This window comes from Ochotona curzoniae, unplaced genomic scaffold, assembly GCF_017591425.1.
Source record: "Ochotona curzoniae isolate NIBS_2020 unplaced genomic scaffold, NIBS_Ocur_1.0 contig_2210, whole genome shotgun sequence".
NCBI lineage: Eukaryota > Metazoa > Chordata > Mammalia > Lagomorpha > Ochotonidae > Ochotona > Ochotona curzoniae.
Genome location: NW_024465369.1, coordinates 28,914,729 through 28,986,817, shown reverse-complemented (window position 1 = coordinate 28,986,817; position 72,089 = coordinate 28,914,729).

The following is a 72,089-nucleotide window of genomic DNA, read 5'->3' as shown; positions in this document are numbered from 1 at the left end:
ATTTCATAGAAGCAGAGAATACAGCATTAATTATAAGAAGGTGGGAGAACAGATGGACTTGAGAGGTCAGTTGCTGAGAACAGTGTTACACCTGGGTAGTAGGACCAGCTTCCGTTGCTCTATCATATCATAGGGAGTCCATGGTTTAATATAATGCATTACAGATTTGAAAAGCTGGAGATGATTCTTCAGTGTTCTCAGTATAAAGAGTTTATAGTGGTTCAAGGTGACACAGTGCTATGTAGTATGCTTTGATCAAATATTGTGATGTTTCTAATTGTTTCTTATGCATGTAAATTTAAATGCCTCTTCTATTTGTGTTAATGCTATCCTCTTTGTAATGGGAACCATGTTTTATCTAAAGATAGCATTGTATAACACAGGAATTTTTAATGATACTAAGTGCTATAATATGCGAACAAAGAACATTTTTCCATTATTTGGCATTCTACGTAGTTTAATTGTTCATGTACTTGGATTCATTTATCCCTAAAAAGAGCAACTGCTTGTGTTTGTAGCATTTTCTTGGATTAATATTCCCAAATCACAGATGATGAACCTTCCCAGGATCAGATTACCTGGGTTAAAATCTTGAGCATGCCTCTTTATAACAATGTAAATTGTTTAACGAGATTTAAAAATCTGGATCATATTTGTCAAATTCGCAAATCTGTTGTCCTTCCTTCCTCCACCTAAATGATCCAATAATGCAATTTTCTATATCCATTCAGACTTTCGAATCTATGCACATCTTCATAATATGTGAGCATGTAAAAAATAACTTTATATAATTTTTGAAGACATATTTTTGTACTTGAAAGGCAGTGTTACAAAGAGAGAGGAAAGACAAATAGGGGTTTTCTATCTTGTGTCTCACTCTCAATGGCCCCAATGGCAAGAACTGAATTGATCCAAACCCAGGAGCCGGGAGCTTCCCCTTAGTATCCTATGTGAATGCCAGGGCCCAACACCTTCACCCTTCATCCACCACTTTCCCAGGTCACAGGTAGGACTTGAATCTGTGCATATGTGGGATGTTGGCACCACAGGTTGAAGATTAGCATTCTACTCCATGTGCCAGCCCCTATAGTTTTTCTCACTCATTCACTTTTTTTTTTAAAGATTTATTTTATTTTTTATTGGAAAGGCAGATATACAGAGAGGAGAGACAGAGAGGAAGATCTTCCATCCGATGATTCACTCCCCAAGTGAGCCCAACGGCCGATGCTATGCCGATCCAAAGCCAGGAGCCTCTTCCGGGTCTCCCAGGCGCGGGTGCAGGGTACCAAAGCTTTGGGCAGTCCTCGACTGCTTTCCCAGGCCACAGGCAGGGAGCTGGAAGGGAAGCGGGGCTGCTGGGATAGAACCGGCACCCATATGGGATCCTGGGCGTGCAAGGCGAGGACATTAACCACTGCGCCATCGCGCCGGGCCCACTCATTCACTTTTTAAAACTTATTTAGGATTCAGAGCATTAGAAAGTAAAAGAGAGAGAGAAACAAGTGTGAGAAAGGGAGTGATTGATTTTTCTGTCCCCTGGCTTTCTCCCCAAGTATCTGTAGCTCGTGGGACTGAACTAATCTGAAGCCAAGATCCCAGAGTTTGATCCTGTTCTCCCATGTGGTTTGCACATAGTCAGTGAATAGCACAAGAAATAAAAAAGAAAAAGGAGAATGAACACATACGTCTTAATCAATGCTAGGTCACAGAAAAAAATCAAGAGAAACGTTCAAATTTCCTATATGAATGAAAATAATAAGTCAAAATATAAGGGATACAACATAAGCAGTATTAAGAAGAAAGTTTAGTCAGTACCTAAATGAAGAAAATAGAAAAGGTATCAAATAAACAACCCAACAATGCATCTCAAGGACTGAGAAAAACATGAATAAACCAAATATAAATTAGTAGGAGAAAAAACCAAAAATTTAAGAAGAAATCAAGTTGAAATTTAAAAACATAAAACATCAGGGAAACGAAGAACTGGTTGCTTTAGCACAACTAGGAAAATTGACAAAATAATGGCATAACTAATCAAAAAACAGGAGTTAGAGGACAAAATGAAATCAACAATAAGAAAGGAGGTGTTATAAACTGATAGCACTAAAATAAAACTAACCACCATGTGTTATTCCAAAAAGCTATAAGATAGCAAATTGTGAGATGAAGAGAAATAGATTGCTTGACACATAAAATTTACCAAAGTGAGGCACAAAGACACTGAACATATGTGCAGAAGACATAGACATAGAAAAATCTGAGTAGATTGTTTAAAGATCATTCAAACAATAAAAATCCCAGGACTGGCTGGCTTCACTGCTGAAATATACCTAATTTTTAAAGAAGAACAGATCATGATTCCTAAACTGTTCATTACAGTTGAAAATGAGGGAATCTTCCCAAAATTTTACCATGAAGTCAACATTACCTTAATTAAATAACCTGAAAAAGATGGACAATAGCGAGCTATAGACCAACATCTCTAATGATGCAAAAATCCAGCAAGGGGTCAGCACTTTGGTGTAGTGGGTAAACTTTTGCCTGCAATGCCAACAACCAACTAATGTTTCCCAAATACGCTAAAGCTCTATCTTTGCAAAAAGAGAAGTGTCTTCAATAAACAGTATACGGAAAATTGGATCCCCTGATGCAGTGGGTATGAAACAAGATCCCCTACGTTACACTCTTTATAAAATCAAGTCTGAATAGACCAAGGATCCAAATCTAAGACCTAAAACCATCAAATTACTACAGAAAAACAGAGGAAGTACTATAAAATACTGGCATAGGAAAAGAAAAGGACAAGAGAGCCAAAATAGACTAATGGAATTATGTGAAGTGAAGAGGCTTCCTCCCAGAAAAAAAAAAAAAAAACAGAAAAAGAAAAAAACACTCAACAAAATGAAAGGCAACCTACAGAAAGGAAAAAATATTTGCAAGTCTTGCGTCTAATAAAATATTAATATCTGGATTGTACAAGGGATGTGAGAAACTCAGCCATGGCAAAACAAACAATTCAGATAAATGGGCAAGGATAAAATACAAATGATGTACAGACATATGAAAAAATGCTCAGTAAAATTAGTCTTCAGGGAAATGCAAATAAAAAACATAATGAAGTTTCACCTAACTCCATTGAGAATGATTATTATCCAAAAATAAAAAAAGTAACAAATGCCAGCCAGTATGTAGAGAATACACTGTTGGTATGAATGCAAACTAGGACAAATGTTCTGGAAGAGTTCAGGAATTCCTGAGAGGACTGGAAATAAATCTACCATATGGCTTAACCACATATCCCTGGTAATTTATCCAAAGGAAATGAAATGAGCATATGAAAGGGTTATTTGTATTCCTGTAACAGGACAGTTTACATCACCTAAGATATGGAATCGATCCTGATGCCCATCAACTGATGATTAGTAAAGAAAATGTGGTACATACAAAAAATGAAATCTTATCTTTTGCAAGAACAAAATGGATGCAATTGGATATTGTTATATTTGCAGAAACAATCTGTGTCCAAAAAAGCATAACTAACATGTCTTCTGTGATTTGTGGCAACTAATTTCAAGTATAACAAATAAACAAAAATTTAATAAATATGTTATATTGATATCTTGGTATTTGATTATTGTTTGTGGCCATTGTTTATGTGTACTTCCATGGATCAACATTTTATTTTTAATTTGTTGAACTGTTTATTTAGTGGAGCATTAATCTTGTAATTTCAAAGTAAATTGAAACTATATTATTGCAAAGTTAAAACAAAAATTGTAAAAAAGAAGAAAAGAGGGAAGGATGGTGGCAAGTTTTATTATATTCTTAGAATGTTACCTATAAAATAGATGAAGTCTGTTTTTATAGTAAAAGACAACTTTTAACAATAAGCCAAAATATAGGAATACAGTAAAAATGATTTCAAATCAGAGTGATGTTAATAAAACTTATTTTTGAAAATATGAATGTATCAATTAAAATTTAATTTGGCCTTTTTATTTTTTACTGAATTGCAAAAGGTATAATAAAGAATTCAATAAATACAGATTTGTCAATTTTTAATTTTTTCCATGTACACTTTACATGTAAATGTTACATATACAAGGCAAATTTTCTTAAAATAGCAATAGGTATATTAATATTACATTGGACTTAGAATAACATCATAACATGAAGGTAAATGGGTTTGTTATTATATTTGGGGTATAATTCTATAAAAACATTTGTAAATTTTTATTAATATTTTTTACTAGTATATGAAGCGAGCACAAAACCATTTGTAAATATTTATAAACCCAATATAGTATCCACACAGAAATATGTAGAAGCACTCATTCACTTGCAAATTTCCACATATCATAAGAAACTTGAGGTCTGTATTTTTGTGTATATATTTTCTATATTTTCTAATATTCACCTATTAGAATGATCTCTAATTCCATCTATTTTTGTAAATTTCAGGATTTCATTGTATTTTTGTGGCTGAGTAATATTCCATCATATACATATGCTACATTTTCTTGATTCATTTATCCATTGATAGATATGATTCCATACTTTTGCCACTAGATTTTGTTTATTTTTTTCTAGAATTATTTTGGATTCTAAATATCTTGCAAATTTTTTAAAAAAGCTAAAAAAGATAATAGACTGTTAGCATAGCAAAAATGTTACTGTGGTGTTTATGAAGTCAATGAGACCACAGCTGTTCGATCAATATAGACATGACCTCGACGGAGAACCAGACCTAACATCTGCACTCATTTAACCACATTTTATCTACTCACAGGAAGTTCAGAAATGTTAAACAAATTGCATATAGGCAGGATATTTATTTGCTGTGCTCCAAATTCTTCATACAAAATCACCATCTTTCTTGAAATACATTTTGGAAAATGTTGCTCTATTTACACCAATCATTAGTGAAATGCATTTGATTGTCTTCAGCATCTCAGGAGCACCTGGAAATAACTGCAGTTTCTAGTGGCAGCCCAGTCCCAAAACTCGATATGTGGTTAAACTTCAAAGAAGTATCAATTACAAATTGCATGGCAGCAGTAAGTTATTCACAGTAACAGCATTTTTGTGGAACTATTGACAGATTTCACACAAAGAAATCTTATCCCTGTCATGCCCAGGTTATATGCTTTATATTGTAGTTAATAAAAGGAAAAAAAAGAGAGACAAAATGCATTATGCAAAACACTGGTGTGTGACTCTGACTCATCCAGAGCTAATTAGGAAGTCATCCCTTTGTCTTCAAAGGAGCAGACTGTGGTTAATGGAAGGTATCTCCAGCATAAACACCAAGTTCTGAATGCCCTTTGACAGTGGCTTCATTTTAAATAAAACCAATCATAATCAGTTGTTCTTTGAATATCATGCATATTTAAATGTGATTAATATTGTACCTGCTTGGCATATTCAGTCACTGTGTATACAACTTTAAAGAAGAAAACATGAAAATGTTTTCTTGTCACATGCTACACACGTTTTATTCTCCACCATCCATTATTTTTGTTCAGGAGATTGTTGGCTACTGACTCACCACTTGCTTTATTAATACATAAAAAACAAGATTTTATAAAGAAGATTTATTTATTTTATTTGAAAGTAAAAATTACAGAGACAAAGGCGGCACAGATTGAGATTTTCCTTACACTAGTTTACTCCCTAGATGGCCAGAGCTGGTCTGGTCTGAAACGGGAGGCAGGAGGTTCTTTCAGATTTCCCACTTGGGCACAGGGACCCAAAGTCCACTGCTTTTCCAGGCCATTCAGTAGGGTGCAGACTCAGAAGTGGAGTGAACAAGATATGAACTGGTGTCAATATGGGATGCCAGCACTAATAGATTAGCCTACTATATGCTACCATGCTGGTCCTGAGTACAAGAGAATTTTAAATTACAGTTAAACTACAGTTAAAAGGACAGAAACATGAGTTGGTTTGTTAGAATCAAAATACTCAATAGTCTACACAAAGGAAAATTGAATTCCCTAATTGCATGAAGTTCCTTTAAAAAGTCACCTATTTTCTTGGAAAATCTATCCAAGGCAGTGTTTTTGAAGGTGAACTGGTTTTATAATGTGTTTCTAAGAGACAGTATGTAGGAGGCATATCAAATTATTTTAAAATATAAAAGGTGTCATTTAAATTCTGACATCAAGGACATTCTTAAACATTTATAAGAACATTATGTGTCATTAATTATTCAATGTATAAATGTGTGTCAAGTCTCTTTACTTTCAAGTGTAAAAATAAAACTACTTTATCAAGACAAAATCTCAGCTGAATAACAAAACACTGAGATGCTCAGATACCTCTTCCCCTTTGCCTTAAATGGTTTTCTGTTCATCATGGATAAGTACAGAATTGTGGCAGAATCCCTACAGCAGGCTTAAAGGAGGGTTGTAGCCTCTAAGAGATGTGTAAGCAACCATATGACACAACAGGAAGTTGTTCAGGATAAAGAAAAAATCCTAGTCCAGGTGGCTTGGGGAGGAAAAATTTAGTAGGTATTCAGGAAGCTGAGTGTTTATACTGAGGGCGCAGATGCACAGTAATGACGCCTTCTTATTTTGGCACGTATTTATTTGAAGGTCTCTGAGATCTTTCATCCACAATAACTGGGACTGAGCCAGGAACTGTCCCAACCAAAAACAGGAGCTTAGAATTCCATCTGGAACTCAAATCTGAGTGGTAGAGGCCCACGCATTTGGAGGAATCTTCAGATGATATCCCAGATGCATTAGCAGGGAGCTAGGTTGGAAGATGTATGATTCTTTCCTTCATTTCCTCATGTTTGCGTACAAGGAGCAGGGACAGTGATTTTAGGGGTGTGCAATGGCTACACTAGAATTCCTTACCCATAGTTTCTATTCTGGCATTGCCCTTGCAAAGTTTATTTGGGTTCTGATAATGAGCTCCACAATTATGACGGTGAGGTTTGGAGCACAACTTTTCATTTCCATACGACAAAGTCAGATCATCCTTTTATATGAAACAATGCGGAAGAGGTGCATATCTGGACCTTGGAATGAACTGGGGTGTGTTAGGACAATAGTACAGTACTATACTAGCTTCTCTCAGAAAAGCTTTCAAGAACAACAGCAAATAGCAGAGAAACAATGCAACAACTGAGAAATCACACTCTAATAATCTTATCTGATGCACTGACAGTCAATAGAATCCTTAGGGACATTCCTGTTAACAGATTAGGCAACACAAAGTTAGGAAATTGTAGTGTTTGAGCTTGCCTATAGTTTGAACATGAAGTACACTTCATACTAGTCAAACTTCCCCACCACATACTTTGTGATGATACTACACAATATGATGCAATGAAAAAAAGATGAAAAAATACCAGTGTGTTGCCAATGAAAGATAAGAATTATTCTTGAAACTTTTATATTAGTTTGTATTCAGATGATTTATGGTTTCAGTTACAAGTTTTTGGCTATAGGATTATACAAAAACAGTAGACATTCAGTATTTTAACTATATATAACATTTGGCTATTTTGAATTTTAACTTTTCTATTTTCCTGTCTGGTAATAAGCCAATGGATACTCTGTTACCTTGCCAGTGGCAGCAGCTACAGCTCCTAGTCAGTCACCCAATACTGAGGGTAAATGATCCTTGCTGTAGTGTAAAGTGTACTATGAAGTTAAGCTATGATATTGAGTTCAACTTGAACTTCAGTATTTTTAGCTTCAGATGGGCTGATCAGGGTATAACCCCACCATAACTCAAAGAGTATCTCAATATATCTGCAAAGATATAGCCAAAAACATAAAAAAATGCTGATCTTCTCTTTAAGAAATGGAATTGAGAACATTATTTTCAATGATTTAAAACAGTTGTTCTCAGCTCTTACAGACATTTGTATTGACCTTCACATCTGCACAACACAAGTGATTTGACTTTCTCACTTGTGCTGTGCAGATGTGAATTTCTTGTTTACATTTTTGCTCTCTTTACATTATTCATTTTCCTTAATGATATGCAGATGTATAGAGTGATATATTTTTGAAACAAGTCTGTCATTTTCACTAAAAGTAAGGAACAAAGTGAATATAATCAACTGTGGGTGAGGCAGAGGTTCTGATCATCAACAGTCGCATAGTAGCTAGGGAGGAAGAGATTTCAATAACGTATTAGAAAGTGATATGTTAGACAAGTGTCCCATCAATCTAATTCTTCTATTTGTTTATGAATTAATATGATAAAAAGTGAGAGAGAAATGGAGGGAAGGAGGGACAGCAAAGAGAAAAAGATAAAAGAAATAATGAAAAGAAAAGAAAAGAAAAGAAAGACTGCCTATCTGCTAATTGAAATGCTCACAAGGGCTAAAGCTGGGCTAGTGCTACATCTAGAGTCAAGAGAGCAGCCCAACTGCTTGGGTTGACATCTGCTGCCTACCACAGTCTAATTCAACATGAAACTGGATTCAGAAGCTGGAGCCGGGAATTAAGTTTAACTACTTCAGTGTGGGATGGGGGCATCTCCATCACCGGGTGAAATGCCCTTTTACATGAAGGATGTTCCAAGTGATAGGTTAACTTCTCAGCATCATTTACTCATTTCTAAAACATCAAATCTAGGGATAATGCATAAAAAGACACCTCTATTATATTCTTAAAATGTTTAATACTTAAATATCAAGCCAATAAAATATTCAAATAATTCTAATAAAATAACTGACCAATATTGTTTTTATAATATATAATGATAAATAATGAATTCAAGCATAAGGGCTCTTAAAAATGTAATAGAAAAATATATATTGTGAAAAAGACTACACAAGGTTTTCAAAATGTTTGCATCAAATACCTACCATTGAACTACATTTACCGTGAACTTCTTTCAAAGTACCCTTGTACATGGCATACACTTGGAAGTACTGCCATTTAAAGCACACACACACACACACACACACACGTAATTGTCTACTAAAAGTGGTCTTGTTAATATAAATATGAATAAGAAAGCCAAAGTTAAAGTAAAGTTATTTTAGATAATTTCCAAAAAGCTTCCAGGTTTATTGATCAACAAAAAAAGGACTGACAGTCTTGACTGTGTTACTTACATGAATCTGAGCCAGTATATATTATTCTTGTTGGTCCAAAAGAATGTTGAAACTCATGAAATGTATTAAATATAGGTTTTTTATTAACATAGGAAAATATAAAGATAAGATTCAAGTATGTTATAGACATAATCTTAATGAAAATGGAACATATGGTATCAAGAATTTTGAATAATTATTAGCATATTAATGGATGATAATCATTGTATTTGTTTATCACCTCTTTAAATACTTTTAGCAATTCAGTAGGATCAGCAACCAAATAATATTATAGCTTTAATAGCTCGATAAATTTAATTACATTTTAGCTGTGCTTAGTGCCTGGCAAAATTATTCTCAATGTTTTATTAAATGATAATTTTATCTCAATGCATGTAGATGAAATATTTGATAAAATGCAACATCCTATCATGATGGAAAATTTTAAAACAAACTTAGGATAGAGCAAACTTACCTTGAAACATTAAAGGCTATGTATGACACGCTCACAGCTAACCTTGTATATTCAAATGCTTGAAGCATTTTCTCTAGAATCTTGCACAAAATGAAGCTATCCACTTGTACCTTTTATTCCGTACAGTTTTTTTTTTTTCAATATGATCCCGGAAGTCTTAGCCAGAGAAAATTAGACAAGAAATCCCAGAAAAACTCCCATTCATTTATAAGCCATTTCCACAGTATTTTAAAAGCATTTCCTGATGTAAAACATTTCTTCAAATATTGGATGTCTGGTTCTGGTACAATGGCTCATTTGGCTAGTCCTCATCTCGCAAGTTCCAGGATTCCATTTGGGTGCTGGTTCATGTCCTAGCTGCAGTGGAGGATAACCCATGGCCTCACACCATGCTTCAATGTTAAAGACCTAGAACAAGCTCCTGCTCCTGGTTTTGGAGTGGCACAGCTCTGGCTATTGTGGCCATTTGGAAAGTGAACCAATGTATTGAAGATCTTTCTGTCTCTCCTCCTCTCCATAAATCTGCTCTTCCAATAAAAATAAATAAATCTTTTAATCAAATTTGATTTCCATGAAGTTCAGACAAAATCCCTAGTTTACAGCCTACTCAAAGTCAACTAAAATGGTTTAACAATCTAAATTTATTTGTTTTTTAAAGATTTATTTTTATTGCAAAGTCAGATATACAGAGAGGAGGAGAGACAGAGAGGAAGATCTTCTGTCCAATGATTCACTCCCTAAGTGAATGCAACAGCTGGAGCGGCACCAATCCAAAGCCAGGAGTCAGGAGCTTCTCCCATAAGGGTGCAAGGTCCCAAGGCTTTAGGCTGTCCTCAACTGCTCAACTGCTTTCCCAGGTCACAAGCAGGGAGCGGGATGGGAAGTGGTGCTACCAGAATTAGAACCAGTGCCCATATGGGATCCTAGCACATACAAGGCAAGGAGTTTAGCTGCTAGACTACTGCGCTGAGCCCAACAATCTACATTTAAATATAGAAATTATCAACTTACTTGAGCAAATTATGTATTACATCAAGTAACAAAAGTACAAAATGGAGTATAAAAATTATTGGCATATCCTGCCAACCACCAAATCTTAACTGATTTGTCTCTCTATGTACCTGGAAAAGCAGAAGAAGAAAAAGAGCAAGAGTTTCCTGTCTTTTTTGTATTTAAACTTATATTGGAAAAATAACATATTCCAATTATTTTTTTATATTTATGAATGTGTAAGAAAGAACACAAGAAGAATGAAAAATATAGTACCAACACAGAAAATTAATGTTGCAAAGCGTTTCAATGGTGATGATTACTGTAAGATGTTTTCAAATGATTATGTTGTTGTACAAGGGCACTTAAACATTACTTCAGAAAATATCCCTCTAATATGTCCCTAAAGACATGTAACACTACCTAAGAACTTGACATTTTAACTAAGAGTGCATTTTTAGGATTCAAAAGGAAATACAGAGTGTCATGGTCCATTTGAAGGAGACCAGCTGCCCACTTGTTGTTACAGACCCATAACAAAGAAGCAAGCAAAAATGTTTCTTAAGGACTGGGTTAGGGCTGCTCTGATATAAAAATAAATACACTCACACATAAGTAATTCTTGAAAGAAATGAGAAACATTTTTTTTTAATGCTAATATTACTTTAGTCCTATTGAAGCATCAAAGTGATAAAGAATGCTTGCTTTAAATTAAATACTTTGGGTCTTTCTTTTGATGAAGATAAACAGGTGAACAGTACATAGTTTGGTATTATTTTCTCATAATATTTACTGAAAGAAATAGACTAAAAGAAAGGAGGAATCCCTTAACCAGTGAGAGTAGGGAGAATAGGTCAGAGCTCACACTTCTCTGAGATATTCTAGCCACTTAGACTAGATTTTCATTACTTCTTTTATGTCCCCAGGCTGCTTGTTATTTTCCAGCCTTGACCTAACTGATCCTCTGCTCTGAAACAACCAAAATTCTTGATCAATCCAAAACAACATACACAGCAAATAAATGCTGTTTCCTTTTTAAGATCTCTGTAGCAAGAGCCACTTCTGCTCATGCTTTACCCCATTTCTTGAGGAAAGGAAATATATGATATAGTATGGGGTTCAGATTTAAGCCATGTTAGAATTTGCAAGTTAATGATGACAAGTGTTTTGAATTCTGAGTCTCCTTTTTTCTCTCTCTCAAACAAGAATAAGAATTGCCTCTGAAGTTGGCAGTACGGATTAAATAAAATTGCATATCGCTAGTATATGTTAGAATGTCTTATACTGAAATGAGAGTCATATCCTTACTTTAATTATACAAAGGGTAAAAATTTTATTACACATCATATATATAATTTTCATAGTGTAATGCTACTATCTTTAAAGATAGGAAATCTATAGGAAAAACTGTTTTGTATCTGGGTTAAGTTGCTTCCCAGATTCTGACCCAGTGTCTGTGGGTCTGGGCCAGGATAGACGCGTGTTTGATGTTCTGTTTCTGTCTCCTGAGCCTTTAACACAAATACAAAAACCAGTATACATGATTCCTGATTCCCACAGGCTGTGTTCTTAATTCTGTCCTCAGAGCTCTATAGAAAAATATTCAAGCTATGTCACTCAATTCTTTTTTTTTAAAAAGATTTATTTATTTTTATTACAAAGAGATATACAGAGAAGAGGAGAGACAGACAGGAAGATCTTCTGTCGGATGATTCACTCCCCAAGTGAGCGCAACGGCTGGTACTGTGCCAATCCGAAGCCGGGATCCAGGAACCTCTTCTGGGTCTTCCACGTGGGTGCAGGGTCCCAAAGCCTTGGACCATCCTCGACTGCTTTCCCAGGCCACAAGCAGGGAGCTGGTTGGGAAGTGGAGCTGCCGGAATTAGAACTGGTGCCCATATGGGATCCCAGGCGTTTAAGGTAAGGACTTTTAGCCGCTAGGCCACAAGCCGGGCCCTACCTCACTCAATTCTATAAGCAAAGATCATTCTTCACTTTGGAAGTTTAATTATTTCCTTGTAAACTTCTAAAATAGAAGATTAGGATATGGAAAATATATTTAATGAAATAAAAGTTGAAAATTTCCCTAATTTAGAGAAAGATAAGGTATCGAAACCTCATAGCACCCTAGACAGACATAATCAGAATAGATCCTTCACCAACCCAGTATAATCAAGTCCTCAAAAGCTCAATACAAAGAGAACATTCTGAAATCTGTAAAAGAGATTAAGGCACATTTAAGGGTTCAGTCATTGGGTAAATAATACATTCTCCAACACAATACCCAGGAGGGAATGGAGTAACGTACTGTAAATTTTGAAACAAAAACACTGCCAGAGAAGAATTTTATATCCAGTAAAGATAATTTTCATCATCATCAAAGGAAAAATACTGTTTTTTAAAAAACAAGATTTATATGTTAATTTGAAAGGCAGAGATAAAGTGATAAAGACAGAGACAGAGAGAGATCTTTCATCCTCTGGCTTAATCCCTAAGTGCCTGCAGTGGTCAGTCAGAGCTGTGCTAGTCTGAAGCCAGGAGCTTCTTCCAGGTCTCCTTTATGGTTACAGAGTTCCTAGTACCTAACCATCGTTTGCTGCTTTCCCAGAAACAGTAGCAGGCAGTTGGATCAGAAGTGGTTCAGTCAGGATTTGAACCAGTGCTCATATGGGATGCCAGTAATAGGCCTAGGTTTATGCACTACACAACATTGATACCAACAAACACCTTTTAAGGCATTAACATTAAGGAATGTATCTCTACCAAAATGGGCTTACAGAAGATGCTATAAACTATTCTGTATACAGAATCAAATAAAGAAAACTATGACTTAAAAATGCATAAAAATGAAAATCCCATTAGGAAAAGTATAAAGGATAGTAAAAAATTAATAGAATAAAGTTAAGTGAGAGGTGTGAGGGTGATCATTGTTTTACAGTGAATTATCTTTTTTCTGTTTTTGTATTTTTTATTGTTATTTTTCATGATAGAGTTTTGTAGGTATAGGGATTCCTCCATTCATCCCCCCCCCCCAATTTTCTCCCAAAATGTTACAATAATATAGTCCTTCAACAATAGTCACAATACATCCTTCTGATGTTTAAGTGTATTATAGCATTGTAAGTATTTGCAATGGTTGAAAATCCAGTACTTTATTGTCAGGGTATATTTAACAGATTCATTTGGTGTCCTCTTTTTATTTGGGAATAGAAATTCATACTGAAATGTACCTTACATTCTCTGTACTCTCGTTCCTATATTACAGTTCATCCATGAGAATATATGTATGTACAAGTTAACCTACATTATCTATTAATCTTGTACATGGCATGCTGGTTGCCTTATGTCAGAGAGATATTATGATATTTGCCCTTTCAGGATTGGTTTATTTTACTGAGCATAATGGTCTCTAGCTTGGACCATTTTATTACAAATGAGAGAATTTCATTCTTTTTAATGGACAGGTAGTATTCTGTGTAGTAGATATACCCCTGATCTTTTATCCATTCTTCTTTTGACAGACATCTGGGTTGCTTTTTGCTATTGTGAATTGTGCTGCTATAAAAATACAATTTCAAGTCATTTTCTCAAGTGTATCTTTTACTTTCTTTTGGATATATTCCAAGAAGTGGGATAGCTAGGTCATACAGCAGATCATTTTTAAATTGTCTTAGCACTCTCCATATCAACTGCCATAGTGCCTGCACAGGCATACACTCCCATCAAACATGGAGCAGGATACCATTTTCTCCACAGCCATGCCAGCAAGTGCTGTTAGAAAATTTCCAAATGCACGGGCCCGGCGCGGTGGCGCAAGTGGTTAAGGTCCTTGCCTTGCACGCCCGGGATCCCATATGGGCACCGGTTCTAATCCCGGCAGCCCCACTTCCCTTCTGGCTCCCTGCCTGTGGCCCGGGAAAGCAGCAGAGGACGGCCCAGGGCTTTGGGACCCTGCACCCGCGTGGGAGACCCGGAAGAGGCTCCTGGCTTCGGATCGGCATAGTTTCGGCCTGTTGCGCTCACTTGGGGAGTGAATCATCGGACGAAAGTCTCTCCTCTCCTGTATATCCGCCTTTCCAATAAAAATAAATCTTAAAAAAAAAAAAAAAAAAGAAAATTTCCAAATGCAGATCAATCTCACTGGAGTTAGGTGGAGTATCAATGTGGCTTTTATCTGTATTTACTAATAGCTAAGTGGCCTGGACACTTAATCATATGTCTATCAGCTACTTGAATTTGCTCTTTTAAAAAAATGCCTGCTCATTTTCTTCACCCATTTCTTCAAAGGTGTCATTTGTTTTTTTTGGTTATTGAGCTTCTGAAGCTCTTTGAAGATCCAGGATTGATCAACACAGTGAAGAAGCAATCAAAACAATGGGAGAAAATCTTTGCATACTACTTTCCCAGCATGAAGCTAGTTCAGACGTGGAGTAGATGGGTCTGTAACTGGAGCCCATATATATTGCTGCTGTCAGGCAGAGGGTTAGCACTCTATACTACTGCACTGTCCCTCCAAAAACATAATTCTAAAACTCATATGTAAACAGAAATGACCCTGAATAGCCAAGGTTGTATTTCAAAGCAAGCAAACAAACAGAAAGCAAACTGCAAAACTTCAGGCATCATGATATTAGATTTTATAACCTTAATCAGAGCAATTAGTAGCAAAATATCATGGTACTAGCAAAGAAGCATTCACATCAGCAATAAAATAGAACATCAAAATGAGAAATGAATTCATACATCTACAGCCAACTGAATTTTGACAAAGATGTCAAAACATATACTGCAGAATGAATAATCTCTTTAATAAATGGTGCTGGGAAGATTAGATATCCAGATGCAGGCAACTGAAATTTCTGCCTCTCATACTATACGATTACCAACTCAAAGCAGATTAAAAAAAATAATAATAACTGTAATACCTGAAAATGCCAAAGGAAAACATAAGGAGCCTCTTTAATACACTGACATAGTTAATGATTTTATTTATTTGTTTGTTTATTTATCTATTCATTTATTTTTAGGTACGATCCCAAAGGAACAGGTAACAAAAGCAAAAACAGACCGATAACAAACAATGAAGATTTTATGAGGGAAACATTTAACAAAGTGATGAGACAATTGACAGAATCAGGCAAAACTTGCATAATCTTATAAAGGGTTAATATCATGACTGAAAATAAACTCAAAAACTCAACAAAAGTAAATTCAGTTAAGAAAAGGCCAAAGCACATGAATGCACATTTTTCTTCCAAAGAAGAAACACAACAATGAAGAGATGCATGAGCAAAATGCTTAATATAACTAGCCACCAGGGAAATGTAAATCAGGCTCACAAGTCAGCATCATCTCACTTCAGACATAATGGCTGTTAAAAAAAAAAAAAAACTAGTCAAATAACAGTGCTGCCAAGGATTTGGAAAATGGGGGTACATAAACACTATTGGTAGAAGTGCAAATCTATGTATTTTTTATGAAGGATAGCCTGGAAATACTAAACAGTTTGGAAAAACCAAGATTACAATCTACTCTATCTGCCATATGACCTACCTATACCAGTTTTGGTTGCATACTTTAAAAGGCGAATTTTATGATACATAAATGATGTCACAATAAGTAATAAAATTATAGATTGACTGATAGATTCAGGAATTGTGTATAAAGATAGGTTTAATTCTAGGATAATCAGTTTGGCAAGTTTAGCACTTTGGTTTTAACAGTACTGTAATAGGAAAGGAGAGAATATGTAAAACCATTTGATAGAAGAAGAATCACTTTCCTAACAATTTATCAAAGAAAAAATAAACTTACACTGACACAAAAACTAGCTTGCAGAAATGTAGCAACTTTACCCATGACAAGCAGACAACTGAAATAGCTTCAAATGAAGTTAAATAATTTAAAATATTCAAACAGTACTATATTCACACAAGGCTAAACAAATAAATCAGTAGCACACACTTCAAAAATGGATTAATCTGAAACATACTGCAATAATAAAAGTAGATCTAGAGATCACACATTATATGGTTACACTTAGGTGGTGTTTTTGAAAAGGCAAAATTAAGAAGGAATATGTGTCAGTGATTGGGAGGTGAAGGTTTAGTGGAATAGCTAAAGATGAGGTTTTAGTTGAATAAAATAGAGCACAGGGGAATTCTGCAGTGATAGAATTGATGTGTTCTTGATTTTGGTGCTAATTGCACAACTGTACCTATTGGTCAAATATCAGGCAACTAAAGCAAAAGCAGACAAATGGAATGATATCAAACTAAGAACTTTATTTACAAAAAAGGAAATATTCAATAAAGTCATGGGACAGCTGACAGAGTGGAAAATATATTTGCAACTTCTCATCTGGCAAGGGATTAAAGCAAAAAATGAAAAAAATAGTTTTATATGTAAATTATGCCTTAATAAATCTAAAATAAATTAATGATAGATGGATAGATGTAGAGATAAAGGTTTTCTGTGTTTATTGTCTTTTCTCATGTCATTTAATCATAAATATGTGCAAATTTTCTAGCAAATGCAAATAATTATGCTCTTTTTAGTGAACAAAGTATTTTATTTTATTCTTTGTATTTATTTCCATTTTTGTTACTGATGTTTTAAATTTTAAGTTGTATGGTACAATTCCATAGAGTCTGGGATTTCCCTACCCTCCTTCTCAGATTTCCACTCATTAAGTGCATCAGTCTGTTAACTGTGTTCTGACATTGCTTAATCCATCTCTTGTCAAATGTAGACATCTAGAGACAAATGGCAATATGTCTGTTTCCTAAAAGCAGGTGTGATTTTTGGAGAATGGAAGATTTTAAATCTCTGGATATCTCAGGGTGTCCTGTGAGGAAGCTGGCAGCCAGAACACTGAAGACACTTGTGGCTACACTGTGATCCTCTCTGAAACTTCTGTATAATAATTAAGTGCCCATATGAGCCTGACCCCTAAACCTCAAGAAAGAAGCTGGGATATTACTATTTTTTTTATCTCCCCCACTCTGGCCTTCTTTTAGGGGATTTAATTTCTGCATCTTTTCATAAATATTTGTAGAATTTTCTAATTAATAAGTTATGCTCACAACCTGGAATGAGTATCACCTGCTTTTGTTATCTTCAGATATGGTCCAGTCTGAGAAGCTCATCTATCTTACTCTCCAGCTTTATGTATTGAAATAACCTCTATACCTAAAAGGTACAAAAAAGGAATCTGTAGGAATTAATAACTGATAAGCACAGCAATGTAATTTCCAGAACGTCCTGAAAGGCAATGGCGAGTAAAATAACATTAAAATAAAGATAACCCAAAAACAACAACATTCTTTTAAAGAGTGTGCTTGGAGGAGGTTGTGAGATGAAGGCTCATTCATCACCTCACTACTCATCAGCTTATGAAAAATTATGGTACTAAAAAGTCCCACTGCTTCTTGAAGATATAAAGGCATAAAATCAATTGTGAATCATGGGAGGTAATGGTAAGTACTAACAATGAGGTATTCCTTACAGCATGGAGAAAGTAGGAACTTCGGATCAAAATAACATGTTATTTATATTTTAAAGTGAGCCTTAGAATTTAGAAACTTTGGCAATTTTTCTTTCAGTCCTAATGTAGGGTAGTTTTTCTTTTTTTCTTTTTTAAGATTTATTTTTATTATTTTTTCATTGGAAAGGCGGATATACAGAGAGAGGAGAGACAGAGAGGAAGATCTTCCGTCCGATGATTCACTCCCCAAGTGAGCCCAACGGGCTGAAACTATGCCGATCCGAAGCCAGGAGCCTCTTCCGGGTCTCCCACGCAGGTGCAGGTTCCCAAAGCTTTGGGCTGTCCTCGACTGCTTTCCCAGGCCACAGGCAGGGAGCTGGAAGGGAAGCAGGGCTGCCGGGATTAGAATCAGCGGCCATATGGGATCCTGGGCATGCAAGGCGAGGACCTTTAACCACTTGCGCCACCGCGCCGGGCCCAGGGTAGTTTTTCTAACAGTGAGTGAGCTGTCTCAAGCAAAATTTGGAAACCAAAATCAGTCATTTTTACCTTACTTTAAAAGTAACCTTTTAGATTACTTCCTTTTTAATGGCTACAGCATGACATTTGTGGAAAATGAACTGATCAATTGTTTGCCAAAAATAAAGCATTTCTAGTCAACTGGTGACTAGAGGAGTAGGAAAACCCTGTATACATAAATATAATTAAACATGTGCATACAATGCTATGATGACATAATAAATTATTTCATTTAGATTTTTATTAAATGCTAATTCAGAAACTGACTTGATTTATTTTTATGAAATTAATGAAGAATTCTGGCTAATAAAAATACTGTTCTAAAAAAATATAATTTTTTAGAATGAGTTTCCTAAAGGGGTTCTGGTCTTCAGGGAATTGGCTCTCTGTTCTGATTAAAATTGCTAATGATTGCTTCAGCTCAGTACATATTAACAGTTTATAGAAACCTAAACTGTCTGCACTAAAAATTCATAATCAGCATTTGTAAGTAGTGAGGGACTGACAGGAGGAACTCAGTTTCTACAGTGATAGGATTCACACTCTTAACATCTTTTTAAGCATCTATATATTGTTGGTTCTGTTTTCTGCGAAACTCTGACTAATGTGGTATATTTAAAATTTCTAGAAGAAAGATTATAAAGTGAGAGTGTCTGGTGTTCTGGAAGTTAGTACAAATTTGATATTACAGCATTCATGTAGATCAAAAGAAAAGGGACATAAAAAGATGTGTGCTAAGGGAAATTTTATTCTCTGTTCCCTTTACTACAAGGTCTAGATCAGAGATATTCATTCTGCAGGCTTGGGTTTTTCAAAGAAGAATTTATAGTTTCCTCACATCTGGGAGATCAGTTCCCATTGTTTATTTTAGCAGGAAAATCCAATTCTTTACAAAAGTTGCTTTCAGCCTCTAAAACTGTTACATCACTTATTCCTCACACATAATCTTTATAAAATCTCTTCTTTGTCAAAGTGCAACCAGAAAAATATGTCACAGGAGACAAACTCTGTATTTACAGAGTCACCATCCAAGCAGGAGATGGATTCAACAGGTTTGGTCAAATTATCCTTCTTGACCTTCCTTGCTCCTGTTTCACTTATTTTGTCAGTGCAAATATATGAAATATCAATTTCGTCTATATCAACACTCCTGGACTTTAAACTTTCTGTGATTCATAGCCTTGGAGAACAAAATGCCATCCAAGGAACAGATTTTTAAGCTAAAAAGAAAACCATATCTCTACTCAGCATTTAACTTCTTTTTTTTTTTTATTAATTACATTGCATTATGTGACACAGTTTTATAGGCACTGGGAGTCCCCCCCACCTCTCTCCAAACCCTCCCCTCATGGTGGATTCCTTCACCTTGTTGCATTACCACAGTTTAAGTTCAGTTGAGATTCTTTCATTGCAAGCATATACCAGGCATAGAGTCCAGGATCTTATTGTCCAGATAAGTTCAATGGCTTCTTGTGGAGACCTTCTCTGGTCTGAAGATAGAGCTGGCAAAGTGTCATCCCGATCAATTAAAAGCCCCAACATAACATCAGCAATAGTTTATAATGTTATGGAATTCATTGACATAGTATTGAGTAACCAATATGTTAAAAAAAAATGCAAGTTCCCAGCCACATCCTGTGACTTCTTCATTGACATTTCAATTTTAGTTTATATATAACCGGGTTCTATACACCTTAAAATGGCTCTGGATTACTATTCTGCTATCTCGTGTCTATTTTCATTTTAGTATTTAGCATTTTATAGCGTTGAAGCATAATTTTGCTAAACCTGGCTGTTTTTCGGGCAGTCTAGACTGGCTTATAACTCTAACAAGACATATGTCAACAGTTTAGGTGTAGAACAGTTTTAGGAGGGGTGTGCAGAGAAATCTTCACTACCCTAGTGAGGAGTGTTTCACTTAGTGAGGTATAAGTGAATCCATGCTGACTGTTTCCTTGTTGTTCTCTATCTATTCTAGATTTTTTGTTTGTTTGTTCGTTTGTTTGTTTTGAGGGCTTTCCAGAGCGATCCTGATGGTCATTGCCAGAGAGGCTGGGGACCCAAAGTTGGAACCAAGCCAGGACCAGAGAGAGCTCCTCTCTATTCCTGAAGGATGTTTACTGTTCTTCTGTTTCTGCAGACTGCTCAGGGCTCTTGGCTGTTGTTCTGATGCTCTTGGATCCTGCGAGGAGGGATTTGGACTTCTATCCCATGTGGTAGATCCATGCAGGAGTGGATGACCTGGGAATTGGAGTGCCTGTGGAGGCCAGGAACTTAGCATTTAACTTCTAACACCAAAATGTGTGGGCTTTTCACTCCAAGCAATGCTCAAATTCTCTCCAAACATCAACTGAGTGATTTGGGGTTTAATTTCATTCTTCCTACTCAGCACAAACCCCACAGACATAGGGCCCGACCTGACAAGATTACAACCATTTTTTTTTTTTTTAACCACCACTTTCAAAACCAATTGCCAGTCCCAAATCATACTTTATAGTCAGGCTAGGTAGCTAAAAAGTAGGAGTTCCTGAAAGTCCTGTATCATGTTCAATAATTTGCTGCAACGATTCTCAAAATTCAGAAGTATTTAATTATTACAAATTCTTTTTTGATAATGTATGTTGTAAGCAACAGGAAGATGGGGTGAGGTTTGCATTACAAAGCCTGGACTTCTCTCCCTGCCTGGGTATACCACCTTCCCAGGATTTCCATGTTCTGGACAAATTCATAATCTTTAAAAAAGATTCCTTTTTTTTTTTTTGAAATAAATATTTACAGAGACAAGGAAAGACAGATCTTTCATCCACTGGTTCATTCCTCAAATGGTCACAAGGACTGGAGCTGAGCCAAAGGCGCTGAAGCCAGGAGCCAGGAACTTCCCTTCTGGTCTCCAATGAGGATACGGGGGTCCAAGAACTTGAGCCATCCATCTGTGTTTTTCCAGGTCATAAGAAACTGGATCAAAGGTGGAGCATCCGGGACATGAACCAGGCAGTATCTGTCTAGGATGCTGATATTCAGAGTCTGAGTGTGCTGTGTTACCACACTAGCCCCGTCATTTACATGTTTGTATGAGGGTTTCAACACATAAAAATAATCAATAATTCACTGCATCTACAACTCTTTCTCATCCCTAGAGGGCAGTGAGGAATGAAACTGAAATTTGCAAGTTTCTAATTGTGGCTTGGCCATTCTGGTGAGCATTTTTATCCTAAAATTGTCTGGGACCACAAAGATAATGCCCATAGCATGCAGTTACATTCTCATTGCTGTGAATATTCCAATAATCTTAGATCTTTGTATTGGTCACAAGGTGTATATAATATGACATATAATATATATGGTGACTAATATGATTTTTACTAATTTTTACTAGTTTTGCTAATATTTTTTAATATTCAATAAAGAAAATGTATTCAAAAGGCAAAAAGATGGGCAAACAGCTCCTGTTTGCTCACAATGATGTCAGGATTTAGGAGCCAGGTTTGCTACAAAGTTGTCTAAATGCATGAAAGTAAAACTATATGTTTGAGCTATCACCTGCTGTCTCCCAGGATGGCTAATGGATATCAAAAGCCAGAACCTGATCAAATTAATGCACTCTAGTATAGGATGTATAGGTCACAACCAGTATCTCAACTACAAGGCCAAACAAGTGCCAATGCCTGGAGCCTAGCCCACATACTCTGATTAGGAATATTCTGATTTTGATGCATTTTTGAAAGAAACAAGATTATTCTAATGTGGAATAATTATTGGGAACCACTATTTATAATATGGCTTCTAAAATGTTAATGTGCAAGAAACCCCGGCAAGAAACTTTTAAGATGAAGACTTTTTCAGTAGGTTTGAAACAGGGCCCACATTTCTGAAAATTTCTCAGCTCACGTTTGCTGCTGCTCTTTTGTGGACTACATTCTGAATTGCAATTCTGGAGGGTCTGTTTTCTGTGAAATGGATATGAACAGTATCCAGGAATATCATGTGAAGCCATGTAGAGTGAGGTCTTGTCTGTGTTTCATGCACACTGACAAGCAGCAGGCTATTGCTACAGTTAAGCATAGTGAAGGTATATAAAGGATGTAAGCCTACTCGATCCTCCATCAAGTCTGCTGTCCACTGTAACCACTACTGTACCTTCCCCACTAATACTCCTCCTTTGTGGAAAATGTACCCTCCTTGGGATTTATTCTGCAAAATGTCTGCCCAATAAATTAGTTAAAGTACGCTAATCTCCTTCAAGCCCCTGCTACATCAATGCAGATTTCTGCAGGTTTAGCTTCTTGATGCAGCTTAGCTATCACCAGTCTCATTATTCAGCTCTACTTTGCCCTTGTGTCATTCTCAACTGTTACATATTTTTAAAAGAAAATGTTAATATAAAAATGGGTATGAGATTGAGACAGGGAAATGGTGTGTAAATCAGAATCATAGACAGTGCAAAAATGTACATGAAGGATCACTCTGTCCTGGTCCTAAGGATCGTTTCAGGACTTATGGAGTGTGTATGAATGCACATTTGTGTGCGTGTGTGTTGTGCACACATACATACACTATTTCCACTGCAATAAAGGTTTGACCTTAAATTAATTTCTCAGTGTACATGTAAATTTAATAATCCAAATGGACACCAAATTCTATTGAATGAATTTTATGCCACAACTGTAGGAATGAAAGGGGAGGCAGGAACCCCTACTCCTACGTATCTGTTTCATGGAAGCAATAATAATAAAAATAAAAAATGGTCAGAATGTTAACACAACATTCTAGTTCATGCTTAGATAGTAATTATCCTTTCTATCCTTTTTGACAAATCTATAGGAGTTTTATTGTTTTCCAGCTTTATATTTAAAATTAAAATCTATACCTTTTGGGTAATTGAAATGCAGGCACTATGACTGTCCATTTGCTTTTCTAGTTTCTTTAATAATTAAAAATTGAATGAGATTTTAGAATAATAATGTTATTAGAGCTTACACAAAGGACCAATAGTCAAACTTTAAAGCCTTCAAAAACATTAAAGTAGATGTCTTAGGCCCTTTGGGCTGATAAAACAACATACCAGGCTGAGAAGCTTATAAATAACATCCATTTTACACAATTCTGCAAGTAGGGAAGTCCAAGATCAAGATGCCAGCGTATTGAGCATCTGCCAAGAGCTGTTTCCTCACAGACAACCTTCTCGCTAAAGAAGTGGCAAGAATCTCTCAGGAATCAACTAAGAGCGCCCCTAGTGGGACCTAAAAACCTCTTAGTGGTCTTTTCTTTAATTCCATCACCCCGGCAGGGGGGAGGTGTGGGTGGCCCAGGTTTCAACCTAGCAATTGTGGGTGTTCTCACAAATTTTCAGATTATAGAAATAGGCTGTGTCCAAATCAAATTGCTAATTAGACAGCTATTGCTTTCAAATTTCTACTTTAGATGTTCAAAGTCAGAGTCCATAACCCTATTTAAGCCAATAGAATAACTCAGCTATACAGTGTCTAGTAATTCTAAAGTCCTGAGGGCAATAATTACTTAAAACCATATTGTTTAACTTCATGTTGCTGTAAATTTTCTATTTTTCTTTTGGTTGCTGATTTTGTTTTATGGCTTTTCATTTAATGGGACATATATATAGTAACTGTGTGGTACAGACTGTCACATACAGATGTGAAGATACAATGCAGTGCGCATCTCTATTCCAAATCAAAGATGGATTCCCAAAGAAACTGCTGAATGTATCTACCCAAGAGAAGGCTGGACTCTGCCATTGTTCATGCCTACAATGTCAGGATAAACTTAAATAGCAGAATGATGGACTTATGACTATGAAGGACTGCATTATTGTGATGACATGGGGGAAATTGGTGTAGAGCAGGGATTGGGAGTGAGGAGGAGGAGGCAAATCCCAGACCTATGGAACTGTAACATGGAATAATAAAATAAATTAATGAAAAAATTTTCTGTAATTCCCTAGATTGTATAACTCTGAAATAACATTGATGCTCTGTGCTTGCTTTAGCAGCACATATACTAAAACATGCAAATGATAACATTAATGCTCTAAATATCATTGAAATTCTGTCTTAAATCCTTTTTTTCCCCAGAATAAGGTTTCTTGCACTTGTTCTAAGGACATATGAAAAGCTAATGTAAGAGCCAGATATCTACTTAACAGTGAAACAGAAAAAAAAAAAAGAACTGGAAAAAAATATCACAACATAGATGTTCAGAACCTACTATGTGCTTACTTCTCTGCCAGGTGGTAATTTGGTCCTGTGATTTTAGCAATGGGTTGTTCATTGATTTAGTCTTCTGTTGTTATTTTATTGGAATATTCTTCACATTAGCCTTTGGTTTGGGTGGATGCTATTCCGCTTCTCTCTAAAGAGAATATTTTAAAATATCCTCTGTAGGGCAAGTTTGGAAGAGAAATATTCTTTTAACATTTCTTTACTGTGTAAGAATTTTATTTCTTTTTCAAAGGCAAAGGAAATCTTTGCTGGTTGCATTATTCTGGTTTTAGAATCTGGAATCTGTCGCTCCATTCTCTTCTAGCCTATAGAGTTTCATATGAGAGGTCAACTATGAATTTAATTGTCTTTCCTTTATAGGTCAATTATTTTTGTCACTTCTTTTGCTCTTAGTCATTGTACTTCTAGTAAGCAGTTCCTTCTCCTTAGGGCAGGTTTCTAAGATGTGTCACCCACAGGTCTACAATTTGATTTTACTTATTGCAGTTGGTACACGGCTCTTTGTTTGCAGTTACTTGTGCTACTCGCTCCAGTGAGTCAGGTCTGGGCTCTTATGTTAGACTTCCACCTTGGGCTTCGTAGCCCCGATCCTAGCTCAGCATCCTACCTCCTGTGATACCACGCTGTGGCTGCACCATTGTATGTACAACCTTTCTACCACTTAGTGTTTGAGTAGATCCTAGGATTAGGCAGACACCAGGTGTCTTAAATACCTAGGTTGTTGGCAGTGCTGGTGTTGCCAGAACCTGCTGACCTTTAGGTCTGAGGGTCACAAGGACCTTTTTGAGTCGTAATATGCCAAAATCAGTATTGTTTTTGGTGTGGGGCCAGTGCAATGCACTGAGCTCAATGGGTTTGCTCCCAGCCCAGCATATGCGCAGCTCATTGTTGTTTTGGGTTGTTTCTAAGTCTTCACTATTGTGGATTGTGCTGTTATAACATAGGATTACAGATCACTTTCTCATATCTACATTTCATTTCCTTTGGATATATTCCCAGAATTGAAATAGCTGGGTCATACAGCAGATCAATATTCAGTTCTCTTATCACTCTCTGTGCTGACTTCAATAGTGGTTATACTAGCCTCCTTTCCCACCAACAGCAAGGGAGGTTATCTTTCGCCTTACATCCATGCCAGCAAGTGTTGTTATTAGCATTCTGAACAGCCACCAAAGCCAATGGAGTTAGGTGGAAACTCAATTTGGTTTTGTATTTGTATTTATGAATAGTTAGGTGGCCTGGGCACTTAGTCATATGTCTATCAGCCATTTGAATTTGTTCTTTTAAAAAATGCTTGCTTATTTTCTTCACCTGTTTCGTCACAAAGTTGTTTGTTTGCTGTCATTGAGTTTCTGAAGCTTTTATCAAGTCCTGAATATTAGTCTCTTATCACTTGTGTAATGTGTAAAGATTTTCTCCCCTTCTATTGATTGCTTCTTTGTTGATCACTTCCTTTGATGTTCAGAAGCTATTTAGTATAATGTAGTCCCATTTGTCTATTTTGGCTTTATCTGCCTATGCCTTTGGTGATTTTTAAATAAGACTTTCCCTATTCCTATATCTTCTTGTAATTCCTGTTTTTTTTCTTTAATACTTTGATGATTTCTGGGTGTAGATTTAGATCCTTGATCCACTTAGAGCTGATTTCTTACCTCTGCAAGCTGCTATGCAATTGTCCCAATGCCATTTGTTGAAGAGACCACACTTTCACCCAGGTTATGCTCAGTCCCTTGATATATTAGTTAGCTGTACATTGATCTTTTTTTCTGTACTAGTAACTGACTATTTCAATAGTCACTGCCTAAAGTATGTGTTTTGGTCTGGAATTCTGATTCCTCCAGTTTTATTTTTATTTTTTCAAGATCATTTTGGCTACTGTTGGTCTCTTGTGTTTCAAGATCATTTGTATCATCTTGTATCATCTTTTCTATTTCTGACAGGAATGTTGTTGGAATTATGATTGGGATTGTGTTGAATCTGTATATTACTTTTTGTAATTGATAATACTAATCCAGGAATATTTAAGTTTCTCCATATTTTAATGTCTTTTATTTCTTCTTTTTTTCCCCTTAACGTTTTCTAATTTTCATCATAGAGGTTTTCTGCATCTTTGCTTAGGTAATTCCAAATTATCTAAAGTACCTCTCTGATATTTTTAATTCTCCTTTATCACCACCTTTAACTCTAATCTGAGTCTTCTAAACTTCATGAACAATAACAGAGACTTTTTACTGGAGGCCTGAACTTTGAAGCAACCAATGAATCTGACAAACCAATCTGAGCAGTGAAGAAAACTCATGGACTGTGTGGTGATAAAAATTGCATTTTGATTGTAAGCTAAAGTCAAGGATTTTATACCACAATCAGGTCCCTATGCTTTCTAAAATTGTTTTCTCCCAGTGTGACTCTAAGATCAGCTAGGTGAGATAATTTAGCCAAAGTGATGTAAATAATGATCATGCAAGAAGAGGCTAGCTGTGTCTTTATTTCTAGGGGCAACTGGATTTATCTGCTCTTATACTTCTACATTTCCTGGAATATATACATAAAAGGACATATTCTCTATGTCTTGGCTATTAAATGCTTACTCTGAATATTTGGTTACCATTTAGAAAATGAAAGACTATCAGTGAGAATGTATTACAATATAAAATGAAGAGAGTGCAGACCTCATTTCTAGAATAATTTATACTAAAAAACAAATTATCAAATGATTGGTTTTCTACATCTAGTATAAAACTGTAACAAACCTGAAGTGTACTGAAGCTGTGTTTTCCTAAGAATGGGTGACCACGTGTCCTGAAAGGCAAAACCTTTTCAGTTATTCTATGCCTGGTTTTGTTTTGTTATTATTTAGCAACATTAATTGCTATTTAAAATTTATTGCTATGTCTTGAGTGTCAGAGAATCAGTCAACTTGAAGCAATTTGTCCAAATATTTGGGTTCTCCATGGGAAATACAGCTTTCCCTCACTTCAGAAATATAATTACATGTTGTCATACTGTAAGAGTACAGGAGTCAGCATTGTAGTGCAGCAAGTTAAGGTGCTATCACCCTGGCATCCCATATGGCACCACTTTGTGTCTCAGATGTTCTACTCCTCACCCAACTCCAAGTTAATGATCTTAGGAAAGCAGAAGATGGTCCAAGTATCTCAGCCCCGTCATTCATGAGGGAGACAAAGCATAAGCTCTTGGCTTCAGTTTGGTCCAACCTTAACCAGTGCAGTCCTTTGGGAAGAGAACCAGCAGATGGGAATTCTCTCTCACTTGGTCTCTCTCTCCCCTCTCTCTATAACTCTTTCTTTTAAAATAAAAAGAAAATCAATTTTAGAGATATTTATTTTTACTGGAAAGGCAAATTTAGAGAGACAAGGGGAGACAGAGAAAGATTTTGCATCCACTGGTTTACTCCCCAAATGACCACAATGGCAAGAGCTGAACTGAGCTAAATTCAGGAGCTTCTTACAGGTCTCCCATGTGGGTGTTGGGTTCCAAGGACTTGAACCTCCCTCCACTGTTTTCTTAGTCTGTAAACAGGGAATTGGATCAGAATTGGAGTGTCTGACATACGAGTAGGTACCCAACTGTGATGCTGGTTCTAGCAGTAAGAGGATTAGCATGTTGAGCCTCAGTACCAGCTCCTAAAATTAATTTTTTTTAAAAATTTACTTATTTATTATTATTATTTTTAAAGATTTTATTTTTATTGGAAAGGCAGATATACAGAGAGGAGAGACAGAGAGGAAAATCTTCCATCTGATGATTCACTCCCCAAGTGAGCTCAACGGCCGATACTATGCCAATCCGAAGCCAGGAGCCTCTTCTGGGTCTCCCACGCGGGTGCAGGGTCCCAAAGCTTTGGGCTGTCCTCGACTGCTTTCCCGGGCCACAGGCAGGGAGCTGGAAGGGAAGCGGGGCTGCCGGGATAGAACTGGCGCCCATATGGGATCCCGGGCGTGCAAGGCGAGGACCTTAACCACTTGCGCCACCGCGCCGGGCCCCTAAAATTTATTTTTAACAGCAACTTCTATGACATGCCTATTCTCAACCTAAGAAAATCATCATTTCTAGCTAATGAAATTATTGTAGAAATTTGTGAAGGGAAGGAGACAGAGAGAAAAATCTTGTATCTGCTGGTTAACTCCCCAAATGGTTGCAACAGTTGGAAATGAACTGTAGCCAGTAGCAGTTGGAAATGAACTACTGTAGCCAGTAGCCAGGAGCTTCTTCCAGGAGATTTTCCACACAGGATTTCCCAAATCATAAACAGGAAGCTGGATGGGGAGTGGAGCAGCCAGGCCAGGACATGAACTGGCACCCATATGGGATCGTGGTGCTTGCAAGGTCCAAGATTTAGCCATTGAGCCAATATGCTGAGCCCAATTTGATGAATTTTTAAAGCAGCACTAGCACAAGGATTAGAAGGGTAGATAGTCCAAGAGAGTTATATCTTTTTTTTTTTTTGTAAATTCTTCTTTCTGTACCACATTCTCCACATTGTTTTTACATCTTAAGGTAAAGTTCATACAACTAAGCTATTTTTAAAAAGTGAAATCCTGTCTTTTGTAATAAAATGGATGTAACTATAGACCACTGTTAGTAAAACAAGCCAAACTCAAAAGACAAATATTAGGCTATCTCTGATTTGTGGCAGATAATGTATAGACTATGTGGTTGTTTTATACTCAAAGCTGACTCAAGATAAAGCATAAAATATGACTTTTGGACAAACTTAAGCAAGGAGTGGTATTAAAATGCATTCTAGACCATAATGATAGAAGATGCTACCTTTGTTTATCTCTTAATTGTTTATCTGTTTCTTATTTGGTTTAATTGTACAGAGGAAGACACAGTGAGTTCCTCTGGGCTTAGAGCACAGTTCAGATATGTTCTGTGAGCAAATTGCACAGCCTTGAGTTGATGTTTCTATGAAGCTGTAATCTTTCAATATTATGCCACAAGTGTTTTGAAAACCAGTGAATATATTGAGTGGCAAATATGTTTATCTAATATGTATGCTAGGTTTATCAAACTCCATCTCTTGCATTGATCTAAAACCCTGCACATTGTCTGGACCTGTGTTCATCTCTGTCTTCACCTGTATCACTCATCCTAACATACTATAATGGTGATAAGATATAGTCTATTTTTTTTCTATACCATTTTCGTAAAAACAGTGATGTTTATCTTTATTTTATATTGCTCAGCATTTCTTTAACACACTACCTTGTACATTACTTTTGTTAGTTCCAGCGGTTCAGCTGGGGCTAATTCTATTTCCAAGGCACTCCTATGTCACTGGAATATTTGATTTAACATATTTCATTGCTAAATAATTATAATCTCTTCAATTAAATAAAATGTTGGCCTTATTGTGAACAAGATCAAAGTAACATTTAAGCTTCTAGGATAAAGGACTGTCATTCATTCATTGCAAAGCTACAAGTAACTAATTTTCCAAGCAGAAGGACAAATAAAAGATGCTAACATCATACACAGATGACTACTAGACTTGATAGACTTTAAGAATATCATAATCAACCCTTAAATTTAGTTAAAGTACTGAATAGCTTTGGTTTGAAAAGAGATAAGTTATTATTTATGTGAGATTCATGTCACAAGTGCTAAGCCCTATTGAACAAATTTCTTTCATGAAAATTACCAAAAAAAAAAATTATTTGGGAGAAACTGGGAAATATTTTAGTTCTCCAATGATGAGCAGAACTTATTTTTTGTCATAGAACTTACTCAACAGTTAAGCTTTGAGACCAGTATAGTGTAACAACATATGATTGACTTTGATATTACATTCAAGATTTGGTAGATATAGAAATTTCATGCAAATCCTAGATGGAACAATTGGCAATTCCTTTTAACCCTTAATAATAAATCATTTATTTTGCTACTATATTTTTTGTAGTAAACATATGGTACAAAAACACAGTAACATGTTCACAATATCATGAATACATGTTATATAACAGTCATATCATATATAGTTCACTCAGACATTTCCTTACTAAATGTATTATTTCTATCTCATATGGCCTTCTGGTAACTGCTTAGCTTTCCTGGCACTTTATATTTGTGCTTCTGATTATGAAGATAATTGTACAGTCCTTAACACTTACCCAGCATAGTGAGTTCCTGTTGCTAAGTGATATAGATCCATGTATATAAGATAACTCCATGAACATAATATTATTATTATCAATTTAATAGCTTTTACAGTTTCACAAGGAGTGTCTTCATGACCACTTCAAGAGACTTATAGGGATTATTTTCCTTCAGAAATTCTTGTGTGAGAGATGGCATGAATGTTATAGAGGAGACAAGGGTCTATTAGACATTTTAAGGACAGTTCTACAAATAGTAACTATTAGCTTGAATGTATATATTCTTAAATGAAACAGAACTCTCCACTTACATTCCATTTATGCCTATGAAATGTGATTTTTTTGTTAATACCTAATAGCAACATATGTAAACTACATTAAATATAATTCCTGAGGGGAAAAAAAGAAAACCAGTGAATATATTGAGTGGCAAACATGTTTATCTAATATGTATGCTAGGTTTATCAAACTCCATCTCTTGCATTGATCTAAAACCCTGCACGTTGTCTGGACCTGTGTTCATCTCTGTCTTCACCTGTATCACTCATCCTGTTGCTCACTCCTCTACTGTCACTTTTACCTTTTTGTTCAAGTGCTGCCAGAACTCCATCCCTAGGCCTTTGTAATAATTGATTTTTTTTCTGCTGAGAACGCAGTTCTCCTTGTATTACATCAGATGCTATTACCCATCTTCATCAACAGAATGCAAGCTCCACAACGGCAAGGAGTCTTTTCATTTGTATTACCCTCTAACCATAGACTACCCAATGATTATGTGGTATTTAGTATCAGCAAGTGAGTGAATGGGGTCATATTCACTTTTATAGATATTGAGCAAAAGAGTATTGAATCAGAATCCTGGTGCAACATGACAAGTCATTTGCTTTTTGTCTTGCTTAGTTTTCTTAAAGAAAACATTACTTACCCACTTTGTATAGTGATTTTTAAGTAAAGCTAGGAAAATCTAGCATAAATCTAAATGAATATTCAAGGGACTATAAAAATGTACAAACTGCAGAAGCAACATAGATGTTTCCATATTTCTGAAAAAAGTTTCCAAAAAAATTGTTGAAGTTTGCCTTTGCTGTATTAATTTTATGAATTGAATTTACAGAGAAACTATTATTCATATCTGTTTCTATAAGACCAATTTCTTTACAAATAACAAATTTGAAGCTGTCATTTGAAATTTTGTTTTAAGACTATTTCTTCATGTTTTTATTAGATATGAAAATATCTCATTTAGATTGTGGAAGTCCAGGTGACTAAAGACAAAAGAAACTATAATGACATTTGCATTACTATACTATATCTATGTATTTATGTTACTTGTGTATTTCTTCCATTTTAGCCTCACAGTTTACAACATTGGGAGTGACAGCTACCCTATTCCTAATTTCATACATTAAAAAACCCTAAAGCTAAGGAAAGCTTATGTAATTTACTAAATTAGACAATGAACTAAGAGTATAAGGTTCATATGTAACTCGTGGCCAATTCTTTTTTTTCTTTTTTTTTTTTCTATTCCATTCCAAAACACATTCCTTAAATAGCTCTTAGCAAATTAGTGGTATTTCCAGCAAACAGTCATAAGGCTTGAGGCCAGTAATCAAATCGTCATCAGAGAATCCATTTTTAGATAATCAGTCTCTGTGGTCATAGCCTCATTCTTTGCAGCTTTAGAAAACAACCCCTTAAAAATTGTTTGCTCTGTATTTCACACTGTACAGGAAGAAATATCAGAATTCCATTTATGGGTCTATTATACAACATTACAAATTACAGTGATATGTATGGGCCTCTGGACAACTATTAGAAGTGAGCTAGGAGGAAAATGCATAAGCAAAAGCAAAACCAAATGCAATCTTTCCTTATTTTATGCAATTTTTTGTTTGTTTGTTTTACAAGTATAATGGTCTTTATTGTTGTATGTCCCAAAGGTGTTCGTTTCTCAAATTACTCATAATGCCAGCAGACATATCCTTTACAATGGAACATTAGCCACTTTAGTCAGTTTAGCTATTGATTTCATATTCCATCTCTATATAAATATGGAAATTACTAACATTGTAAGCAACAAAGTACTTAGATATCTGAATAAAGGCACCTTCTCTCTCTTTTTTTAAAGATTTATTTATTTTCTTTACAAAGTCAGATATACAGAGAGGAGGAGAGACAGACAGGAAGATCTTCCGTCCCGTGATTCACTCCCCAAGTGAGTGCAATGGCTGGTGCTGCACCAATCCAAAGCCAGGAACCAGGAACCTCTTCCAGGTCTCCCACATGGGTGCAGGGTCCCAAGGCTTTGGGCCGTCCTCAGCTGCTTTCCCAGGCCACAAGCAGGGAGCTGGATGGGAAGTGGAGCTGCCGGGATTAGAACTGGTGCCCATATGGGATCCTGGGCATTCAAGGTGAGGACTTTTGCCACTAGGCCCCGGTGCCTGGCCCAAGGCACCTTCTTGTGTGGTATACTAAATTCCAAACTATGTGTGCATAGACAGTAAATTTTCACTTATACTTTTCCAAGTAAAAATAAAGTGAACACATTTTTTTTTTTTTTTATTGGAAAGGCGGATATACAGAGAGGAGAGACAGAGAGGAAGATCTTCCATCTGATGATTCACTCCCCAAGTGAGCTCAATGGCCGAAACTATGCTGATCCGAAGCCAGGAGCCTCTTCCGGGTCTCCCATATGGGTGCAGGGTCCCAAAGCTTTGGGCCGTCCTCGACTGCTTTCCCGGGCCACAGGCAGGGAGCTGGATGGGAAGTGGGGCCCGCTGGGATTAGAACCGGCGTCCATATGGGATCCCGGGCGTGCAAGGCGAGGACCTTAACCACTGCGCCACCGCGCCGGGCCCAAGTGAACACATTTTAATGTTAGCTTAATCCTTTTAGAATTTTTGTAACCAGGTGGTATGAAAGCAAGGTCTATTTTGATTCAGAAAATCTTATTTCAGAGATTCCATTGGCACAAAACTGCCTAAAAATGACAACCAGAACAGAAATATGGTCAACAGTGGTAAAGAGTTTGCCTTTAATTGTCAGATAGTCCAAAGCAGACAAGGATTGTCTTCTCAAATGAAAAAAAAAAAATACAAACTACTCAATAAAGACATTCAGGGTCATTTTTAGATTAATTGGGATTTTTAGTAGTATTTTCTTTAAGACACATCTTCTCAGGCATATAGAGAATCAAATAGGAAAGCATGGTGTTGTAACAGCTTTCAAAGAGAAGCAAATCAGGCTTGTAGCCATCTAAGGTGCAAATAGTGCCCAGTCCCGAGGGGCCCAGGCTTGGGTAACCAGTCTCACATTAGGAAATGTGCCTTCACATCTCTCACTTATAAATAAAATAGGCGGTGTTAAGGGCTCATGACTAAAGACAAAGACAGATGTTCCTTGAACTTTAACTGACGTGTTTATTCTCAGGTGGATAGTAAATCTAATTTCTTAAACCTCTCTGAGCAGTTCTACCTTGAGCACATTGTGCTCTGTGGAGATAAACATTAACTTTCTCATACAAATATTTGTGAGGATTTAATTTTATCTTAACAAATAGATATCTGTAAATGTGTCTGTTGTGACTCTTAAATATGTTGGAATTTATTTAAATTGTGCAGTAATGACTTCCTGAAAACATATAATATGTATCTTTCTTTCATAAGTGGTGGGTAGTTATATTCAATAAATATTGCTGTAATATTGGTATTCTTTATAGCTCCTGGATGGGCATCTATTATTTTATGATTTATTAACTACTTTTTAAAAAGACTGTTTATATTAAAGGTAAAATTACAGAAAAGAGAGAGAGAGAAGTCGGAGAGAGCTAACAGAATTGGGGGTGAGAGAGAGAGAAGTAAGATAGGAGAGAGAAAGAGAAGTGGGCTTCCACTAGAAATTCCATCCTTAGTGTATCCCAAACAAAACTCTTGATTGTTTTATACTAACTCTTCCCCTAATCAGTAAATTACATTTGTTCACCTGTTTATGTTAAAAACACAAAAGTCACCATGATCCACCTTGTTTAATCTACAGGCATTAGTAATATTTATCCTGCTTACAAAATTCATCCTAGATCATACATTTGCCAATTCCACCACCAGTGCCACTTATTCCAACCAAAGAAGGAAGGAAGGAAGGAAGGAAGGAAGGAAGGAAGGAAGGAAGGAAGGAAGGAAGGGAGGGAAAAGAGAGGGAGGGACGAAAGAAGGAAGGAAGGAAAGCAAGCAAAAGAAAGAAAGAAAGAAAAAGAGGAAGAAAAGAAAGAAAATAATTAAATAAATCTTTGGTAGTCAGCACTGTGGTATAGCACATTAAACCACTACATGAAGCACAGCTCCACCTGTGATCCAGCTCCCTGCTAATGCACCTGAAAAAACAGTGGAGGATGGCCTAAGTGTTCGCAACAGTGCATTCCTGTGGGAAATCCAGAAGTTTTTGGCTTCTGGTTTTAGTCTGGCCAAGCCACAGAAATTTGGGGAGTTAATCAGTGGATGCCAGACTTCTCTGTCTCTTCTCTCTCTGCAACTAAGAATTAAAATTATTTTCATTAATATTTTTTGGATTCTTCTGTGAATCTCTATGTCTTCATTTTTTCCTACAAATATATTATATTTTTTATTAAAAAGTAATATATTCATTATAATAAATATAATAAACACACTGGAATAAGATCATCCAAAATATGAATAGATCCTGGGATCAGCAGGGGATGGCCCAGGGACATGGGTCTCTGATACCCATGTCAGAGACTGGACTGAATTCTTAGCCTCAGTCTATTCCTGCACTGAGTATTTGGGAGCATTTGGAAGTAAAACCCCAGATGATGGAAAATTTAAATAAATAAATAAATAAATCCATCCCCAGGTGGGAGATCTATGTATCTCCATCTTTTTTTTTTTTTTTTTGCCTTTCAAATAAAAATGACAGAGTTTATTTTAAAAACACTGATAATAACTTTGTATTACTTCACAGCTAGAGACATTCTATGAAAATAATTTTAAGGGTGAGTATTTCATAAAACAGTTAAGACACTTGCAAGGGAATACTCGTCCCTCATAATGCCTGGTTTTAAATCCTAGCTCTGTTCCTGTTCCAGTATCCAGATAATTTCCTTGCTAAAAGGCAGAAGATGATGGTTCAAGTTTTGGGATACTGATACTCATGAGAGATGTGGATTGAGTTCCTGATTCTGGCTTCAGCCTTGCCTATCTGCAGTTACTGTTGACATTTGAGATGTGTATCAGCAGACAGATTTCTCTCCTTTTTTCCTGTTCCCTTCTTTCAAATAGAAGAAGACAAATTAATATTTCTCTAATTATGTAAAGAGAACAGATTCCATGTATTTCATATATAAACACTTGTAAGAAGATAATTATACTTCCTACCCTCCTTTCTCCTTACTTTAGATTTTAGAAAATTCCAAAAACTCAGCCCAAAGCTGTAATAGTAAGTTCAATAAGGTTCGAAGGGTACAAAACCAACACACAAAAATCAGAAGAATTTCAACACCTTAGGAGGGAGCTATCTGAAATAATAAGAAATCTGTTACAAATAAATATTTTATTTAGGAACAAATACATCCAAAGAGGTAAAATATTCCTATAGCAGAACCTACAATATTGATGAAAGACACTGAATATGACCAAAGAAATAGAGAAATGCTTTACATACACAAGTTGGAAGATTTAGCACTATTAAAATGTTCATATTTCTCAATTGACTGGCAGAACCAAAGGAGTGTCTATCAAAGTTTTAAAGATACTTTTCACATTAGTATAAAACACAATGATAGGAAAAAGAAAAATGGTGTGAGACCCCAAAAAAGCAATCCTTCAAAAGACCTCCAAAAGAACAAAACAAGAAGTATCAAAGCACCATCTCAAAAACTACTGCAAACTTATATTAACCAAAACAGCATGGTGCTGGCATAGACATAGTCATATTGTCTAATGGAATAGACGATAAGGCCAAACCAATCCCAAAAGGATAACTATCATATGTTCTCTCTGATGTAAAACAACCTCCATGCAGGATCAATATATGTATAGGTAAGCATGTGTATACATATATCCAGCTAGAGGAAGTGTACAATGTAGACCATCATATCAAGAAATGAATACATAGCATTATGCATATCTACTACTAAGCAAAGTATGAAACTATTAAATATATCTTTAAAAGAGGATACTGGACTTTCTACCATTGTATATACTTACAATTTCATGATACACTTAAAGCTGTTGCTGAAGAATTATACTATTGTAATAATATATGGGGAAATGCTGGAAGGGATGGGGAACGAGAGGGTTGAAGGAGAAATCACTGAGCCCATGTAACTGTATCACAAAAAATAAAAATTAAAAAGAAACATTTTAAAAATACTAAATAAAAAAAGGCTAGAAATAAATCCACACTATCTATCTATCTATCTATCTATCTATCTATCTATCTATCTATCTATTTAAACTGAAATTTTAAATTATTCAATTATTGGGTCAATTGATTTTTTTCTAAGAAGGCAAGAACATAAAATGGGAAAAAGAACAATGTCTTCGATAAGCAGTGTTGGAGAAGCTGAAAACTCGTGCATAGGATAGAAGTTAGACATTTGTTTCACAAGATATACACAAGTCAACTCAACATAGACTTAAGCATAAGACTCAAAACTGTAAAACTACTAGAATAACAACTCCATAATATTGTCCTGGGGAAGACAATTTGAAGTGTGACCACAATAGAATGGACAAGCAAAGAAAATAATAAATGAGTGAAACAACATTATAGTAGCAGTAAAATTCTGTGCCGGAAAAGAAAAAAAAATCAACAGACAACCTGTAATATATTTAGATCATAATCTGGTAAGTGGTTAACATCCAAAATGCATATACCCAATAGTAACAAAAGGATAATCACAATAAAGATTGTCAAGCAATCTGAATGCTTTTTCTCAAAAGAAGATACACAAATAGCTAACAGGCATATGAAAAAATGTCCAACATCATTAATCCTCAAATAATACAAATTGAAACCATGATGACATAATGTTTGCTATTATCAGACTCACAAAATATATTAAATATGGTGAGGACGTGGAGAAAAAGGAATCATTTTACATTATTAGTGGGAATGCACATTAGTACTGCCGTTACAGAAACAGTGTGAAAGTCCTTCAAAAATATGCAAAGTAAGAACTGCTTAAATGTGAAATGCAAAATAGCTAAATTCATAGAAAGCAAAATAATAGCTACCAGAGGCTGAGACTTGGCAGATCAGGGAAACATTTGCTGAAAGACACATATTTCATTTACAGTCAGTCCAGAAGACCTATTGTACAACATGGTGACTGTAGTAAATTACAGTGATCTTTATTCTTTCAAATTGGTAAGGGTAGATTTTATCTGTTTTCACTACAAAAAAAAAAATCACAATTACATGAGGTACTGTGTGTTAACTTGATCAAGTCATATTACATGTGTATGCCAACACGTAATTTTACAACATAAGTCAACAGTTTTCAACTGAAAATATCAACCTGAGTATACATACAGATGTATGTGAAAAAACAATTCTTCCTTCAGCACATAGGCACACTGTTATACTGTTCATCTTATTGTAATCTGAATTGAGAGATTCCTATGAATGTGGCTCTATGTTGACAATCACAGACACAAAGATAAAGTAGATTTTTTTTCCTAACTTCCAAGACATTTAGGAAAAACACCATTTAAAAACTTTAAATTTGGTCCTAGTGCAGTAGCATAGTAGTTAAAGTTCTCACCCTGCGTGAGCCAGGATCCCATATGGGTGCCAGTTTGTATATGGGTGGCCCCACTTCCCATCTAGCTCCCTGCTTGTAGCCTGGGAAAGCAGCCAAGGATGGCCCAAATCCTTGGGACCCTGCACTTGCGTGTGAGATGTGGAAGAGGCTCCTGGTCCTGGTTTCAGATCCACTTAGCTCTGGCCACTGCAGCCACTTGGGGAGTGAATCATGGGTCGGAAGATCTTCCTCTCTTTCTCTCCTCCTCTCTGTTTATCTGACTTTTCAATAAAAATAAATAAATCTTAAAAAATATTTTAAATTGGTTTCTATGGAATTAGTTGACAAATATTGCTGTAATATAGTAATTATGCAGTGCCGTGATTTAGATATTGGTTTAGGTGTCCAGCGCAGCCTTGGTCCCCTGGTGGTGGAGTGTGTGGAGGGACCTAATACAAGGTCCTTAGGTCTTTGGTGACATGAACTTGGCAGGCAGTTCTCATGAAACTTTCTCTGTTTCTTGGCTTCCCCTGTGACCCACCTTCTATCTGCTATACATCCTTCACCACAGCACATGCCCAATCCATGCTGCTCGAGTTTTAATCTCCAAAATTGTTGCAAGTAGTTTTTCACAGATATTTCTTTATACTCCCCCAAATCTCATGAATACATACAAATTAGTTTTAATTTACCTTCCCCAAAATATATGGATTGTAATTATCCTTAGACCTGTACTCTGTGTTAAATATAGATTACTTTATGACTTATAAATGTGACATAATTCTTTTGAGGACTTGCTAATATTGAATACTTTCTGAATTGTTGTATCTCCTGAAACTTTTGTTCTAAAACCCTTTATGCTGCAGAGACATTTTTTTCCATTCATATTTAACTCTTAGGCATTGTGGCATAGTGGCTGAGGTTCTATATGTAAAACCCACATCACATATCAGAGTGGTAGTTTGAATCTTGCCTTCTCTGCTTCTGACCCAACTTCCTGCTAAAATACATGGGAGGCAGTAGATGATGATTCAATGGTTGGGCCCAAGCATGCATATTCCTGGATCTTTGCTACAGCCTGGCCTACCCCTGGTTGTTTGGGGCATTTAGGAAGTATACTGTAAGTGCAATATAAGACTTCATTATCTCTTTCTTTGTTATTGTCCTTCAAATAATTTTTAAAATGAACCTGAGTGAATGAATTTTTCTACATTCCAAAGTTAAATTTCTATAATTATTAGGTTTTTCTGATATGTTTACTGCTACAAATGTTAGTATTATGCACATCTCTTAAATTTATAGACATGACTACCAAAAAATATATTTGAAGAGGGGCCAGCACAGTGATGCATCAGACTAACCCTCCTCCTTGTGGCACCAGCATTCCATATGGGCACTGGTTTGTTTTCTGTCTGATCCACTTCCAATCCGGCTTACTGCTTATGGTTTTGGAAAGCAGTAGAAAATCTTGGAACCCTATACCTACGTGGGAAACTGGAGGAGGCTCCTGGCTTTCAACTTCAGATCAGCTCAGCTCTGGCCATTGTTGCCATTTAGAGAGTGAACCAGCAGATGAAAGAACTTCACTCCATCTCTCTTCTCTGCAAAAAAAAAAGCATCTGCCTTTCAAATAAAAATAAACCTTTAAAAACGTCAAACAAATTTAAAAATGTGTACAGAACAGGTTATTATTAATAAAGTTGAGTGAGATTCACTTATATGTAAAATAATATCTAAGAGAAATGGAAGTGCCATTCAAAGGATGATCTACCGGCTTCCTCTTTCAAAATAGTTACTTGCCTGTTCTTTTCATTCTATTAGTCATCTTATAATTATAACATGTTATAAAGAAGTTTGGCTTTTGCATTATTTGAAAATACATCTAACCAATATTTTGGGACTGTTGTGTTCTAGTGGGTGGTTATAGCACTTTTTGATACTTATTATAAGTTAAACTTGCATAAGGTAGCTCCATCAGTTGGTGACTTAAACAGACTTAAGGATTTAAAGTATCTATTTTATTTTATTTTATTATTGTTAATAACATTGTATTATGTGATACAGTTTTATAGGTGCTTAGATTTCCCCTGCTCCTACCAAAACACTCCCCACATGGTACATAACCACAGTTCAAGTTCAGTTGAGATTCCTTCATTGCAAGCACATAGCCAGCATTGAGTCCAGCATCTAAATGCAGTTCTTTGTGGCTAAATGGGCCCAAATGGAAACTATAATGCTAAGGGAAATGAGCAAATCCCAAAAGGTTAGATACCACATGTTTGCCTTAAGTTAAAGTTATAAAGTATCTATTTTAAAATAAGCTTAACATACGAAAGTAATATCTACTTGTTATGGATGTCACAGTCTCCTCACTTGGGAGATAAGATGCTCCTGTGCATGAAGATAGTAGCCTCAAATTTCACATCTTTCATTTGCCTCATTTTTAATTGCTTATGAAATGCCTCATTTTTAATTGCTTATGAAGTGATTAGAGTCCCCATAAGCTCCTATTCACATTCCCCTATTAACAGCTTTGATAGATTTGTCACAATGCATGAGCCACACCCCCTTTCCAGTTTAATTTTTTAATTTTTCCATCCCTAAAGTTATTGAGATACTGTATTATTTACATTATGCTTAATGGTGAGGAAGGTTACCCCTGGCTTTTTTGCCTGTTTAGCCTATGTGAAAGCCCCAGACAGTGGTTTCCGCTAACTGAGGCCTCAACCTGGGAATGCAGCAAGCATGGTCTCTCTTTTCTGTCTTTGGAGAAGCTGTGCTGGGACTTCCTCAATAAGCAACTCTAAAAAGTCAAATGTGACCCACAGCCTACTTGCCAGTCACACATGGTAAATGCCACATGAGGCATAGCTTCTAGTCATGTGGAATGTGACCTGTGACTTGATGAGAGGGTCCAGAGAACTAGACATGCCTTTTGTCTCAGTTACAGTGTAATTGTTGGGTGGCAGGAGTGTTGGAGAACATCTTTATAACCTATATGAGTTTGTGGTAGCTTTACAATAAACGGACATGTTCCATTAGACTGTCCCCAGTGGTTCCAAATAACACCATTGCCTCACCCCCTTTGTAGTCTTGAGAACCTGCTGGCAGGAAAAAACGAAACAAAACAAAACAAGAGAAAGGATCTATTCTCCATTGAAGATGTCAACGAATAAAAACTAATTTAGTAGAATTATAGGTAGTCATTATAAATAGTAATCCCATTAAAATATGTTTATTTCAAGTCCAGTAAATTTAGGATAGATCATTAACACTGCAGCAGTATAGAATTCTTAATTTGACAAAAATGTAAAACAAAATTTGACAAAACACTATTTGAAGGAAAATGGATATAGGAACTCTATGTTTGTGTGTGTGTGTGTGTGTGTGTGAACATGCTGGAACAAAATGTGAGGGAAACACTCCAAAAATTGATGTGGGTGACTTCTTGGATAATATCTTAAAAGCACCAAAAACAAAAGAAAAATATACAAAAGAGACAATGTGAAATGCAGAAGTTTCTGCAAAGTGAAAGAAATGATCAACAGCATAAACAAACATCCAACAGGAAAGGAAAAATATTAACAGGCTGCCTGACAAAAGATTAACATCCAGAATACATCAGCAACTCAGAAAACTCTGTAACCACAGAAACAAAAAATGGCAAAGAAATGTAAGTGGCAAAATATATATGAAAAAATAACCTATCACTAGTGATCAAGAAAATACAAATAAAATCCATGGAATATCATTCTCTCCAGTCAGAAAGTCTATTATCCAAGACCAAGGATAAAAAAAAAAAATGTTAGCAAGAGGATAGCCAAAGGGGAATTTATATACATTATTGGTAGGAATATACATCCATGCATTGCAGAAAATAAGAATTATACTTTACATTAAGATTGTTGAAACCAGACGCAGCTTTCCCAATGGAGATGGTTTTCCAGCAATCCTGTTAGTATCCAGGAAAAGTTATCACAATGGAATGTGATCCCACTCTGGAATTTCAGAAAACAGAAGCACATTCTCATAGACCCTCACCTCCAGATTTTCAAATTCTACCTGGCACATCATGCGGTGTCTTTTCCTTGGCATTGTTTATCTCAAAATTTCACATTTAAGGACTGTAATTCGCCAACTGTTTCTTTTCTTTTTTTAAATATATTTTTATTTTGAATTTTAAATTGTGAGGTACAATTTTCTTTAGGCTGGGATTCCTTCCCCAAATCCTACCCCAACAGATTTTTCCCATTTGGTACAATAGTGTAGTCCTTTATAAGGAATCATAATTTTATCAGTCTCTTATTTAAGTGTACCCCAACATTGTTGATACAGAAAATGTCAGACAGTCCAGCCTCCCATTGTCTACACGTGTCCAACAATTTCATTGGGATTCCATCTTTCGTCTGGAGGCAGGGATACATGTTCCATTATATCCCCACGTTTGTATATGATAGACCCCAGTACTCCATCACTATACACTGCCCTAAGTGAGGAGCCATGAAGCAAGGTCAACAACTGGTATGAGTTAGAACAGCCACAACAAAAACAACAACACCAACAACAAATTACAGTACCATGAACCCCCCCCCCCCCAAAAAAAAAACATGCCACTCAGTAACCAACACATGAACACATGAGTGACCAAAACAGAACAGCAACTATTTTGCTCTCTTGGCTTACTGTAGCATCCCACTTCCTATAGCACTGTCCTGCCACCTGTTGGTTATACCACTACCAAAGAGCAGGACCTGAAATGAAACAATATTGAAATGCACTGTGTCTGCTTCCATTGATATATTTTCTGAATCCAAAGATGTAGATCAAGAGTGGAGAATGTTGGGAGAGAATAGAAAAAAGTCTGTACATTCTACTCTTCTTTATGCCATTAGCTAATTAAGGAAATTATATGGACATATAATTCAAGTCAGCAGTTTTCAAAAAATTTTCCCCCTACCAATCCATGTGACTTTTGGTTTCCTATGAACAATAGCTGTTCAAATGCTTCATTCATTTTATACCATTTAAACAAATAAATTGAAATGAATAAGAATTATAGAAACAGATTAACCTTAAATTAGTGATACTTTACTGGCTCTTATTGACAAATTGAGATAGTTAACTTTATTTAAAAGCAGTAGTTATAATGGATTCTATCCACTTTGACTATGTGATCACTAAGGGCTCATCTATCTCTAATTTAAATATTCTACAAAATATCTTAGCCTTAGTTATAAAACAAGAAGCAGCTGGAACTCCACTTTGAAATCTCTGCTTAAACTAGAACATCAGGCTTAGAAACTTATTACAGAAAAAGTTAACATCTTAGGTAGGATCCTCATTTACTCAGATCCTGGATGTATGCCCTAAGTTAGTAACATTAATCATCTAGTAGTAGGAGTCCTTCAAAAGTTTTACCTATTGGTTTTTGTTGACCAATCTGTTTTACAAAAGTGTTCTGTGTTCCTCCTCCTATGAAACTTCTAATGGTAAAACAGTTGTTAATCAATCTTTAGACACAACCACCATTTATTTTAACTAATAATGTTTGCATTATGAATTATAACTAATTATACATACATGATACAGATAATATGCAACCCTTTCCTACAATCATTTACAAAATTCATAACCCAACATGTTGAATGCAACCCTTTCCTTTTCTTATATTCAATGTTCCAAGGAAATATAAAATGTGGATAGTAATGGGAAAGTACATTGTGTCTTCTCCCTCTACATCCTTCATAATAAGTATTGTTTGCATAGGCAGATATTATCTGTCATCAATAGGCAGTAAACCTGATGGAGACATCTTACGCATCGTATAATTACACACATCTGGAAAAATACACTGAAGTTCAAGAGAACCTACTGATTTCCTTTGAAAAAGCTTGATCATTACAATAAAAAATGGCAAACTTTTCTATTTCAGCAGCTCTTTCAATCATGAAAATCCAAACTGCAATAATGATACTAAGACTGCTAATGAATAGCTTCTGTGGCTAACATCATCAAGAATTTCCAGTTACACTTAAGCTTAGATAATATTAATGTTCTCTTTGTTCTCGTAAATTTGTGTGACTTTCGGGTTGTAACTTCTTTCATTTGGGAAATTTTGACCCTTTCACTCCACCTTTAAGACTGTCCACCTCATTTATAATTCTATTTCTAAATACATCCATGCACCTTTGGCACTCTCATTGTTCATCTTGTATCAGGTCTTGCTTCTAACAGTCATGACTATTAATTTTTCTTACATGCTCCCTGAGGCGTGCAAATGTGCCAAGTTGAAGAGGAGCTTGAGTAATATGCTCATTCAGTTGCTGTGAAGTCTGATCATGACAACAGTATAGTACTTGAAAATTTCTTACGTAGTACTGAACATAAACTACTTGAAAATCAATTTTCATAAAATTGATAAGTTTCAGGGGCTTATTGCTAATAATGCTTATCTGGACAACACAGCTTGACATTTAGTATCTTAGATCAAATTTCAATTTCCATAAATACTACAGTATTTTAGGATATATGCAAACAGAGCACAGTATGGAAATTTATACAGGTGCCTATAAAACATCATCATAAAATTCCCCTATTCTGTTGGTAAGCCTCTGATTTTCTGGTGAAGACAGAAAACCATGCCCTGAAATACTTAGTTTATTCTTTCTAAGAAGATTACTTAATGAAATTCTTGTAATGTCTACCTCTCATAATATTTACCTCACTAAGCTATGAACTGGGGCATCAGAGCTCTTAGAAAATAGTCAAAATTCATTTTGCTTAATAACAATATTAATAAATTTAACTGCCTTCTTATAAAAATATTTCCAAATTAACTTGTCAGTAATAACCAACACAGTGGAAAAGATGAGCAAGCATTGTGTCATGACCTTTCATATTGCATAGCCTATAAAGCCGTTGCTTGTGATGTTGGCATTCCATATGTATGCCTTTCTTGTCCCAGTTGTTCCTTTTCCTGCTAACAGCTTGAGAAAAGCAGCCAGAGATGGTCACTGCAACTCATCTAGGAATTCTATAAAACTCCTTGATTGGGCCTTGCCCAGACCTGGGCATTGCAGCCGTTTGAGGCTTGAACCAGTGGATGGATGATCTTTATCTCTTCCTCTCTCTGTAGTGACTTTCAAATAAACAAATGTATTTTTTTTCCAATGTAACAATTTGAGGAAGTAAAATTGATTTGTGACAATCTATTGTCTCATGAGTATATTGCAACATATTGTTAGGTTCAGAGTGACTGAGAGAGAAATGCTTTTAGTTCAGGCAAAGGGCTTGATTAGTCAGGGGATGGAATCTGATGGACTGCTCCCTAGCAGGAGATGGCTGGAAAGACTTCCACATGTCAAGGTGACTTCAGAAGGTAAAGGGCCACCAGGGTATACAGCATTTGGCTTTTAAAGAATTGTGTGTGTGTTTGTTTATTTATTTATTTATTTAAATTGGGAAGTCAGATTTGCAGAGAGGAGGAGAGACAGAGAGGAAGATCTTCCATCTGATGAGTTCACTCCTTAATTTGCCACAATGGCCAAGCTGAGCTGATCTGATGCCAGGAGCCTCTTCCAGGTCTCCCACATGGGTGCAGGATCCCAAAACTTTGGACCATCCTCGACTACTTTCCCAGGCCACAAGCAGGGAGCTGAATGGGAAGCATAGCCTCCCGGACACCAACCAGTACCCATATGGGTTCCCACACGTGCAGTGCGAGGACTCAGCTAAGCTATCATGCCTGGCCTAGCTCTTGACTTTTATACATCTTAGGCGTGGGGGATGCAAGCAGGCAGAAGCTCCTCATTTTGTACAAGTGTGTAATGTGTAGCATAGGGTAATCATCATGGTGGGTGTTGACGTTTTATGCAGAGACAAGGTTAGTGTGATTCCACATTCCAAACATTCCTGGATGGGAGTGTCCTCTTGACTTCAGCAGGATGGTATAGTCACTTCTGCTATGCCCAACTTAAGGCATATATATGGAACTGTACGAATAGCACCATTCACTTTAGGGAGAATGTATAGACCCACCATTGTTTTAGTGTTCACTTAGAAATATTGGGAAGGCAGACTGATGAGGAAATACATGCCACGAACTGGGGACTGACTTTCATAGTTTTCAGTCTAAGCTGTTCTGCTGCATATCTTCATAATTCTTGAAAAATTTCTTTATATTTAAACATTGGAAAGCAGAGGTCCATAAAAATGTTGTACTGGATTTTGCTCTCTTTGAGAAGTAACATCACAAATTATTACACTGTGGGGGAAACACAGCCCACTGTGGACTCCAGACAAGTGTTACAGGTGGAATAATGACTCTCTAGGATTGTTTACATCCTTCGTGGCACAAATTGTGAATGTTATTCTGTGTTTCTACAGAACTAAGGTGAAAGATTAGCTTACTTTACTTTGTGATGGAAAGTCTCATATAATTCAGATGGAACCAATCTGCAAGTCTTCAAAAAGCTCATGGGAAAACATATAACATGAAGACACCATTAATAGTTTCTTTTAAAAAAAAGATTTATTTATTTTTATTGCAAAGTCAGATAGAGAGGAGGAGAGACAGAGAGGAAGATCTTCCATCTGATGATTCACTCCCCAAGTGAGTGCAACGGCTGGTGTTGTGCTGATCCAAAGCCAGGAACCAGGAACTTCCTCCAGGTCTCCCACACAGGTGCAGGGTCCCAAGGCTTTGGGCTGTCCTCGATTGCTTTCCCAGGCCACAAGTGGGGAGCTGGGTGGGAAGTGGGGCTGCCAGGTTTAGAACCGGCACCCATATGGGATCCTGGCACGTTCAAGGCGAAGACACTAGGCCACAGTGCCAGGCCCCATTAATGGATTCTTAAAAATGTTTGCTTGAACCAGGTAACTTTTCCTTTAATTATTTTTCTGCAAGTTGCAAGCATACTTGTAGTTACAAGAATTCCTTCTATTGTGTAAAAGGAAGCAATAAACCAATGCCATAGTGGAATACCACAACAATGTCTCCACTGTTGTAGCTTTAAATATCAAATTGGGCAAGCCAAAAATGTGAGCCAAGCATAGAAACTGGAAAGGGCAGGTGAGTGAAGTTTCCCTTTCAACTTCCCAGATGAACCCAGACCAGCTGTCACCATCATTTGAGCCGACAGAAGACCATTTTGGAGTATGACTTCCAAGCAGTAAAATACCAAATATTTTTTTAGACATGTGCAGTGAGTTTTTAAACTCCTCTTCCTATTATTATGATTATTATTTTTTATTGGAAAGGCAGCTATACAGAGAGGAGAGACAGATCTTCCATCGGATGATTCATTCCCTAACTGGCAGCAATGGCTACAACTGAATCAATTCAAAGCCAGGAACCAGGAGCCTCTTCCAGGTCTCCCACGTGGGTGCAGGGTTCCAAGCGCCATCCTCGCTTCTTTCCCAAACCACAAACATGGAGCTGGATGAGATGCAGTGCCGCCTGGATTAGAACTGGTGCCCAAATGGGAATATGGTGCATGCAAGATGAGGATGTTAGTCACTAGGGCACTGCACTCGACCGACAAATTTGTTTTATTTTAATTCATCTTGCTTGTAGTAATTGCTTGTGTAGAGTTATATAGGAAATGGATCTCCTAAAATCACTGTTAGACCTAATGAATTTTTTAAAATGTGTCACAAATATATGTAAAGCATTTACATTTCTGTGTACTCTCAACAAATAATTTCAGTGCTTACAACAGCATCAAAATAGCCAACAATAAATTTAGGAATTGTAGAATATTAGAAAACATTCTTACAAGAGATTGACATGCAAGTGGCTAATAAGTGCACAAAAAGATTTTCAACATCATTAGCCATCATTGAAATCACATCAAATGAGACACTGCCGTAGAACCACTAGTAGGGTTATAATGTAAAACAAAAATCACTGAATTCATGAAGATACAGATACTTTACAACCTTCATAAACTACTAGTTAGAAGAGGAAACGGTCTATGTGCTTTGGAAAACAATCTGACAAGTGCTGAAATGTTAAACAGAGTGAGCATGTCACCATGCCATTGTAACACAAGGCATACATCCAAGGAATATGAAAATATACAAGGGGCATAGCAAACTAATCTACCTCCCATGGCGCTGGAAACCCATTTTAGTGCCAGTTTGAATCTTAGCTGTTTCCTTTTAATCCACCTCTCTTCCAGTGGATTGAAAAGGCAGCAGAGGATGGTCCAAGGCCTTGGGCCCTGGCAACCCCATTGGAAACCTGGAAGAAGCAGCTGGTTTCAAATGACTCAGCTCTGGCTGGGAAGTGAACCAGTGCATAAACGATGTCTTGGGCTTTCCCTCTCTCTGTAACTTTGATTTTCAAGTAAAATAAATAAACCTTTTTTTTTTAAATGAAGATATACACCGACAGGAAAACTAGTTCACTAATATTCATGACAGTATTATTAATAGTCAAAAACATAAAATGCCCAACTGCCTATCAAGTAATCAGTGGACACAAAATTATGCTATATCCATACAAGAATATGACTCAAAAAAGAAGTGAAGCATTAACATACATAATAACATCCTGAGATAGTATGCTAAATGAAATAAAGAAGCCACAAAAGAACATACAGTACATGATTTTATTTGAAATTTGTGTAACAGACAAAATTATTGAGACAGAAAGTAGATCTGTAGTGGTCTAGGGCTATGGAATTTGCAGTGAAATGGAAAATAACAGATAAAAGTGTTTGGTTTCCTTTTTAGGGCACGAAAATGTTCTGAAAATATAATGGTAGTTTTAACTATGTGAGTATACTAAGACTTTTTAAAAAAGATTTATTTTATTATTTTTTTATTGGAAAGGCGGATATACAGAGAGGAGAGACAGAGAGGAAGATCTTACATCTGATGATTCACTCCCCAAGTGAGCACAATGGCCGATACTATGCCGATCCGAAGCCAGGAGCCTCTTCCGGGTTTCCCACATGGGTGCAGGGTCCCAAAGCTTTGGGCCGTCCTCGACTGCTCTCCCGGGCCACAGGCAGGGAGCTGGATGGGAAGCGGGGCACAGGGATTAGAACCGGCGCCCATATGGGATCTCAGGCGTGCAAGGCGAGGACCTTAACCACTGCGCCGCTGTGCCAGGCCCGCTAAGACTTTTTTAAAAATGAGTACTTAAAAGTTTGGAAAGTTATTGAAAGAGAAATGAGTTGAATATGTCATGTAAATATAAGTATTTTATAACTTTAAATATGAGAACAATTTTCCTTTTTTAATTTTTATTTTTCATAATATAGTTCCATAGGCTCAGTGTTTTCTCCTTCTACCCTCCCCATTTCTTCTCCCTCCCACCCACTGTTTTCCCCTATATTATTACAATGGTATAGTCCTTAACAAACAATCACCAGTCCATTATTCTGTTTAAGTGTATCATGACATTGTGAGTGTTGACAGTGGTAGAAAGCAAGAGCAATTTTATTAAAAAAAAAAGTCACTCCCTTTACAAACAAGGAAGAGAAATTAAAGTAATTATCATTTGTAAATGTTAGCATTTCAAGAATCATTAAACCAAATCATTGTACTTTTCCAAATCAATATTCTAGGTTGATTGTTATCTTCCTCCCCCAACCATAGAAATGGATTTTTTCCTAATGTAAATGAATTACATGCTGATTTCTAGCTCTTCAAAAGGTAGATGGCAGTACATAAATAATGTTGATTTCCGGATTATATTTTTTTTTTAGTGAAAGGCTAAATGAATTAAGACATTTTTCATACAACACTATATTCCCTGCTTTTGCTCTTCACTAAGTGACATAACAAACTTCCTGCCTGTGACTTCAAATGATAAGAAAATCAGATCTCCAAATGTAAATTCAGTAATAAATATTATCTATAACACAGTATTAATGTCATTTTTTATAGTAGTCACAAAAATACCACAAAGTTTATCGAAAACTACGGAAATCTCAGATATAAAAACCCATAAAACCTCTAGGAACTTCCCATGTGACATGTCAAGAACTGTAAAGAGAGAGAGTATAGCTGTGACAGGGAAATCAGTTCTCGTTTCCAGTCATGGGGCTACTCAGCTTTCTTCTGGAATGTCCTGAACTCTTGTTTCTCACAGGCATTAATTTAGAATTCAGTGTGCTGTTATGTAGCAGTGCTTATGATTAGCTATCCTAGATGCTAGAAGCCTAAGGTACACTGGATTCCAATTTGGTTGTCACTCTCAGGGATTTCTGAGCCAATAACAGGGTCAGAGATGAAAATAAAAGCCTGTAGCCACAACTGCATTAAATGAGATCTCAGACACCAATATCCTTGCATATGTCTCATAAACCATTCTTATCCATTGCTTGCCTTCTATAATAAATGACTGACTGTGATGCACCAACTAAATAGCCATAGGTGGTGGGTTTTCCTGTGGCTTTCAAAATGGAGTAGAGGAGAACATACATTTGGCAACATTTTAAAATAGGAATGTCAACTCCTCTGAAAGTCAGTACTTCCACATTCAGATCCTTGCTCTAAGTGTCTAACATTTAAATACTATATTAAACAATGTTACACTGTATTTGGAGCCAAAAATGTGTGCCTCAAAATTTGTCATTTTGAATAATTGTTTTCATTTAAACAACAGTTACATATTCATAAACGCTTTTGAAATCCTCCAAAAGGGGTGTGGTGAATTCAAGGACCCTGTACCTGACATTTATATATTATGTCACATCCGAATATTATTTGGCTTGGTACTTATTTCACTTTATTCTGTTTAGAAGTAGGATTTTTATTCATTCATATTTATTACTTTATCTGTGTACTTCAATAGGAGGCACAAAAATTTGCAACAGAATTATGAGGCTTATAAATAATGAAATAAGATTACCCCTACATGAAATATGGAAATTAGCTATTAGTATACTCATTTTTTTTTAACAAACATTGTGTTCTTACAAGGCACTCTATTGGTTAGTAGAAAATGTAGTGATAGGATACATCGCAGTAGTCTAGCAGCTAAAGTCCTTGCCTTACACACACCTGGGATCCCATATGGGTACTGGTTTGCATTTCCCACCCAGCTCCCTACTTGTGATCTGGGAAAGCAGCCCAAAGCCCTGGGATCATGCACCCATGTGGGATACCCAGAAGAGACTCATGGCTCCTGGCTTCAGATTGGCTCAGCTGCAGCCGTTGTAGCCACTTGGGAAGTGATTCATTCGATAGAAGATCTTCCTCTCTTTCTCCTCCCCTCTGTATATCTGACTTTATAAATAATAAATAAATAAATAAATAAACAAATCTTTAAAAATGTAGTGATAAAAATATGATTAAGCTAACATGTATAATTTAATTTAATTTAGCAATGGGCATTAGCGTATGAGTCCCTAAGTATTTTGCTGAAGAAACAGGCCTAACATTAGGCACTGTGTTGAGCTAGGTTCCGTCTTGATGAAACATCTCCTGCTTGTGAGATGGTTGCCTGCCCATGGAAACCATGCAGTGCTTCCCCAGGTATGAGACATTGACGTTTGCCTGACCATGCAAATGTGTCCTGTTTGAAAAAGAATGCTCACACCCCTGACAAGGCTGCTCAAACATGACTTGGAAAAAATGAGTTTCACCTGGCTTAGCAACAAAGGCCTGTACATTAGTGATTTTTCTTTTATTTATTTATTTATTTATTTATTTTATTTTTATTGGAAAGGCGGATATACAGAGAGCAGAGACAGAGAGGAGAGACAGAGAGGAAGATCTTCCATCCGATAATTCACTCCCCAAGTGAGCACAATGGCCGATGCTATGCCGATCCGAAGCCAGGAGCCTCTTCCGGGTCTCCCACATGGGTGCAGGGTCCCAAAGCTTTGGGCCATCCTCGACTGCTTTCCCGGGCCACAGGCAGGGAGCTGGATGGGAAGAGGGGCCGCTGGGATTAGAACCGGTGCCCATATGGGATCCGGGGCATGCAAGGCGAGGACCTTAACCACTGCGCCACCGCGCCGGGCCCCATTAGTGATTTTTCATCGCTACGACCCCAGACCCTTCCAGCTTGTTGATTTTTGCCCTTATAAACCTAGCTATTCTGCACTTGAGACATGAGAGATCTTTTGGGCCTAAGGCCACTAAAGAGTAAAGACTGCCAGCATTATACCAGATTTTCAAATTTTGTCAGTGTTGCTGTACTACAGCTCATTTGTGAACATTTAAAGGACAGTAAACCTTTTATTCACTGTTCGGTTCTGCAAGAGAAAAACCACTTATTCATGCTGATGCTAAACAGTAATATGGCTCCCCAATCGCATTTTTGCAATTATCTCAGATCCTATTACCTTCCCAGAGAAGATATTTTATTTTTAATACAGATTTAGAGGTCAAACAAAAGCTTCAAAACAATATCACAAAGGCATCATGAGAAAGTGCAGAATGAATTTCTTAACTTTAGCCACATTCATAATTACCAGACTAATAAATTATTGTAGTTAAAAATCATTTAGTACCCCCACCCCCAGGGGCCCACTAGAGGACACCTGACTACTCAGAAGCTGGGAAGCACATACCAGGACCTCCATTTCCATTTCCACCATGAGCTTATCATATTGTGAACTGTAGTCACCACACTGAGTCTTGTTCCTTTTGTCTCACTTTCTTTTGCTATCTGTTCTACCTCCTTCTTATTCCCAGGCCTCACTCTTCCCAACTTGTAGTAATTACAATTCTAAGTTTGCAACTATTTTTTTTTTACTTTTTATATATGATAATATGCTAGGTTTAGTTATAGATTTGCCTTATTTTATTACATCTGGTTTTGTCTATTTTGTAACAAATGACAATATTTTTTTAATAGCTGAAAAAATCATTCAGTGTTTTAGCTTGGAATTTTGCCTTTTTCTTAATCATATTACATGACCTAATATGCTTCAGAAAGTCAAAAATTCTTTTCTTGTTTTGTTTGTGTTATCTCAAATCATTTGCTTGAAACCAGACAGATACCAGATACCTTTTGCACCTAAATGTATAATAGCTTTGAAACATAAAAACAATTATACCATGTTACAAAGTCACTAAAAAGCACAAAAAATCACTTAGTAATTCTACTGTTCCTTGTTTCACTCATTTCTTATATATGCTTGCATTTTACTTCTTCCTGAAGTAAGTACTTCATTTCACAAAATGAAGAAAGAATTAAGGGAAAGATAAAAGGATGGGAGAGGAAGGCCAGAAGAGAAGGGATTTCTCAGTTCAACTAGAGATTTATACTACTGCAGGAAGTTTTAAGCATATCTTTATTAATACGATAAATAAATCAAGTCAATAGTGCTCTTGCTGCTGCTCTGTGTTTTGCTTTTGCCTGGTTGATGTATTTTATTGCTTTCACAGCAGTTAATTGGTCTTGTTATCTTGCCTGCCCTCCACTCCAGTCTGCTCATCTTCCACATTCACAGGCCAGCAGGATCTGCACCACCTAGGAACTTGCCAGAAACACAAATTCTGACTTCCCACAGACACAGAAGCAAAAACTTAGGAAGCAGATCTAGAAATCTGGTTTCAACTGGACCAGAGAGTTTGACATACAGAAAGGTTTGGAAACACTACTCCGTTCATTTATTGTAAGATTTTTCTAAAGCACATTTAGAAATGTGCTGATTAAGTCACATCAACAATTCCTGTTTCATCTTCAAACTGTATCCAAGACCCCCCCCCACTTTTTTTTTTTTCACATAGATGGCATGGGATAGTCCAGTTCATGGTTTGCCTAACTTCTTCCAGCAAGACTAGCATACCAGACACACCAAAATCTATCCAATACTCATGTTGCCTATGCATGTGGTGTTCCTGATACTAGAAAATCCGATATGCTTTTTATCCCTTTTATTTTATTTTTAATTTTATGATACAATATCATAGGCTCTGGGATTTCCCTTACCCCCTGCTGAAATTCCCTCCCCTCAACTGATTTCCCTGATACTATTTCAATAGTACAGACCTTTATAAACAGTCATAAATTCATCATTCTGCTATGTAAGTGTATCCTGACTTTGCAGGTACAGACAATGGCAAACAGTCCAGCGTCCTATTGCTAAGATATATCCAATATCCTTTTAGATGCAGAACATTTCTAAGTACCTTTTCCAGTTCTCACTCCATTATCACTTTGTCTATTTTATTTTTTCTTCCACCTAACACACCACAATCAACACAATGATACTACTCTCTTGGCTGTTTTATCACTCTATCTATGAAACTCCAGCACTTTGTTTTTCTGGAAGTCTTTTTCTCTTTTAGATAAAACATTCCAGAGAAAATGGAATCTATCATACTGATTCTTACATTCCCTGAACCTGGCACATAGAGTGAATAATTGCTACCATTAATGAATATAGATTGCTACATTTTAGGAACACAAGGATAGATAGATTACTTTAAGATCTGAACTGTCTACCACACAATTAGAAGCCTGAAAGGAAACCTTTTAAGCTGTTCATTACACCAAAAACAAGCTTGAAAACACGCATGAATTTTTAAAGTTAAAAAGCAACATTTCAAATCCTCATTTGAAGTCCAAGTTTTTGAAGGGGCAAGAGTGACTAGAATAAGAGCAGCAGAGAGGTATAAGGGTTCTAAAAAGCAGTGGCTGTTTAAGGGGTTTTGTTTATTGCAGTTACTTCTGCCCTGGCCTGGAACAATGTAACATACTGGAATCCTGAAGTCAGAATAGACCTGGGTATTAGAAGACAACAGCTACAGAGCAAGAAATGATGAGATTATTTACACAAGAAAAACTTTAAAAAAATTGTATAAACATGTTATTTAATCTTACTGGGTTTAGGATGAAAATTCCTAAGAGAATTTGTAAGAACAGCCCTCACTGTCATATTTTTACATTCTAACAGCACAACACTAATGTAGTCAGGCAAGCTGCAAACAAAAATCCAGCGAAAAAATGAGCAGGTCTTACACTTTCAGCTCTGACGTGCAGAAACCTTGCAGCTCAGCACTCTTGTCCTCAGAACAAAATGGCAGAACAAATAAAAAAATCAGCTGAACTTAAATGCATGAGAACAGCAATCCCAGGGCACACTGCCGCTCTGACCAAGAGGGGAGGCTCATGAACCCAGATAATTACAGCTGGTTCCAGAAACAAGCACAAGCACTTTAATGATAATTGACTGACTACTGACATCCAGTGATAAGTTTAAGAATTAAGAGTACCTGAGGACCTCACCCTCTGGGAGCTCAACAAGTTCTCTTAGAGGTTTGTTCTTAAGATTAAACAACAACAACAACAACAACAAAGATTCATTGTATTTATTTGAAAGGCAGCATGATGGAAAGAGAGAGAGAGGGAAAGACAGAGAGAGAAAAAATCTTTAATTTATTGGATTACTTCCCAAATGGCCACAATGGCTGGGCTGGGGCTGGGCCAAGGCAAAGCCAGGTACCTGGAGCTCCATCTGGGTATAACATGTGGGCAGCAGAGCCCCAAACATGTGGGCCATGATGTGCCATAAAGTCCAGCAGCCTGGACTTATTGATGCTTGGACATGGAATGCTGGCTCCAAGATGGCAGTTTGAACTGCTATGTCTCTGCACCACAACAGAGCTTCTCACAGTGACATTTGGAGAACATTTTTTTATGCTATAGGCAGAAGAGGGGGAAATAAAGTGCTATTAAATGCCTAGAGCCTCAGGAAAAATGAGTTTCCAGGGCTTTATCTGACCTTTAGGAAAGTCCATTCAATTAGACAATAACATATCCTCTAGCATTCCTGGCTCACTTAGGAAGCAGAACATCTAAGAAACACTTTGGAAGGTCACAGTCTAGGGAATTAAACACACACACACACACACACACACACACACACACACACACACAAATAAAAGCCACGATATAAACATAATAGTGTACAATGCTCCCAATTTTCACCCCTTACTGCATCCAAAAAGTGTTAACTAAAATAACAAGTAATATAAACACATCTACATATTTTAAGAAATTGCTTTAATAATTAATAGCATTTGAAAAATAAAGTAATAGGTCAAGATCACTTCACAGGTAAATTCTACCAAATGCTTAATAAGTTACTCCTTTTTTCTGCATTCTGTTCCTGAAAACAGAAGCAGAATATGTTCTTTCTTACTCTAGTAAGCCCAATATAAATGGCAAAACATAAAAAAAAGGGAAATTCCAATAAAAAAATATTAGTACACTGAATCCAACAATTAATGAAAATAATTATACATAATGATCAAGTGATATTTATTTCAGATATTCTGGTACAACATTGGAAACCAGTTAATATAATCCATGATATCCAAGGGTTGAAGAAGAATAATAGTGTAATCATGTCAATAGATGAATTGAAAAAAAGCACTTGACAAAATCCACCAAAGCTTCATAGTGGAAACTTTCAACAAACTATTAATAGAGGAGGAAGCCTTCAATTTGCGAAAGAACAATTACAAAATTACTGCATCTATCATAACAATTGTTGGTAAGATACTGGCCCCTGGTTGTGGTGACATGGGTATAACTATGACATGGGTATAGCTATCACCTGCATTAGTGGCTGCACCACTTCTGATCCAACTCGTTGTTAATGGCAATGAGAAAGCATCTGAAGATGGCCCAGTGTTTGGGCTGTTGGAAGGTCCTGGCTCCTGGGTACAGCCTGATTCAACCCTCATCTTTTTTTGTTTGTTTGTTTTTAAAGATTTATTTTACTTTTTTTTTTTATTAGAAAGGCAGATATACAGAGAGGAGAAACAGAGAGGAAGATCTTCCGTCTGATGATTCACTCCCCAAGTGAGCACAACGGCCCGCGCGGGTGCAGGGTCCCAAAGCTTTGGGCTGGCTGTCCTCAACTGCTTTCCCGGGCCACAGGCAGGGAGCTGGATGGGAAGCGGGGCCGCCGGCATTAGAACTGGCGCCCATATGGGATCTCAGGCATGCAAGGACCTTAACCACTGCGCCACCGTGCCAGGCCCATTCAGCCCTCATCTTTACAGCCATCTCACAAGTCAATCACAAGTCAATCAGTGGATGGAAGATTTCTCTCTCTCTCTCTCCCCTTCACCATCTCTTTTTCTCTGCTCTTGCTCTCTTCATTCTGTCTCTCGTGCTGTATCTGTAATTTTGAGTTTCAAACAAATAAATCTGTAATACAAAAGAAACTGAACACTTCTTTTCCTAAAATTATAATATGATTAAAATGTTTATCCTTCCAAAAATTATGTAGAGATTTACTTGCCATTGTAATGGTATTAAATAGTGAAAACTTCAAGAGGTTATTAGATAGTCCCGCCTTTATGGGTAAAACTTTTTTAATGACTTTATGGGTGTCATTAAAAACGGAGTGTTCAGCTCCCTCATTGCTCTTTATTTTTTTAAGATTTATTTACTTGAAAGGCACAGTGATACACACAGAAACAGAGAAAGCAGAGAGAGAGAAAGAAAAGAGAGAAAGACAAACAGAGAGGCCAGCCAATTTTCCGTTTTGCTGATTTTTGCCACATCAAAATAGCCATGGATCAGGCCAGGTTGAATCCAGAAACTCCATCTGAATCTCCCACATGGGTGACAGGAAGTCAAGAACTTGCACTCTCATTGGCTGCTTTCTCAGGCGTATTAACAAGGAACTGGGTGCACACTGGTATAGGATGCTGGCATCCCAAGGAGTAGCCTAATCACTACAGACAATACTTACTCCTGCTCTTCCATTCTTACTTGAGGACATAGTGTTCCTCCACTCCAGAGGAGGCAGTATTCAAGACACCATCTTAAAAGCAGAGACATAGCCCTTTCCAGATGTAAAGCTACCTTGATCTTGCACTATCTAACCAGCGATACTGTAAAAAAAATTTTTTTTCTTTTAATATAATTTATCCAGTCTGAGATATTCTGTTGTAGAGCACACAACAGATTCACACCCATGGGAAACCAGATAAGGATGGTTTTCTACTCCCATTTACTCAACAATATACTGAATTCCTAGCTAATGAAATGAGACAAGAAACAAACAGTATACTGAAGGAATAAATTAAAATTTTTCTTTCATGGCTATCATGATTTTAAAGGCAAAATTTAAAGGGCAATTTGAAAATACTTACTGAAAAAAAAAACAAAATTATAGGAAGAATTCGTGATTCAAGGTTAGAATACAGAGTTCTATTCTTGTCCTATATATCAGCAGTTAACAATTTAGCTGGCAGTTAAACTAAAATGCTATTTACATTAGCACCAAATAAATACTTGGATATAAATACAACAAAATATGTGCAGGATCTATATGGTGAAAACTACAAACTCATGAAAGAAATAAACTAAGATGTAAATTAAGAGAGATAGTTAATGCTGCTGCATAGGAAGATTCAATAGTAACATCTCAGTTCTTCTCAACTTGATAAAAAATTAAATGAAATGCTGGTCAAAATCTCAGTGACCTTTTCTGTAATTATTAACAAGTGAGTATAAAGGTTTTATGTAAAAGAAAAAGACCAAAAGCATCTAAGGAAACACTGAAGAAAATTATAAAGTCAGAATCAAGATGTTACTCAACTTCAGGACTTATAAAAGTATAGCAATTAAGGCAGAGTAGTAATCACAGAAAAATATATTTGTGGAATAATAAAGAACTCAGACAAATACACTCAGCTGAGATCAAATGTGAGAGTAAAAGCAATCCATCAGCTGTAAAGACACTGGAATACTTGAATAAGAATCTGTCAAGAAAATAAACAATTATCCTTACATGCTTCCGAAGACATAATCATTGACCTGAACATTGAACCCAAATATATAAAACTTCTTCAAAAATTAGAAGAAAATCTGGACAATATTGGGTTTAACAGTGACATTTTTGGATACAAAAGAACCACAACACATGATAAACAAACAAACAAAACAACAAACCTTGTAGTGTGTTTTCATGAATTAGAAAACCTTTCTATGAAAAACTCACAGCTAAGAAAATGAAAACGTATATAATGTGAGAAAATGCTTCCAAAAAAACCCCTCATTAATGCATGATTTGAATCAAAGTATATTAGTTCTTTAAATGCAACCATAAAAAAGCAATCCTACTAAAATAGAAATTTAAAAAATCTGATTAGACACCTCACCAAACAAGTTATGCAAATGACAGTAGATTAAAAAAAGAAAGAGCTTAACTACCTTTTCATGAGGGAGATCAAAATCTGAACAATGATGAGATGCCACTAATCACCTATTAAGATGGCTGTAGTCTGAAAGAAACCTGCAGGATTGAATGCCAATGAGATGTGCAGCAACAATGGCCCTTCCTCCTTGCTGCTAAGTATGAAAAATGGCACATCTACTTTGAAAAATGGCAATTTCTTAGAAATGTCAACTGTCTTCCATAACATTCAGCAATTCTGCACACATTTACACAAATGAGTTGAAAACTGTGATTATATGAATGTTTGGAGACTTTTTATTCCTGAAGTGAAAAACTGAGTGCCTGAGTTAGCAAACGTGAAATTTAACTGTTTTTTTGGAAATACAAAATATCTTTAGGAGTACCACACTTGATTTAGCCACATGAACACATGTTTGTATCTATCAGAAAAACAAACAAACAAAAAAATCTATCTCTGTCTCACTACATGTAAAAGAAATTTGCTTCACAAGCCACAGGTAATGAATGCACTGATTTAGTATTGAGTCATCCTGATCAAAACGAATGGTGGGGAAATTCCTACAATAACCAACTGCTTTCCCTGGCCTACTTCCTCAGCTTTTTTTGGGGGGGGGGGATTTATTTATTTTTATTTGAAGTGCAAATGCATATTTATAGAAAGAAGAAAAGCCAGAGACAAAGATCTTCCATCTGCTGGTTCTCCCCCCAAGTGGCTACAATGGTTGCAACTGAGCTGATCTGTAGCCAGGGACCAGGTACTTCTTCCTAGATGTGCCACTTCCCCTCCTCTCTCTACTTATGGCCTAGCAAACTTTTAAACTCTGTTTTTTCCTCTTGGGCTTCTCCTTTCCTTTCTTTTACATACTGATATTCATTAAAGACACTCCTAGGTCAGGACTCAGATGATGAAAACCAGTAGACACAGTTTCACCAGTAGATAAACTGTGGAAAAGAAAATGTTAGTGCTAAGTGAATGTCCTTACAAACTGTACATCAGTGGGAATATATATGTATTATTTCCAGACCAAGCTGTTTGAAAGGCTTGGACTAGTCAAACTGAAATAAAATTTTCCTGAAACAGTTTGAATTGCAACCCACATGTTGGGGATGAAAAGTTTTCCAAGATACCTCCTCTGACAAGAGGAACCTTTGTAAGCTCATAGCAGCAGCTCTCTTCATGGTCCTGAAACCCTGTTGGCAGGGATGAGCACCCATTAGCCTCATTTCTCTCTGCTTTTGTTTCTAAGCTCAGCCCCAGTAAATTCTCCTTGCAGGAAATCTTCTGTGGCACACACACACACACAGCTTTGTCCTAAGCCATTGAGTAGTTGGTGTCCACCACTTAACTGCCTTTAGGTGGTATATGACTATTGCAATGTAACCAGCAACAAGTAAGGAATCACAGATACTGAACAACTGTAAGCTTCAGCTGTGAAATTGTTTAGTGCATGTCAAACGCTGTGCTGACACTTTAAATATATCACCTTTGATTCATTGGTTAGCCTAGTGTGGATGTTACAATTTATTCTTCTGTAGATAAAACAAACAAACAAACAAGTCAGATATTGGAAGTAACCTTTTTGTCTAAAGATCCCATAGTTGGTACATAAAGCTAAATCTAATCCATTCTGTACCTAACTACAATCCTTTGTGCCCAGCCATCTGCCTCCAAAACGCTGTAATAGCAGGAACTGAAGCCTAACATGGAAGCCACCCTGTGACTTTAGTATCAGTAAATCCTTCCCATGTCTTTTTAAAATACGAGTCTAATTGTTCTGAAACTGAATCAACTACTTTCTGAAGGCTTCAAATGTTCTGTTTAAAATTATTCTCACTCTAAAGTGTTCTTATCCAGAAATTGTAGAAGAAACATAATAAATCTTGTTAAAATCATTTTAAGAAGACTTTTCCAGAAAATACAGAGCAAAAATCATTCAAGGGCTCTTCCAGGAAAATGTTCCGGAAAAACTCAGAGCAGTTCTAGGGGACCCAAAGCAGTACAGTGAATGAGGACACAGCAGAGGGGAGAAGAATCCAATATCCTTAGTAACAGATTTAATAGTGCACCTTATCTTGAAATACCAAAAACGTTGTTTGGCATATGTATTCTTGAGTTACTTAATGTCCTTGAGAATTCTAAAGTGTTATTTCATAGTAAATTTGCTGGATACTTTACATCTGCTAACCAGCATATTTAGAAGACTCCTAAACTTGTGGGTCTACATAATAAAACTTGTTTAGTTCATGTGATTGAAACAAGCATGAGGTCATTCTTTTGCAGTTTCTTCCCTTCATTCTCCCATGTCACTTATAACTGTTCCTTGGTTCCACTGAATGCATATTTGAAGCATTATGTATTATGTTTTTGAAATTTACTGGAACTTGCTCTAATTTTACTGCATTTAGAACACTGCATAGTTTGAGATAGAATGATAGATTGGAGTCATTCAGATAGATCAATACAGATTCAATACAAAAGACTTAGGTATATTAAAATTAACTGCTACTCTCCCTTTACTTTGAAATCAGCTTTTTTTTTAGGGGGCGGAGCCTTTAGGATGATTTGATACAACAGTTCAGAGAGCTTCCACACATCACTCACTCAATTGCCTCCACTTGTTGACATCTCCAGTGCTCCTAAATCCAAGGAAGAAGTCTCAGGGCTTGAATCGGGACGTAATGGAGAGGATATGAATGGAAACAGCAGAACAGACACTGGTTGAAGAGGTGGGACTTGGTAGAAATCCACTCTCTAGTATGCCTGTTCAATGGTTTTTGGCATGCTGCAAGCATTCCACTGCAAAACTTCCCAGATGGGTGCTCAGAAAAATACTGACTAATAAATGTTACTCACTGCAGGAGTTCAGTCCTGAAGAAATCCCTACAGAAGCTAGGAAAACTGCAAACACCCTTCCAGTTTTCACACCAGAACTGGGAAGTCTAACGCTTCCCTCTTTCAACAACTCTCTAGCATTCTCTACTGACAAAGTGCATTGTTAGCAGGCAAAGGAAAAATATACTTGTAGCAGTTACATATATTTCTTCAGACAATAAAATGGTGGACTTGGAACCGAGACTCAACAAATGGGTAAATTAACCCAAATCCTCGGTGTATTTATAGGTGTTCCTTATTTGACTTTGTTGCTCCCAGCAATTTCCCCTGGCGTTTTTAGCTATTCTATTGATCTTAACTTTTGCCCACTTGCATTTTGAACTGTTAAGAGTATGACTTTGTACCTGGAGCTGATAAGCCAGGAGTATATTCATGCTTGTGTTGCCCACTTGTAATTTTCTTTCAGTGGAAAGCCTCATGTTGTTAGTCCTACTTTGTTTAATAACTTGCTATTTAAGACAGTTTATTTTTTTGTAATCTACTGGGAGGATTCACTGTACCACTTCATACTTGCAGCATAACTAAAAAATATGCAACTTTTAAAAAAAGTAAATAGAGTAGGTGACATCTATGCCAAGCTTCACCTACAGTGTTAGCATCCCATGTGGGCACCAGTTCAAGTCCTGGCTGCTCCACTTCCCATTCCAGGTGTCGCTTATGGCCTGGAAAAATAGCAGAATGGCTCAAGTCTTTGGGCCTCTGCACCGATGTGGGAGACTCAGAGGAAGCTACTGGCTCCTTGCTTCACATTGGTTCAGCCCCCGCTGTTGAGGCCATTTAGAGAGTGAACAGTGGATGGAAGATACCCCACTCTGACCTCTTTGTAACTCAGCCTTACAAATAAAAATAAAATAAATCTTGAAAAAAAAAAGTTTAAAAAGTGAATTAAATTTTCTCAGAATATTTTGTTATTGGGTTTGAAATAGAAACTTAGTGTCTGATTAAGTTCCATACCCTCACTTTGGTAGCATTCTGAACCATTTCCCAAGATCACTGGTGGCATTTTTTTTAATATTAAGAATGATTAGTGAGGTAATCTCTCTGGCTAATAATAATCATTGACTTTGTTGATATAGTTTTCTAACAACCATTACTGTTTCCCGTTCATAGAATAGACTGGTTGCTAGGAATAAATTTTTCAAACCTCAATTAATCTTGTGTCACTTCTGGATTAAAAAGATTATGTTTTGCTCTTTTCCCCTAGGTGCAAGGAAAATTACATATAGCCCTAGATGAATGAGAACACAATAAAGAGCAAAAAATAGTCTGCTAAAGTTACTGTGTGCAGGGCTGCCCACTGATTATATATACTAGCTTATTCATGAATAATTGGTGAAATTCTAGAATGATAAATTAAGCTGTAGGGGTCATTTGAACTGCAGATCATAAAATCCTAACAAACATGCTAAACTTAAAGCATTATAAAAGCCTCCGTTTGAAGTTAATAATACTAATGAGGCCTTATTTTGTGGTGTAGACAACAACAACAATAACAAACAATTTGAGTGGCTTAAAGCTAAACCTGACTTAATTCAATTTCTTGCTTAGATGTTAAAGATATTACAAATAAACTGGATTTTTAAAAATACAGTCATCTCAGCCACAAAATATTCATCCTGTAGCTTAAATTTTGGTCCAGAAATTTTGTGTGGAAAATTGAAAATCAATATTTCCAGAGAAATTAGCACACACCTGGATTTGACATCGTTTGCTAAATTTTATTTTCAGAACCTTAAAGTATAAAGCAAATTATGATCAACTCTATAATGTCTGTAGCCACTTGTTTTCTCACAAGTAGTGGGAGCACAAACAAATGATTATGGGGTAATGTTGCAGTGACAGGATCTTGGTTCATGAAACTGTAATGTTGTTTATACAGAGAAAAACAGGACTATAGATGGCCAACACAATCACCATAACTCAAGGGTAGGATAATTTCCAGCCAGATGGAACCAGCACTTGGCTGGGCAGAGGGAAGCTTAACCAATTTTCTAGAGCTTGAAAAAAACAGTGAATCATAGCAGACAAAAAAAATTGGTGGCAAGAAGATAGGACAGTATGGTTTCAACACATATTATGGAGGTATGGACATATTTATATCCATGAAGCTGTAGGATAATACTGTAGTGTAAGCTATATAATGTGTTTGTGAATAGTAAAAGCCCAATTAACCCTTGAATAAGACTGATAATATGACACTGAAGTTATGTCATTTATAAGCAAGGCTCTGTCATTTCTGAGAGCCAATGACACGTATATTTATTTTTCTTCTTAGTGCAGGCTCTGTCTTTCTTTTTACTTGTCTATTTATTTATTGAAAAAAAAAAGAAGGAAAGAGAAGTGGGGGAAGACTGAGAGGTAGAGAGGAAAAGGGAAAGCAAGAAAGAATATCTTCTATCTGCTGATTCACACCAAAAATGCCTGCAATTGCCAAGACTGGACCAGAGTGAAGTCCAGAGACAAGTTCTGATCTTCCACGTCAAGATGCTGGATCAGAAGCACAGTAGCCAGAACTGAAAGCCAGGCACTCCTATCCGAGATTTGAATGTCCCAAGCCTACAAACTGCTGTCGCTGTGTCAAACTCCAGCCCAAAGCTTCATTGTGTATGAAAAACACATACAATTATCTGTAAAATGTGATCAATTAATTCTTAAAGATTAATTATCTTTTCAGCAGTTCTTTTTTTCAAATAATAACAAATTGTATGAGCTTTATGCTGATAGTATATTAGCTATAAATTGTAAGTTCAATAGGATACAGTTATATATTGGTCCATTTTCATTAAGAATGGAAAGGCATATTGTCCTTATTTTTAAATATATGCATTTAAAATGCATATGATTAATTGTTCTTTATCCATTTCTCCCTTTTATCTCATCTGTATAGAAAAATTGACTTTTATCATCTTTGGTACAGATATACTCTTTGTTCTAATATATTTCTCATGTGTCAGGAGAAGCTGACCTCACATTTACATGAAAAATTTACCTGATTGAACTGGTATAACCCCCATTTCCTTGTCAATGATTAATTTAAGGATGGATTTGTGGCCCACTTTGCACTGAAGAGAAATGAGAAGAGATTTTTCCCGAAATCTGCAACACCATTCTTTATTATCCAAAAATACTTTTTAAAGTGACTGTCTATTCTTTGTGATCACAGATGTAAAGCTTGGAAGTCATTGTGCAGACTTTATAAAAATCTCAAGATTAAATCAACTTATGTGCACAGAAAGTCAAAGGAATTATTGGGCAAGAAGGAATGAGACTTTGGATTTATTGTTAGTTATTTTAGTCTACAATAAACATAAAGTTTTTGTTTAAGGTAATTTTATATTAATCATCTCTCCTGGCTCATAAATGAGAGTATGGAAATACTTTTTAAAAATATACATTTTTTGTACATTTGTTGCTCCATATTTTTCTGTCTTTCAAGTATTTAGAAAGTTAAACTGGATAGTTTTTTTTTTTAAAGATTTATTTTTATTATTTTTTATTGGAAAGGCGGATATACAGAGAGGAGATACAGAGAGGAAGATCTTCCGTCCAATGATTCACTCCCCAAGTGAGCGCAATGGCCGATGCTATGCCGATCCGAAGCCAGGAGCCTCTTCCGGGTCTCCCACGCGGGTGCAGGTTCCCAAAGCTTTGGGCCGTCCTCGACTGCTTTCCTGGGCCACAGGCAGGGAGCTGGATGGGAAGCGGGGCTGCCGGGATAGAACCGGCACCCATATGGGATCCCAGGCGTGCAAGGCGAGGACTTTAACCCCTTGCGCCACCGTGCCGGGCCTGATTGTTTTTAAATTATTCTGGAATTTACCTTTGTTTCCTGTCTCCCCCTTTGATCACACACAAAAAAAATCCAGATTATGTGAAATTTTGATACCAGAATGTGAAAAAATTAATTTCTGCTAGAAATTGAACATGGATCTTTTATATCTCAGAACTCCAAAGTAGAAATTTTATCAGTTCAGCTAAGAATATTTCTAATGGCTTTTAATCACTTGTGTTAAAGCTTCTTAAACAGGACATTTTGTCACACACAAAAAGGTAAAATAATTTTGTGTTTTTCTTCCAGCTGTTGCCATAGTTTTTATGGTTACAAATTACTTGAATTTGAGAGCCGAAAGGATTCTAAATGTTACCTATACTGCAGAGTAGAATTTCTATTTAAAAGAAGATGAAGTATCTTTGGAAAACCAATATATCATGATCTACTTTGGTAATAATTTGAATTAATCTATCTAGCTGTCACAAGACTATTGATTTATTGTTCATTTGGAGACAGTCTTTTACTGGCTTCATCATCCATCAAATCCAAGCATCACCAAAATCTATTTGTGGATTTAACAGTAAAATATTTACTAAAATACAAAATACATTTCAAAAGCATATATGGTGAATAAACAAGTTGGTGTGTAATAAAAAAACATGCAAAAATGGGAAGTAAGCAGGCTCCTTAGCAACAAAAGTGATAATAAATTGGTAAGGCCAGGGAGTCAATGTGGACACAGAATAATGAAAAATTAGAGACAAAATTGATGTAGACTACTTCATTTTCTATTTTTGTTTGTGTTTGGTGTTTGTTTTTGAGTAGGGGTTGTAAAGAGTAGCTATTGTTAATATTTTGAAAAGGAGAATTATGTTCACTCTAATATCACATTCAACTGTTTAATACTAATGTTTCTACTTTTGACATACTAATATCTCTAAGCACTAAATTAACTATAAAAACAGGGAAATGTTATTTCAATAAGTCATTGGGTAAAGGCAATGTTTCTTATCGTTTAAATAGGTAACTATGATGACGGAACAAAATTTCATTAATGTTTCTCCTATTACAGGAGCTTCAACCTTAGAAGTGATTCTTCAAGCTTATCTTGAAGGGATGTCTTCAAGACATCTCTTTTGTTAATTTTTGCTTTTTTTTTTTTTATTATTGTTAGGGTCCAGTTTTGCCAACTCTCCAGAAATGATAAAGAGTCTTGCTGGTAATGCAAAAGCAGGCAGTTTATTGTGCCAGCATGCTGGAGTCAGACCATTCTTGGGGCACGCAGGCCAGCCAAGCAGAGATCAGACCCTGAACTAGAATAAAGCAAGGAATTATGTTGGCTCCCTTTTGCCATTACATACATTATAGTCAAGCATAGTCATGGTAAAAGTTTTAAAGATTTATTTTTATTATGTTTTATTGGAAAGGCGGATATACAGAGAGGAGAGACAGAGAGGAAGATCTTGCATCCGATGATTCACTCCCCAAGTGAGCGCGACAGCCGGTGCTATGCCAATCCGAAGCCAGGAGCCTCTTCCGGGTCTCCCACGCGGGTGCAGGTTCCCAAAGCTTTGGGCCGTCCTCGACTGCTTTCCCAGGCCACAGGCAGGGAGCTGGAAGGGAAGCTGGAAGGGAAGCGGGGCTGCCGGGATAGAACCGGCACCCATATGGGATCCCGGGCATGCAAGGCTAGGGCCTTAACCCCTTGCGCCACCGCGCCGGGCCCACTCATTCACTTTATAACAAACATCATAACAAACTTTAGACATGTCAATTTCTATGGCTTTTAGGTGCAAGCAGTGTACTCAGTTTTCACACTCATTATTTTGTATGGCTCATTCCATTCTCACACCCTTATCTTTATGGCTCCTCAGGTTCTTGGGACCAGAGAATTGCACATCTGCCCTCTGCCACCTGGGAGTGAAAGACAAGACTTGTGACACTGTTCACAAGGTTATGGAGGAACAAAGAATAGATTTATCCGTTAAGTAGAGTTTTCCCATAGTCCAGGCGCATCCTGACCTAGCAAAGCAGTGGTTTCTCGGCACAAGGGGGCCTAACATTCCATTGTTGCTTGTCAAGAAATTTCCATTTGCAATTGCAGAGAACTTTAAGATTTTCATTTAAAAATTTTAAATTTTACAAATACGGTTGCAGTTGGGATCCTGTGTCCCACCCTGGAGCACCCAGTGCAGTTCAGAGCTCCAGCTCTTGACTCTAACTTCTTGTCGATGCAGACCCTGGCAAGAAGCTGGTGGTCCATTATCTATAGGCATGCATGGGATTTCATACGCTTCCTGGCTCACACTTTTAGCTCCAGGCAATCTTCAGCATATTTTGGGGTTTAGGGCATGAATCAGTAGCTGGTTTTTGTTCCTGTTCTCTCTCTCTCTCTCTCTCTCTCTCTCTTTCTCTAACACACACACAAGCAAAAGATTTGACTTTGTTTTCAAAATGTTGAATTGGGTTTTCTGCATACAGCATATTTTAATTTGAGAGCCCAAATATTATAAATGTTTTCTAAATTAGAGAATGGGATTTTCTGTCTCTGCCTCTCTAATAAATAGTGTTAAATACTTTTGTGAATTCAGTGCTTAAATGCATTTATTGCTCTTATTTTTCAACACAGAAAAGTAAGTAACATTTAGCCTCCCTTTCAGTCTGACAACAGTAAAGGACATATACAAGCTGCAGCTGAGCGTGTATTGTGGCTTTAGAATTGCTCTTATTGATTCCTTATTTGTTGTTTGGAACCTGCCATCTTCGTGTCAGAGCAGTTTTGCAGACAGGTCTTTGTCATTTCATATGTCTAAAAGGCTTTGGTTCTTGTAAATTTGGTTAAATATTGAGTATGTTCACTAATTTTAAGAGTCTTATTCAAGTCACTGATTTATGATTGTGGTTAAAGTGCAAACATAATGAAAGGAGAAATTGGTAAATTAGGTAATTCATTCTGGTGGAAAATGTACTTAAAGGTAGTCCTATAATTATAGAGCAAATAAATTGTTTGTAACTTGTGAGAGCTCAAAAACTAAATGTTTCATGGCAGATTATTATCTTGATATAATGGCCAGTTAATAACTTTAACATTTCAGTATCTGCAGGCCAGTAGTAAAGATGAAACAGTGATTCATAATAAAATAGTCATTATTCAATGATATACACTAAACTGCTCTATGCCAAGAATTATTCTAAGCAACAGGGATAGGCAGTAAATAAAGCATCATTTTTATTATCACAAAATTTAAATCTAGTGGAGGGGGAGACATATTAATAAATATAGCAAGATGGGGAGTAAATACTACTGAGTTGAGAGAAGCAAGCGGAACCATGTAAACAGAGGATGAGTTATTTCATATTGAGAGTCATGTGTGGCCTCTCAACGGAGCTCACAGAGCACACATAAATGACAAATCATGTAGATGCTGGCATAAATAGGGAGACTGCAATGTAATTACCAAGACTGTAAGGTGTATCTGTTAACATCCTACTCAAGAACCTGTATAAGACTGTTATGGGCAAAAATAATATACCTTACCAGTTCAATAACAGAAAGACAGTGAAAATTATAGATTAGAAACATAATAAAACTGCTTTTACTGAGAGATGGCCTAATCATATTCATTGGAAATCATTTAAAATCTATAAGAAATTTATTAGAATAAATCCATTAATTTAGACATTTTAGGGTGGAATATCAATACCTAAAAATTGTCTTTTCAGGGCTAGTGTCTGGAAAATAGAAATTGAAAATACATAATCAATACTAATTATAGGAATATTAAAATATGAAACTCAGAAATCTGATAAAAATGTACAGTACACTAAAAACTAAAAAATATTGCTGAGAGAAATTGAAAAGGTGTATTAGGTTTTAAGATTTTAGAAGTCTAAGAAGGTTAGGGGTTGACCGGTTAAAGGATAGAAAATACTACTTCAGAGGAGACAAAATAGGGGATACTGAGTGAATCGAGGAAGAGTATGTCTAGATGGAGACTGGGGGGGTTTGGAACTGGGTTCACTCCATCTGAGCAGCAGGTAGAGCCCCTGAGGAAGTGGTTTATTGGGGAAGGTGCAGAGCACCACAGGGACCCTGATAAGGTGACTGAGAGATGAACAGAAAGGCTAGGAGGTGAAATGCTCAGAGCATTATCTCAGCGGTTTGGAATGTCTCCAGGTGTAGGGCTTTCCGGAACAATAAGCATTCTATTAGCTTTTAGATTGACTCTGTGCACCCAGTTTCATGAGGCTTGGAGATTCAGGCCTAGTGTTATCACAAATTCTGTATTTTAAAACTTATATAAAAGAAAAGGAATTTCTGATGTTACATAGACATGATACCTGGGGGAGGGAGAAACTGGGAATTCTGACAGTTGTGGTGGTTACTTCCTGCTGACACAGGGCATGGTTAGGGGAGTGATATCTCTCCCTCCCAACACCTGTACCATTTGAACTGTGGCTGGAATTGTGCACCTTTTAGCAAGGAAGTGCCAACATAGACTAGTGATGAGCTATACCACTGAATGAATGAACCATTTCAATAATAGAAAGACACAAGAAAAAAACACAGTTATTATGACAGGTGAGAAGGGACACATGCCAAGATAGCCAGCAGGGCTTCGAGGACCAGTTGTTTTAAGAGGTGACTTCCACTGATATCCATTGTTGAATTCTGGGTACTCTGTCAGCTTGTAAGCAGCATCATTAGCAGACATTTTTGGTTCACTCTTTTAAACAGTGAGAGTGCTTGCTGGTGTGGCACCTGTGAAAGGTTGTAGGTGATCACTGTGTTAATTTGAGTTGATGAGTTACAGAAGGATAGCATGCAGTGAGTTTAGGCTTAGGTGCAGTCAGGCACAGGGAGGGTAGGGGGCTTTGAAAACAGAACAGATTGAGTGAATTTGCCATTATCCTGGGGAGACATAGTATGAGGCCAGGAGCCTATGATTTGAAGGGTCAGGAAGTAATCTTATTATTCCATAAAGGCTGACTGATATATCTCCTGGGTAATGTTGCCTTGGGCTGGAATCTTTGTAATTCAAAAACAGACATTGCATAGGACTTTTGTGTTAGTAGTACCTAGGTTCTTGAGATTGGAGAATTTTGTGATATTCCACATATAGTCCTCAAAAGGCCTAATGATACAGTCAGCTTGTAGGATAATTTTAATTAAAATTATTTTTGCGGGCCCGGTCCTATGTCCTAGTGGCTAAAGACCTTGCCATGAATACGTGAAGATCCCAAATGGCAGCCGGTTCTAATCCTAGCAGCCCTGATTCCCATCCAGCTCCCTGCTTGTGGTCTGAGACAGCAGTGAAAGACGGCCCAAAGCCTTGAGACCTTGCACCTGTTTGAGAGACCTCTAGGAAGTTTCCTGGCTCCTGGCTTTAGATTGGCTCAGCACCAGCCATTGTGGGAGTAATCGTCAGATGGAAGATCTTCCTCTCTTTCTCTACTCTTCTCTGTATATCTTACTTTCCAATAAAAATAAATAGATTTCTTTAAAAATTCTTTTTGCTACCTTTGCAATAACTGGTTCCTTTTCTATCTTACCAATGAGATATGCTGTGGTATATTAACTTAGGAAACTGTGGCGCACGGATTGTGGTATAAGCAAAGGACAGCCGTTTGTGACATTA